At 41.7% G+C, this 71,662-nt stretch overlaps 4 protein-coding genes and 1 long non-coding RNA gene across 9 annotated transcripts; 2 read left to right on the top strand and 3 right to left on the bottom strand.

Annotated features, from left to right (window-relative positions):
• Window positions 1-9,413: 9,413 nt before the first annotated feature.
• LOC102710931 lies at window positions 9,414-17,975 on the bottom strand. 4 transcript variants are annotated; one of them, XM_015843220.2, is made up of 14 exons: window positions 17,783-17,975; window positions 16,872-16,951; window positions 15,659-15,973; window positions 15,230-15,573; window positions 14,883-14,948; window positions 14,664-14,749; window positions 13,855-14,408; window positions 13,279-13,713; window positions 12,461-13,178; window positions 11,936-12,166; window positions 11,701-11,825; window positions 11,188-11,612; window positions 10,782-10,902; window positions 9,414-10,695 (listed from the first exon to the last, which is right to left on the bottom strand). In XM_015843220.2, the coding sequence occupies exons 3-14, from the start codon at window positions 15,909-15,911 to the stop codon at window positions 10,007-10,009; spliced, it is 4,047 nt and encodes a 1,348-aa protein (XP_015698706.1). In that variant the 5' UTR covers window positions 15,912-15,973; window positions 16,872-16,951; window positions 17,783-17,975; the 3' UTR covers window positions 9,414-10,006. The 4 variants fall into 4 exon arrangements, with proteins under 4 accessions (XP_015698706.1, XP_006663990.1, XP_015698705.1 ...); XM_006663927.3 differs by having other exon boundaries at window positions 14,883-14,945; window positions 16,872-16,958; XM_015843219.2 differs by having other exon boundaries at window positions 16,872-16,958.
• Window positions 17,976-26,461: 8,486 nt separating this feature from the next.
• Window positions 26,462-29,758, top strand: LOC107305437. The gene is made up of 3 exons (XR_001551591.1): window positions 26,462-26,547; window positions 26,642-26,852; window positions 29,448-29,758. It is a non-coding gene; the product is annotated as an uncharacterized LOC107305437 (long non-coding RNA).
• A 1,376-nt stretch (window positions 29,759-31,134) lies between these two features.
• Window positions 31,135-47,188, bottom strand: LOC102710647 (serine/threonine-protein kinase TIO). The gene is made up of 23 exons (XM_040529339.1): window positions 47,174-47,188; window positions 46,976-47,074; window positions 46,811-46,885; window positions 46,293-46,385; window positions 46,129-46,203; window positions 45,952-46,044; window positions 45,440-45,503; window positions 39,126-39,210; window positions 38,401-38,473; window positions 38,254-38,322; window positions 38,088-38,165; window positions 37,899-38,001; window positions 37,691-37,828; window positions 37,134-37,260; window positions 35,997-36,168; window positions 35,714-35,812; window positions 35,070-35,627; window positions 33,343-34,488; window positions 33,031-33,264; window positions 32,798-32,941; window positions 32,644-32,724; window positions 32,331-32,519; window positions 31,135-31,545 (listed from the first exon to the last, which is right to left on the bottom strand). The coding sequence occupies exons 2-23, from the start codon at window positions 47,063-47,065 to the stop codon at window positions 31,300-31,302; spliced, it is 4,032 nt and encodes a 1,343-aa protein (XP_040385273.1). The 5' UTR covers window positions 47,066-47,074; window positions 47,174-47,188; the 3' UTR covers window positions 31,135-31,299.
• A 10,787-nt stretch (window positions 47,189-57,975) lies between these two features.
• On the top strand, window positions 57,976-60,981 carry LOC102710357. Of its 2 annotated transcripts, none has more exons than XM_015842959.2 (7): window positions 57,976-58,172; window positions 58,298-58,366; window positions 59,888-59,944; window positions 60,161-60,208; window positions 60,317-60,437; window positions 60,514-60,582; window positions 60,674-60,981. In XM_015842959.2, exons 1-6 carry the CDS (start codon window positions 58,002-58,004, stop codon window positions 60,561-60,563), a joined length of 516 nt encoding a protein of 171 aa, XP_015698445.1. In that variant the 5' UTR covers window positions 57,976-58,001; the 3' UTR covers window positions 60,564-60,582; window positions 60,674-60,981. The 2 variants fall into 2 exon arrangements, with proteins under 2 accessions (XP_015698445.1, XP_006663988.3); XM_006663925.3 differs by having other exon boundaries at window positions 58,026-58,172; window positions 60,317-60,373.
• Window positions 60,982-70,670: 9,689 nt separating this feature from the next.
• On the bottom strand, window positions 70,671-71,618 carry LOC102713232 (putative cyclin-dependent kinase F-2). The gene has a single exon (XM_006664468.2). The coding sequence runs from the start codon at window positions 71,616-71,618 to the stop codon at window positions 70,671-70,673; it is 948 nt and encodes a 315-aa protein (XP_006664531.2).
• Between the last annotated feature and the right edge of the window lie 44 nt (window positions 71,619-71,662).

Consider the following 71,662-nt stretch of genomic DNA (forward strand, 5'->3'; position numbering starts at 1 on the left):
ACGGCGAATCAGCTCACTCCTGAGAGGCACCTCCATCGGACTCAACTTCTAGCTCTGGGGGAAAAGTTAAGCAAGGCTGAGTACAAACCACCGTACTCAACAAGTGACACGGAAAAGAGGGCAATAAATGATGCATAGGGATTAACAAGGACAGGCTTAAGGTTAGTTGCAATAAAGCAGCAGTTAAACGAATAACCGAGATTAAAAGAATACAGGTAATTGAATACAGTAAAGCACAAGTAAATAACAGTTGTAAAATACCTCAACGCTGTCCAATGTTACCCCACGTTGCAACAGGCCCAACCACTACTCAACGCTACACCACGTTGCAGTAGTCCCGAGAGAAACCAGTTTACTCAAGTTATTAGAGGTTCACTAATCACAGTGAAGCTGGGAGCTCGCCCGTAACCGTGGGCACGGCTATTCGAATAGATTATACTCTGATCAGAGGTGTACTACTGTACCCACAAGACACGACTCCACTACACTTGAACATGCGCCGACATACCACCATGGTATACCGGAAAGGAGACCGTGATAGGACCCGTCACATAACCCTCCCTATTTAATCGCACCACACTTCAGGTTTCACCCCCTCCTTTACACCAAGTCGGACAGTCTCCTCTTGTGCCTTGATAGATCCGGAAGCAGCAGAGGCTTTCGTTACACCACGATTGCCCGTCCATACTCCATCACGCCTACCCTTGCCTGGGTACGTCAAATAGTTTGAAGTCATGCTTCAAATCCCACCTTACTCATTTCGGCATGTGGTTAGCACTTAATTACTTCCAGGGCTTCCCGTGAACCTGTCCTTAATTACCATGGGTGCGACTCTCAAAAACATGCACCCACAGCCCACCATTATCAATATTTTAGTTGACATTAACCCGAACCGGGTAATGAATCAATATCTCAACTATCCAGAACTAAGCATGATTAAATGTGATCCCATGAGCTACTTGTTCTAAGCACGGCTAAGCATTAACCTAGGCCTAACTCTAATCAAGTTACCCCTGGTCAGCAATGAATAAAGTTGGATAAGCAACGACATAATAATAAGGTTTACCCGAAGAAAATAAATACAGTAAATACTTTAATTAAAACAATGCATATTTGAATAAATAAAGCGGGGAATTTGCTATAATGGGTTCAATATGATCAAAGACGAGTGTCACTTGCCTTGCTCTGGCCCCTGGGGAACTTCGGCGACGATCTCGAAGTAAACCGGCTCTTCGGCGGGGTCCGAATCTAAGCGACAAAGCACAAAAATAAATAAAACAGGCACAAACTCTACTGAAACAGCAAAAGAAACTATTTTTAATGGATTCTTGACAATTTTATGAATTTAATGAAATTTGAATGGACCTAAGCGGGGACTAGATGAATTACTTATGAATTTTAGAAGTTTTCTGGGTTTTTAAGCTAAACAGAAAAGTCCTAAATCAATTATTGCGCAATTAATGGGGCTGCTGACATCAGCGAGGAGAGAGGAGGCGCTGACGGGTGGGGTCCGCTTGTCGGTGGGAGAGAGGGGAGAGGAGAGACTGACAAGTGGGTCCCACGGGAGGAGAAAGGGAGGAGGGCGCGGGGTGACGGCTGACGGGTGGGCCCCGTCAGTCGGTGAGAGGGGAACAGAGAGGGGAGCGGGGAGCGGCTCGGGCGGACGGCGGCAGCCGGCGGCGGCGACAGCGGCGGCGCACGGCGACGGCGACGACGCGCACCGACCGGCGGACCACTGAGACGACGGCGCACGCGGCGCAGCCGAGCAAGGCGGCGACAGCGGACTGGCGCGGCGCCGGCGACCGGGCGGTGAGCGCGAACGCAGACGGGCGCGGGTGGCGGCGGCTTGACGGCGGCGTCGCGAAGGCGACCGCGACAGTAGCGGGTGGCGGCGAGGACGAGCTCCGCACCCGTCCGGCGACGGCGTGCGGCTCGGCGGCGGTCGGCCGGGAAGGAAGAGAGAGAGGGGAGGACGGAGGCTCTCACCGGCGGCGGCGACCGAGCGGACGAGTCGGCGAGATCGAGGCGGAGGTGGCGACGCGGGTAGGAGCGGAAGATCGGCGGTTGCGGCGGAGATCGGTTGGCGACGGTGAGGAGGTCGGACGCGGCGGCGACCGGGCGGCGAAGGAATGCGCGGCGCTGTGGATGTTCACCGGCGATGACGGGGGCGGCAACCAGTCGGCGACAGCGGCGCGGAGGCGGTGACGCAGCAGAATGGCAACGACGGGCGGCTGGTGGCGAGATCAACCGGCAGCGGCGAACGAGGCAGCGCGGCGGCGACTTGGGCGGAGAGGGAAAGTGGGCGACTGCGCGCGGCGGCTCGGGATTTATAGGGTGGCGGCGCCGGCTAGGGCGGGACGGAGGTTGGAGACCGAGTCGGGCGCGACGCGGTCTCGGCGGCGGCCGTTGCGGCGGCGGCGCGGACTCGGACTCGGCGCGGCGCGGCGCGGCGCGGCGCGGCGCGGCGCGGCGCGGCGCGGCGCGGGCGCGCGGGCTGGCGGAGCTTGGTCGCTGACAGGTGGGCCCCACCTGTCAGTGGCGCGAGGGAGAAGGGAGCGGCAACGGACTTCGCGACGCGGGCGAGCGAGCGAGCGGGGCCGAGGCAGCGGCCCAGGCGGGGGCGCGCGCGGGGAGGAGGCCGGAGGCCGGTCGGCTGGGCCGGCGGAGGGGAAATGGGCCGGCTCGGCTAGGCCGGCCCGGGAAGGAGGAGAGGAAAAAGAAAAAGGAAAAAGAAAAGGAAGGGAGGAAAATTGGACTTCGGCCCAATTTGAGAAGGAAGGGAAAAAGAAAGGAAAAAGGAGGGAAAAAGGAAAGCCCCACTTTTGCCGAGTTTTAAATTAATTTGTTTGGCCAAATTTTATTCTTCTGCAATTTGAATTTAAATCCAATTAATCAATTTGCGAGCCTCGATTTAATTAAATTAGGTTCTTTTAGAGGGATTTTTCCTGAGTTAATTAAGCCAATTGTTATTTACGGATTTCTTTTACGATTTTAGGCTTAGGACGAAACTCCGGGTGTGACAGTGACTTAGTCAACAACCTTGTTTAGTCCCTTTCCCCTCGTATTCCAACAGCTCATTGGTTGTCAGAGAAGGAAAGGGAATATGCCTAATTGGGTTCTCGCATAGTTGAGTTCTTCAAATAGTATTTAGGTGCTTTGTTTTCTTCCTTTTTCATGCTTAGTCCAAGAGAGTCATCAGTGCTTAGCTCCTCTTATCCTGGTTGTAACATCTATGAAGGATTTCGTCGGTGTCTCCTCCTGTGATAGTCTTCTAGATGGTGACCTCCAAGTCCATCCTCATCGTTTGTAGCTGGAAGCGCAACAGGTTGGCTTAGCGTGCATGGTTCGTCCTCTAGCCCAAAGAAGAGAAGGTTGCGCCACCGACTAGTACATTTCTTCTACAGCGAGCTACCGCCATCAGCACAAGTCTTCCTCACCGTCCCTAGTGGCGGCTATCCAAGGAGTGGCTGATATTTCCTTCGATTGCTAAGGCTACTTCAAGAACTCATGGAGACACATTATGGGTCTGTACCAAAGCTTCATCTTCTACAGCTCGCCATGGATTCATTGTTCTTGTCGACATCGTGCACATCTATTTGGCCTCTCTTAAGATATGCATCCCAAAGACTTGACGTTCCCAAGTTTAATCCCAAAGGAGAGGGATCCGAAACTTTCGGTCATAAAGGGCTTCAAAAGGTGTCATATGTAAACTTGCCTGGTAAGTATTGTTGTAAGAGAATTTGGTGTATGGGAGACTCTTATCCTAGCTTTTTCCAAAGTCTAGAGTGCAAGCTCTAAGCATGTCTTCAAGGATTTGGTTGACTCACTCGGTTTAACCATCTATCTGTGGGTGATAGGCGGTGCTATAATTGAGACGGTTCCCATTTCATCCTGCAATTTTGGCCAGAACTTTGATGGGAACTGACTGCCCCGATCCAAACAATCTTCTTTGGTACTCCATGCAGACAGACTATCCTGGCGAAGTACAATTCTGCTAACTTACTGTCCGAGTAGGTGGTTTTTACGGGGATGGTGTGATCCACTTTGGTTAATTGGTCAATTATAACCCAGATAGAGTTATATCTAGATTGGATCCTTGTAAGTTCGATAATAAAAACCATTCCTATTTCCTCCCACTTTCATTCTGGAATCTTCAATGGTTGCAACAATCCTGCTGGGCGTTGGTGCTCTGCTTTAACTCATTGGCATACGTCACAAATTGCTACAAATTCGGCTATTTCTCTTTTCATACTAACCCACCAATATTTGTATTTTATGTCCTGGTACATCTTTATACTGCCTAGGTTGGATTGAGTATTGACTCTCGTGGGCTTCTTGCGTGATGAGCTTCTTGAGTTATGGATCATTGGAAATACAAATACATTCTCCAAACCACACACTTTCGTGCTCATCTTTAGAAAATCCAATAGCTTTTCCTCTTCTAATGTATTTTGGATCTCTTTGATATCACGATCATTCTTTTGGGCATCACAAACTTGATCAAGTAATAATGGCTTTGCTTCGAGAGCGACCAGGTAACCATGGTTGACAATACTTAAGTTTAAGTCTAGTCTTGAGGAGTAGTGCTCATGGGTCACAACATTGCAATAACTTTTCCTACTCAATGCGTCGGCCACAACATTTGCTTTACTCGGATGATAGTGAATTCCCATGTCGTAGTCTTTAATCAGTTCCAACCATCTTCTTTGTTGAATGTTTAAATCCAGTTGAGTGAAGATATACTTCAAGCTCTTATGGTCCGTAAACACTTTACATTGATTACCAATGAGATAGTGGCACCTAATCTTTAATGAATGGACAACTGCAGCTAACTCCAAGTCATGTGTTGGGTAGTTGATCTTATGAGGTTGGAGTTAACGAGAAGCATATGCCACAACATGTCCGTCTTGCATAAGAACACATCCAAGGCCTTGACGAGATACATCGTAGTAGACATGAAAATCCTTATGAACACTTGGCAAGATCAGGACGAGGGCAGATACTAACTTGTTTTTGAGCAAGACAAATGCCTCTTCGCATTGGGGTGTCCAACTGAATTTCTGATCTTTCTTTAGATGTTGTGTCACAAGTCTAGCAATTTTTGAGAAATTTTCGATGAACCTACGGTAATAGCCTGCAAGTCCAAGGAAACTACAAACTTGAGTCATTGACTTGGATACAGTCCAATTAGTGACATCTTCAACATTAGTCAGATCCACTGCAACTCCTTGAGATGATATAACGTGTCCAAGAAACTTCACTTCTGACAGCCAAAAGTCACATTTGCTGAACTTAGCATAGAGTTGGTGCTCTCTTAGCTTGTTTAGAACTAGGCACATATGTTCTTCACTTTCTTCCTTCATCTTGGAATAGACAAGAATGTCATCAATCAAGACCACAACAAATTTATCCAGATATTCCATGAATACTTTGTTCATCAGACTCATGAAGAAGGTTGGGGCATTTGTCAGACCAAAGGACATAACTGTGCATTCATAAAGCCCATATATTATGGTAAACGTTGTTTTGGGAATGTCCTCTTGAATCCTTAGCTGATGATATCCTGATTGGAGGTCGATCTTCAAAAACATTGTTGCACCTTCCAATTGATCGAAAAGATCATCAATTCTTCATAGAGGGTACTTTTTTTTTATAGTGACCTCATTAAGCGCGCGATAATCGATGCACATCCTTTTTGTCTTGTCTTTCTTTTTCACGAATATGATGGGTGCTCCCCACACCAAAGTACTAGGCCTAATATATCCCTTCTCTTTGAGTTCTTCCAATTGTCTTGTCTTTCTTTTCCACGAATATGATGGGTGCTCCCCACACCAAAGTACTAGGCCTGATATATCCCTTCTCTTTGAGTTCTTCCAATTGTCTTGTCTTTCTTTTCCACGAATATGATGGGTGCTCCCCACACCAAAGTACTAGGCCTGATATATCCCTTCTCTTTGAGTTCTTCCAATTGTTTCTTGACTTCTGCTAACTCATTAGTGGCCCTTTAGTAGGGTCTCTTTGAGATAGGTGTCGTTCCAAGGACTATGTCAATTTGAAACTCAATATCCCGGTTAGGTGGCATGCCTGGCAGATCTTTTGGGAAGAAATCAGAGTATTCCTTCACAATCGGTATCTCTTCCAGGATGGTTTGGTTTAAATGTGACTCCTTGATCAAAGAACACTTCGTTTAGAAGACAACTTGTTGCCCCGACTACCTAGTAAGGGGAATGGAGCGGCTAGCACACTTTATAATTCCTCTATACTTGGTTATCCAATCCATTCCAAGAATGGCATCCAAATTCTTAGAATTCAACAGAATGGGATTCACCGGAAAAGAAATTTCTTAAATTTCTATGGACACTAGTGGGCTAAACAGGTTCGATAACATTTGGCTTTCTGGGATAGATATCATCATTGGGTTGCTAAGATTTTCTACCATATCTTATGTTTCCACACAAAACTTCTTGAAATGAAAGAATGCGAAGCTCCAAAATCAAACAATACTGTTACAGGTATAGAGTTAACCAACAACATATCGAGAATGACGTCTGGTGCAACTTCAGCTTCTTCAGCTGAGATGTGGTTCACACGTCCTCTCACCATCCGGTTATTATTGTTGTTATTTCCTTGGGTATTTACTGCATGGTCAGTGTTGAAGGGGCAAGCAGGTGCTGATCTTTGCCGGCATCGTGGCTTTGGACACTTGTCAGTGAAGTGCCCTAGCTCATGACAGTTGTAATAGACCATATTTTTCCCAAATCATCCCTGCGTACAGATCCTCCATGAGCAGCAATGAGGACTTGACGTTGAGCACTATTGCCTCCATGATTCTGGGGCTTGATGATATTGAAGCTGGAGCGAGGCGCACGTGGAGCAGAGGGAGATGATCCTGCTTGTGGAGAAACCAGATAGAACATCCTTCGACTAGAGCCTTGGCTTGCCCTGGTTTGAGCCAAGTGACGCTTCTTGCTTTCAATCTAGTTATGCTTATCCTCTTAATAGAACGTCTTGTCCACCAAGGTCTAGAAGTCTTGATAGCAGGGATGAAAACGGTACGAAAATTTACCGACCATACCGATACCAGTTTCCGGAAATAATAATATAAAAATGATATCTTACCGACCATTACCGTTTTTAAAATTTAACATTTTCAGTTTCTGTCTAAACTTTATTGAATTTCGCACTAAATAGTGAAATTCATAAATATGAAAATTTCCGGACTGTACCGAACCGTTTCCAAAAATATTATTAAAATATGATATCGTTTCCGATCGATTCCAACAATTTTCATCCCTACTCGATAGTCACCAGAGATTACCTAAATTGATAATACATCATTTAAGCCACCTAGAAATTTCTCTTGCTTCTCTGCATCAGTAAGGATATCCTTTGGTGTATAATGGGGCAATTGCTTAAACTCATGTAGGTACTCAGTGACAGTGCGATTGTCTTGAGTGAGCTCATGAAACTCTTTCTTTAGGTCAACTACACCGGCAGGCACATGAGCTCTACGAAAAGCAGGAAAAAAACTGGGCCCAAGTGATGACATGCCCTGCTGGTTAGGTGTCTTGGAAATGGTCCCACCATTCTGGTGTTGGGCCATGAAGTTGGTATGCAGCGAAGGCAACCCTTTCTATGTACATACATTGTATGACATCAAGCTTCTTGTTGATAGCGTGCAACCAGTCATTTGCCTCTGAAGGGTTAGATGTACTAAAGAAAGTCAGCGGTCGGACACGAAGGAATTCCGATAGCCTGGTTGGGGGAGCACCGTGCTGGTTGTGATTTTGGTTCTGATTCTGTATGTTGGCTTGCATCTGCTACATTTGTTGCATCATAGCTGCCATTATCTGATTTTGGGCGGCCATGATTTGGGCGAGAGTGGGGTTCCCTGGTGGCGACGGTGGTGGCTGGTTATTCTCTTGATTTACCGTGACACTTCTAGTGTTCACCATCTTTTGCATCCAAAAGAACAAGGCAGAGCGAAAGAAACCAAAGGGAGGTCAAAACTAGGACTAGAGCTTCTAACCAACTTATTTGAATTTATTGAGTTGTCGTTGGTTCTTCAGAATTTAAGTTGCTTAGACAAGACAAATGTATGGTTATATCACAATGGGCATGATGTAGTCCATACCAAAAAAGACACACCAAGCAAGAAACTATAGCAAAAAGACAATGACGAAAGCAAACAGGAGCGCTTTGGCACTACGCGTCTACTCCTTGGGGGTTGCCTCGTCTTCCTCCGTCAGCTCAGTCTCGTCGGTGTCGATGCTACTGCTAAGGGCGCGATGACAAGAAGATGGTCCCTTCTCAAGAATCTTCTGTACTAGGAGTCTTGCTTTAGCTTCGGCCTCATGAATCATCAGAGGAAGAGTGGTGCTCTTGCGTGGAGCGATCTTTAGGCTAGGATTGAAGCGGTGACATTTGGGGGCATTTTATGACTCGGCATCCCCTTGAGCAATCTTGAGTTGGCGTACCTCCTCCTCGACCTGGTCTAGTTCTTGCTTCAGCTTCAGATTTTCCTACCTTAGCTTAAGGATTTTCTCATTGTTGTGCACTACCCCACAGCACACAAGCTTCTGGAAGTTGATGCGGGCTTCATCGTAAGCTGCCACCACGAAGAAGTTTGTAATGTTGGGTTGTTGGTTGTCTCTTTCCATCCCAAAGTTTGTTTGGTGTGGTCTGTGTCTATCCTTCGAACAATCAAAACCGGTAATCCAGGCATCCTGATCCTCTTTCTAGCTTTAAAAAACCTAGAAATACTTATATTTTGAGACAAATGTTGTAGTACTTATTTATAAAAATAAAAACAACATACAAAGATTAGCCTTTAAACTAATTAACTTATCATCATAAACTTAACTTATTGATATTATAAAATTATATTAATACGAAGTCAATGATAAGTTTTAAAAGTGCGATTGGCTCCTCTTCTAAACATTAATGTGTATTTCCTGTCTTATAATGCAAGACTTTCTAGTCTTGCCTAGATTCATATGGTTGCTAATAAATTAGACATGTATATAAGTTATATATACTAATAGATAAAGCTAGAAAGTCTTACAATATAAAACGAAGATAGGAGATACAGAGGTAGTATTTTATTTCAAAAGCCCAAGCCCAAGCTACTTCAAAATACCGGTTAATGTTACGATCTTATCGCTTGGTTGACACAATTTTTTCCACGCATGGATACTAGTATATTTATTGCAATAGTAAATTTCACCGTTACGAATTGTGCCAAACATATGAAAATAACATGGGTCCATTTAAACCAAGAAAACTAAGTAGCCTTAACTTTGTATCACCTTGGGTATAAGGACAGTACCAGACGTGGGACGGCTTTGGCTCAAGTCCCACGCCTGACAAAAAATTGTATTGAAAATTTACTATATTTTAAATAAAATTTACCCAGAAGATTTATATTTTATTGTTAAACACTAGGCTTAGTACATTTTTGTTCCGCCCCTGCTTGGGTAGGTAAAGTGACACGGAGAAAACCGGAACACGGCGTTAGTCCTAGTATGCTCAGCGTTTTAGCGGTATACACACCATGACAAACTGAACGGTAAGTCGGTAACACGGGAATATTTCACGCAAAAGAGAAACATTTATATACTGATCTCAGACAGTAGCAGCCATTTACCCCCATGGTAGCCACCTCTTAAATTTGAGATGGCTTCCAGCTTAAGACCAAAACTTGCATGAGCTTGACATGAAGAAATTTACAGTGCAGATAACGAACTTTCATATCATAACTCATATGTTCTGAAAGGCAGCTTACTCTTTTCGGCAGAACAACATTCACGCTCGGAACCCCTGTTCTTTGCAGTTCAGTGGTTCAGAACTTCAGGTGTGTATTGGGACAGCGGTTGAAACTTCACCCTGAATGAAACTACTTGTCAGTGCACCAGAGTATATTCTGTATTCAAGACATTTTCTCCAGAGGATGCAAAGACCCCGATCTGTCCCACAAGACAATCAGGAATGCAAGAGCAGGCAGCCATCATTGTCGGTCCCAAATAGAAGATATCTTATTCCGGCTGCTCATCTCAGGCAGCTGTCTCTGTAGCTCTGGTTGCAACTTACCAGCATGTTCCCTAGATGCTGGAAAGGCAAGAGAGAGGGAGAGGGAACCTGGCGTATCGGTAGGCAATGAATGTTCCTTGTTCTGATTTTCTCCAGCCTTAGGGGGAAGAAACGAAAACATGGTATTTCTGGGAAATTTGTTGTCCCCAAGTTCTAGCTCAAGATCTGGCACATCACGCTCAGGCATGCCCTCATCATCTGATGACAGATTTACAACGTTTCCAGTCACTGGATCATCCATTGCGTTTAGATCAAGCGAAAATATGCGCTTTCCGTTACACTTTGAGCTTCCTGCCAATGACTGGTCAACTGAATCATCGAAGGAGGAAGATACAAGGGGGTGCACCTTGGATGACAGCCTTCCATCACTGGTATTCTCACTTAAACTAGAATTTGCCGACCCAATATAATCCAATTTAATTTTCTTCTGCTCTAGTTTTCCATTAACTTCATCAACCCAGTTTGCCACCTCAACACTTCTTTTGTGTGGAGTAGCTGTGATGTGCGAAACTGGATCCACTGTACCAGAATTCACCTCACAAGTACTAATATCTACATCCACAAGGTTATCAGCATCATTGAGGTCGATAGCTCTGATGCCCTTTCCTGGTTTGTCAACAAAATAATATGTTGGAAGTGAAAAATATGTACCACATTTGCAATGTATTTACAACACAAAAGAATGAACTTACCTTTCTCACATACTGAGGAAATAGAACAAGCAAGTGGCACTGTATTAACATCAAGCATTGGTTCACAAGCATTACTGTTGGAGGAATCCTTTGTGTCTTGGTCTTCTGAGCAAGAAAATTTCTGCACATGTATAGATAGTAAACAGTTGATTTATATTTTGAGGAAGCATCTGAAAAAAAAGGCAAACTCAAAAATAAATTGATAAGCAAGAATATAGAAAGGCATGTGCAAGCAACAGGCTCCCAGCCTCCCACCATATTTGACAACTGGCAGCCTGGCAGGATGACAATCAAATCCATCAAGTACCTTGCTATTTTTTGGAACAATCCAAATAATTAAAACAGATAAATTAGAGGTAGTAATACTACAGTAATTAGTTGCAAGGCGATAGCCACAAGCAATCACCTGTTGTTCAGTTGCCAGCTGAGTGCTGTTATTTGTTGAACTGCTGGCTGTAATTGAAACATGACAGTGATCTTTCGATTCATTTCTTCTCAAAGGCTGATTTGAGATGTTCTCTCCATTTGAACACCCCTGAGGATCGGTTCCTGTAGTCTGGGGACATTGGTTGTCTGCACAAGGATTTCCTGTAGTCTGAGGACATTGGTAGTCTTCACAAGGAACCGACTTCACCAAATCATGATCTGATTTATCACCATTATTCTGACCTTCGGACAATGAATGATCAGATGTCAAGATAGAGATGCTTTGATCCACATCCATATTCAGATTGGGCTTACAAGTACTGAGTGTCACACCAGGTGGAATGTTCATCTGGCCTTTTTTTCTTACTCTGAATACACCCCAAAGAAAATAGAACATGTTCCATCCTGCATAGTACAAGGCAATATAAGCTCAGTCACAGTAAAAGCTAAACACTAGATAAAATATAACTGAAATTGGTGAAAGAATTCTTACTTTGGAAATTCTTTGACAGGATATTGGAAGGGAATATAAGCAACTCAGCTGTTTCAATGGTTCCTCTGAGAGCCAAGTCATTCTTCAGCATATTTTCAACTAATTTACTGTAATGATTTTCGTAGCTGCAGAAATAAAGAAATCATAAAAAATAGTTAGAAGTTTGGATTGCACTAAGATGTGATGTGGACATCTCAAACAAATACATGCAAGAAAAATGCTGCAAGGAACACACCTATCAGTATCTCTAGCAAAGAAGAAAAGACCAATATTCTCATACGAAGGACCATTTTCCTGAAATTGTCTTGGCCATGAATTCAGACGAGGAAGTTCCTCCAGCTGGACTTTTGAAGGGAATTTCTTTGCTACTTCCAGAACTTTTGGTGAAGCAGAACATGATAAGTGGGCTTGAAAACCATCACAGAGCTCAGGTGATCTTCCAGTCCTCCGAAGCTCAAAACCACCTCTGTCAAAATAAAGATTAAACATTAAAATGTATTATGGACACTATATACATAGAATCAAGTTCTTCTGTGCTTGTAACCAACACATACTAGGTATAAATCAGATCTAACAGAGTAACAATCACATGATATAAGCCATAACACATGACATGATACATCAACGAAGTATAAACTTGTGTGGCCTAACAAAATGATTTAGAATGCTTAGCTGACAGCAATTGAGTATACAGCAAACTTTTTGTTAAAAACTGAGAAAGTAATATGTTTGTAGGATATAAAGGGAAGAAAATTCTTACTGCCATATAAAATCCAACTCTGGAACAGTTGAAACTTTTGATCCATAACCAGGTATTAAGACTTGATTAGATTTGTCCACCAGAGAATCTGGCATAGTAAAGCTGTCATAAACAAATCTTCCTGCCATGACTGATACAGGCTGACACTCATTGGGTTTCAACTTGCTACAATCTGTGGAACCTCTACTGTTCGACGTGTTTCTTATATCCTGCTCACCAGTTCGCCCATACAATTGGGAGGGCTTCTTCACATGACCAAATGAGGTGGACAAAGGATCCTTAGGCCTATAGGTTGGGTTGTGACAAGGACCCCATTTTAGGATGTTCTCAGATTGATCCACTGATCTGAAAGCAGCTTTGTCAGCAGATATCATATTAGTAGCTTCAGATGTTTTATTCCTTTTAGCAGAAGAATCCTTCATGTTCCGTTCACCTACAGGTTTTACTGCAGACAAGCTAATTTTGTCGACAGAACAGAACTGTGTATAATGACCTGCTTCATTACATCGTTGACAACGCATCGTGAGATTGCTACTAATAGCACCAGGTCTCAAGCTTGTTGGATCATTTGCTTTATCATCCTGGTGTGCAGGATCTGTGTTCTGAATTACTTTTCTCTGGACCCCAGAGCCAAGAATACTGGAGGATTTCTCAGCACTACTTACAATTTTACTTCCAGGAGCTTTTGCTAGAGGCTGCTTATTTACCTCAGAGTATCCTGAAAAAACAAAATAAAATTAACCACACTATACCACATGCCAAACACAAATTAACTTACCCCAAGCAAAAGAGTTAAATGAAGGAAAAGGGAAATATACCAAGAGAGCATCGTCCACCTTGTCCATGAGTAATGCTTAAATTATTTGAGTCACCCATGTTATTGCCTGTAGCGAGATGCTGAGCTTTGGATTCTTCTTTAGACGAAGCTTGGTTAGTCATCGATGCAGTAACAGATGGACACCCTAATATAGAAGTGACTCTATCACTTGTTACATTATGGCTCACTGGTGGATTCATGACTTTTGACTCCTCATTAAGTGGTAACAGCGAAGACTTTGCCTTATTTCCTGACTCGCAAGATTTTGGCTTCTTAAAAAATGGCGACTTAGCAAGTATGCCCACTGGCCCCTCCTTTTTCGCAAGATAGGATAAATGGTCCTTCAAATTGTTGGGCTTCGGTGGAACTTCATTTACTAGCTGTTTCACCTTGGGGACCTTTGAGTTGTTGAAAGAAGTGGACTTGGAAAATTGACCTGCAACAAACCATTCAATGTAAATTTTTCTTTAATTGTATGTAGGTCTGCAGGGAGGGCAACCAAACTATTGTAACGTAATTTGAACATTTACATAGATAAAAGTGTCTGAATTGAATGTAATAATGGAAACAAAATTACCACGAAGTGGTGGTCCCAGATTCTTGGCAGCATCAAATGCCAATGAAGTTGGCACTTGGGTAGTGGATTGCTTTCCCTTCACCACATCTAACCTAAATGAACTCTCACGCGACAACGGCAATCTTTTTCTGGGCTCAACTCCCATGGATAAACCACAACGTTCAGGAATACTTTGTCTGATCGAGGAAATGATCTCTGCACCTTCATCCTTCCTCTTCATAGTGATATTATTGCATTGATTTGTTGAATTCAACTCTTTATTATCTCCATCTTCATCCTTCACTCCATTTTCAGAACTTTTGTTCTTCAAAGCAGTGTCAAGTTTACTATTTTTCCCTTGAAAGGATTCTGAGGCTTCATCGTCATAAGAATTGCTTGATGCATTAGCAATTTTATCGGGTTTCCTTTCAAAGAACTGGCCTTTTGAAGCACCAACCTTCAGCTGAGATTTTTCTAGTTTCTTTTTCTCCTTATCAAATTCCAATTCATTTTTGCACTCTTCACACAACCATTCACCTTCTGGAACCTCTTCCATCATTACCTTCATACAATAACTGGGGCAAAGAAATGAGACAATTTTAAGAAGTTTAACAATACTCTATTCTCAATATGAAAAAAAAAATCTGAAAAGAGTAGTTTATTCGTGTCCTGAGACTAGGTAGGTATCATATAGTGTAGGCTTGTCTGCATAATAGGTGTTGTTACTGTTGATGACAACAAGCGTAACAATCTTAACCACAATGGCATGCCATCAAGCAATCAATGATGAGTAATTGTACAGAAAAAGCAACTGAACAAATAAACCTTACATATGCTCAGCACCATCATTGCATCTAGTGCAAACAGCAAGCCTCTCCTCCTCACCAACATCCCCACAAATGTCGCACACTTTCACCTGTTGTTGTCAAGGGATATAAATATGTAGCTAATAAATGGAGATAAAAAAAACTTGTCATAATTTAAATGCAACTGATAACAGAGCAAGCAATATACAATACAACAGAAAAAATTAAAAGTTTTGAACTCACGTCCTCAACTTCTTCGGAACTCTTGTCCTCAGAAGATGTGGTAATCACATGTGCATCAGACACCTGCTGGATATCGGAACCATGTCCAAGGAATTTAACTTTGGCCCCAAATTCAAAGGAATATAATCACATGGTATACACACATTATGTTCGGAACTTTGGATTAGCGTGCTAAATTGCCAAAACTCAACTGCTAGATTGTGACAGAAGCATGACTTATCCATAAAAAAGAACAAAAAAACTGGGCATCGGTTCGATGGATAAAATATTTATAGTCGTAGTTGAAGATGAAAAAGAGAAACTGCATGTTCAAGAAAAAAAAAGTCAAAAGGGAAACTGAAACTTACATTATCCATAGGATCTACAGAATTATCCTCAGGATTAACACTCCTTGCTGCTGCAAACTCAGCGGAAGTATCTTCCGGTGTACTGGCATTTTCACAAGCTTCACTTGCAGAGACACCCTTGCCTGTTGTTTCAATATCAAGCCCACCATGTTTCGCACGAAGTGTAGCTTGCCTGCCTCTTTTATTATCACTTTCCTTTTCTTCCCAAAAGGATTTCTTGCAACCAGTTGGGCTTTCAGTAATCATCTCTGTCGCTTTCTCAAACAAATTTTTGGGGTTTGCTGACTGACCTTGATCTTCTGGCTTCCTACTTGATGGCGACAACGCCACATCAGAAGAATTACCTGAGACAAGTTTTTGGTAAGTTAAGTCCACCAGTTCTACCAATAATGCTCTCCTTATTAATGCGTAAAATAGACTGAGTTTTACCAGCCTGGCTTTCTTTAGCATGGTTGCAATTATCAACAGCATCTTCATTGCTAAAAACTCTATTACCGCTTAACCTTCTAGAAGATGGAGGTGCTCTTCTCCCCCTTTTTTTCTTTACAACCATACTAGAAATAAGTTTAATCCCAGAAATACATGAGCCATCATTATCACAATCTTCCAAATTGTGCTGCTCTTCTGATTCCTTTACTGTGGATGTACAACCATTAGGCGCACTGCCTGCTTCTGGCTCCATCAGAACTGAAAAACAGTTACAGCCCACACAAGGACAGGGTGCAAATCTTACATTGAATGTCCCTGATTCAATAAAAAACATATTATAATAAATAAAATCATATTGAAAGCAATTGCAATTCTTTACTCCAGCTGTCCAACAGCCAGTACGCATATGAACTTGGGAAGAGAGTAAAAAGGGAAAAAAAACAAGCTTGACATTCTACAAAACAAGGTATTAATACACATTGAGTAATTGTGTAGATCGAAAAATGAAACCATGTTAATAAAATGGATCCAGATGAAATCCAGATGTCCATTGGAGTGAGATGAAAATATAGGTTTAATGATTATTACCAGTCAAGTGAACGTTAGCCAGCTACCGGCTGGTGTAACAATATCAGATATTATTGTTGATTCCAAAGTAAAAGAGGTTGAAATTCTTAAATTATAGATAAATAGAAGGCAAGTTTTCAATGAAGCTGCATATTGATGTTCTCAAAATGGCAACTTTATGCAGACTTGAACATGATGCAACTCAAGGAACTTCACCTATATCAGTAATATTCAGGCTACTGTTCTTTCACTTATGTTTCTGCTTATAAGCCAAAATTTGAATTTTAACACTTAATTTTGGAGTTGATTTTGTGGCTTTTTCATCGTAATTTATTTTACAACATTTTCTTTTGAATTGCTATGAACACGTTTATAAAAGTTTCAACCACAAATTTTTTTAGGTTGCTAATAAGCAGTTTCGCTTTTTTCATCCAAAAAACGAAACTACAGGAGCCTCAGTTTTCCAGTTTATATCGCATTTCAATGTACCATATTGTCTAGATTCAGAAATGCAGGTATCAAGCCTGCAAGTAGGCATGACATGGTACAGGAAAATATATACCAATTTGATGTAAAGCTGTGTGAGAAAACAATAGTGTGCACAATGGATTGTAATGCAACTATCTCAGAAAGAGAAAAAACTCACCAAGTTTGCTATCTAAATAACAGCTGAAAACTCATGAACAGATCCCCAAATTAGATAAGTCCCTTCTGATACTGGTGCGACTGTGACCTAGAAAGCACATTAAAATATTTTGTCATTTTTCTCTCACAAATCATTAGAACCTCGAAACAGAAGAAATGTGCAGATCCGTCTTCTACCTCTCTCAAACTACGAACATTACATGAATCAAAAGAAAAGCTAACAACATAGTATGTTTGATTGTTATATTTTTCAGAATTGACAATTGCACCCAAAAAGTGCAAAGAAGCATCTCATTCCACTATGTTACATTGTTAATAGATGGTAAACAAGCTATGTGATCTAATACACAATCAAATCGCAGAAAAACCAATACACTATATAATTGAAGGCATCCACTCAATGCGAGTTGGCCAAGAAGTTAAAACTATAAACCTAAAGCGATCATCGACTCCCATTCATTACTTGCTCTAACGCCCTTCCATGTAACAGAATCTGTTTAGTTTATGCTTCTATGGATCCCCCAGAAGATCATATACAGTCTAAATGACCAAACGGCAAACAGAGTAATCAAATAACAGCAGCAATACAAAGCCACCCATTTCAACGAATTAACCTAATTGCACACAAGAACAGATCTAACGTGGGACATGTACCCTCATCTGAACTCCCAACAAATCATTTTTTTTCCTCTCGAAGCAAAGCCGCTATTCTCCTACTCCACCCGCGCATCCACCAATTGGGAACAAATAAGCAATCCGGGCTAGCACACAGAAAACACAACAAAAAAACAAAACCACTCCGAATCGAGCTCATCGCCACCGGAAGCCAGGAAATCAATCCAACCCCATGCGGATCCCCACGCACAAACCCGCCCGAGCAGCGGGGCGTGCGGCGGAGGAGGAGGGACCCACCCAGGAAGGGACGGAGGCACAATACCCCCCTTCTGATTCGGCGCGGCGTGGGGGGCGGAGAGGGGGCTCGACGAGAGGAATGGGGAGGAAGGGGCAATCGGAGCAGCCGCCGCGTCGGCTCCGGTTAGGGGGAGTCCAGGCAGGCGTGGTCGGCGGGCGGGCGGCGCCGGCGAGGGAGGGTTCGGAAAATTGGGGGAAGGGAGGGGAAGGAGAAAAGGACGCGATCGGTATTCTCACCGGGTGGGGGACGGGAGCCAGGGGTTGAGGACGGAGGGCAAAACGGTAAATCGAATAATAATAATAACACGAAGGAAATAATATTTGTGGAATTTAAATATAATATAATTGTTTCAACCGCCCAAACCCTTCAGGAAGCTATATATTTATATATTCAGGGACTTTTTTTTCTGTTTTTCCACCTGTTTTAACTGCAGGTTTATTGTTTCCGCTACCGCTCTCTTGTTGCCTCGTGTTTTGCTACGGGATATATTTGTATAAATATGTATTGAATATTGTAGAAATATTGATATATGTTAAAATATAGTAAAAAATAATATTGGATGATGATTTGATATGCATGTGCATAGGTTGAGCTTTATATACTACCTTTGTTTTATATTATAAGACTTTTTAGCATTATCTAAATTTATCGATTGATGAATATATATAATTTATATATAATTCTAGATTCATTAGCATCCATATGAATTTAGACAAGACTAGAAAGTCTTACATCGTGAAACGGAGGGAGTAACACATATTGAATTATAAATGATATGGCATGCTTGTACATGTATAATTATTGCTAGTGGCTAGTGATTGATGATATGGCATATTTGCATGTTAAGGTTTAGGAGTACTTAATTGCCTGTGGGCATGAAGATATATATTTGTGTTTTATCAGTACCATCGGGGCAACATTTTGCCCCTAAAGTAACGTAATGCAATAGTAATGTTTGAAAGTTTAGCAAATATCATAAAATTATAGGCTAAATCCATTTTATCCCTCAACTACATCCGAATTATATCCTTAAACTACCATATCATATATTATATGCCCTCTAACTTTTCAAAATGGATGAATTATTTCTCTGGCCCAATTGAAAATGGTTTTGATTTTATCTGCTACATGTGTGACTATCCCGTCAGTAAAAAAGCTAACAAAACTTTATGAAGCCCACATGTCATTTTGCCATTTCTTCGTCCTCTCTATCCTTTTCTCGCTCCCAATATGCCTAGCTAGCAAGCTTGGCCCCTCACCCTCACTCGTAGGCATACCCACCACCATCTGTCTATGTCTCCCACTATTCTGCATGTCATTGCACAAGCTCTTCCATGTGTTTGTTGCATACGAGAACAAGGATGATTACCGATATATGTTTTCTTCCATGTGTACCATATCTAGCAATTAGTATCATTGATGATGGTAGTGGCCAATAGTGCCTAACGGTGGAGTTGCCTAACCACGGAGCTTGAGAAGAGGCACATTGGAGTGGTGGAGAACTAAGACATGGTAGATCAGTGTCTACATGTTGCCTAAAACCGAGAGATTGGAGGATATATAGAGGAAATTGCCCTTGAAGCTCGATAGCGTCCTAAAGCAGCGGGACTTACTAGACCTCCATTTCTGGATGGATGCCACTACTAAGCATTGCAAAAAAAAAAAGTGTCCATCGTCACTCAACGAAGTAACGTGAAGGAAGCTTCAATAGCATGATGTCGTCCAATTGATCTTTGCATCCTTCTCTCGGCATCAGCGCAAGCATCCACTCCCAAGGTACTACTTGTCCTTATATCTATCCTATCCTAGTCATCACCAAGTCACCCCCGCCCTTGGCATAGCCTACAAGCCCCATGTTGGCACAACCTGATCTCTGCTGCATGTGCTCTACCTGTCAAGCTACATGTTACCACTTTACTCGTTTCCTTCTCACCTCCCCTCTCTTACCACCGGCGCTAGTGCCTTTTTTACGACCCTCTCTTAAGCATGCCACCGTAGCACCACCAAACCTCAAGCTTCCTTTGTTATGTTCTAGCCTCGTCGTGGTGAACCAGAGCATGAGAGAGGCATAGAGAGGACGGCGAGGAGGTAAAAGAATGTGGTGAGGCAATGGCATATGGGGGCAGCTAATAAAATTTTGATTGAACTTGCTTGCTGACTAGATTGTTTCCCATGTGTGTACCATGTGGGACCAAATTCACCTTATATTGCTATAGAAATCTAAAAAAACTCCATTTCAAAGTCAATTTGTATATGATTTGTTTTGGGAAGATTAAGATTATGGGTCTAGTTTGCAAAGTTCCAAATCCTAAATCCTACTCATGATATTCCATATATCTATAATTCTAATCCTATGCAATATCAATGCAAAAAAAGGTGCAATTATCATAAATAGAATAATATATGCCAAATTGTTTCCATCGATTAGCAAAAAAAATTATAAAATTGATGCAAATTTTAGTGGAGAGAAGGAAAAAGTCATAGGGTTTTGGGAAATACTTGTGTTCAATGGGATATTTGACAAAGAAAAGATATTACCGCATTCAACCTCTCAGAGGGAAGTTATAGGGCTTTGGAGAATACATATCGTCAATGAGAAATTTGATTGAGAGAAGTCAAGGTGGCCTTCAACCTCCATAAGGCCTTGTTCGGTTAATCCCAATCATAAGAGGATTCAAGGGGATTAGGGAGGGATTTATTCCACACCTATTGTGGTGTGGAATTATTTCCTCTCAATCCTCTCCAATCCCTCCCTCTAGGGGAATAACCAAACAAGGCTTGAGGGGGATTTTAGGGTTTTGGAAGTTATAAAGTTCTGGGAAATCTCTGTATTCAATGGGGGATTTGATGGAGAGAAGAAATGTCACGGCCCAAAGTTCCCCCTCCTACTAAGACCTAAATCACTTCAAGAAAATATTTAATTTAATCCAGAGCTAACCCTAAATAAATTTCTCTAATTAAACAGGAAGTGGCCTATCAGGATTATCTAATTTTTTCCCAAGCACAAACTTGCTAACAAGATTTAAAAGGGAATTTCCAGAGCACCAGAAATAATTTAAGTTAATTAAAAACTCATGTATTGAACTAAAGAAGCCTCCTTTCTTTCTTTTTCTTTTCTCCGCGGGCACACCCTGAACCCGAAGTTTTAGGACCTATACTGAAGCTAAGCAGATCTTCCAAACCTACAACGTGAGAAGTACATATTTTGCATCAACAATTTCTCCGTGAAAATCATTCACTATAAACCACCATGATTATCATACGAAATTGCGATAATTATCGCACGGTATACTTTTCCAAAACTGATGGTTTTATTTTTAAAAAAAAGCACATTCAAATTTGCACAGTTTTAGCATAATTATCATGATAATCATCGATAATCGTGCTACCACCGTGTAGCGATTTTGTCTTTCTCCGTGACAAATGAAACCCTGGTCACCGCACCGGCGACAATGAACTTCTACCATCTTCATTACAAGCATCTTCTTTTGTGACTAAGAGAGTACTCTGACAATGCTCATTTTTTGTGTTCTGTGTTGCATTTTTTGTTCTTATAAACTGAATTACCCTCATGCGATCAATATCAATATGTTATTGCATTAATTTGTTTATTATGTTGTGTGATCGATTACAGCTTTCGACTCATAATAATGTAGCACAGGGATGTAAACGGTATGGAAACTTCCCACCATACCGATACTGTTTAAAATATTAATATGAAAATAATATTTGTTCAACCATTTCCCTTTTAAAATTTTAGATTTATAAAAAATTGTCAATGCTGTATTATTGAAGTTAGCAGCAAATAGTTAAGTTCACAATAGAAAATTCTTGACCGTTGCCATGAAATTAATAAAATAGTGGTACCGTTTCTAACCATTTTTATTCCCAATCTAGTAGAGACAATTTCTTACGTGCACAATAGTTTTCCCTCAATCCCATATGCATAGGGTTGACAAAATCTCCGTTGGGTCCGGGATGCACCGGGAACCCACCCCGACGGGGATGGGGATGGGGACAGGTAGATTGCCTCCCTGTGGGGACCCAAAATGCTAAATAGTCCAACAGCCCATCATCATTTTTCAGTTTTAAGAGCCAATTGGGCCACTACAAACTTCATATATAAAGCCCAAATACCAAACCCTACCTCCTCTCCCTGCTACCTGGCTGCCTCCTCCCTCATGTTGCCGTCGCTGGCCTCCTCCCCTCACGCGCTGTTGCCGTTGCCGTTGGCCCCCCTCCTCCCCTCAACACCGCTGCCAGTCACCCTCCTCCCCTCATGCGCACGCGCGGCTTGCGCCTCAACCCATCGTCCGCCCAGCGCCCGCCCTCGACGGCCGTAGACATCCCGTGCCTACCCCAGTCGGCTGCCCTCGCCTCGCTCCCACCATCACCCTGACCCGCCCCATTGCCAACCCTATTTATATACCCCTGAATTTTGCCCCATCCCCTACATGCCGATGACTTTTTGCTTTTATCCCCCTACGTACCAATTCCGTTACTTGACCTTTAGATTCTTCTAAAATAACTATATTACCCCTCTCACAAAAATACAATATAAAAAAGATTACATTATAATAAAATCAAACGACACAAACTTAATTAAAAAATTAAATTTTTGCCCTTTTTAAAAATGATAAAATCCATAGAAGAATTTTCATGAGAACTTGAATACCAAAATTATTTTTACTTAGGGTTAAATCTAGGTGAAAACACTATCTGAATATCATCAAATTTGGATTTTCTTTTAAAATTAAGTTGAAGTTCTCAAATTTACAATCAAAAAATGTGTCGGAGGGTAAAACTCCTATAGCGGGAAGCCACGGGTCCCCCTTTGTTGGTTCGGTCAGGGGTGAGTGCGAGAGCTAGGGCATGGTTAAGAGGAGAGGGGTCGAGCCACTCAGGGAGAGTGCGGACATAGCGATGTACACAGGTTCGGGCCGCCGGAAGGCGTAATACCCTACTCCTATGTTTGGTTTCTTAAGGCGCAAGGAATTGTGTTTGAGTCTGGCTTAGCAGTTAGACATGCTAAGTCCTTTCTAAGTATTTGTTGTTTGGAGATAGGGCTCCCCTTCTCCTTAGGCAGGGGCCTTCTTTTATATTACAAGGGGCTACCAAAGGTGCCTGGGCACGAGACCTAAGGGGAAAGGAAAACATATACACAGCTTAGGGCATTTAATGCCCTTCTAATCCAGGGTGTGCGGTGACAGCGCACGCCTTTTCGTGGGTATGCCATGTCCCATCGTAGCGTGGAGCGGTTGATATCTCTCCCACATTGAATGCAGGTGATCCCTGGTGAAATCCTAGATGGATAGCCTAGAGGAGGGTTGAATAGGCGTTCCTGAAAAACACTTCACATCGCAGTGGTCAGTAGGCTAGACTGTCCGGTCACAAGGGTCGAACCATCTAGTCGGCGCCCTCGGCTTGAGGCTGAGAGCTCTGGCTGGACCGTCCGGGTATGAACACTAGACCTTCCGATCAGGCAAAAGAAGGTTCTGAGAATCCTCTTTTGCAATGTTGTTCCTGAGAATGTGCAGTGCAAGTGTGCAAAAGATAGGAGGAGACAAGCTCCAAATCAACAGAAACATCGGTAGAAAGAAAGAAAGTGACACGGTGGATTTTTCTACCGAAGTTCGGATCTTTTGATCCTACTCTCCGTTGAGGTCCTCCTATGAGTTGGATCTCTCCCGATCCTTTTCCTCACTTAGCTTTCTCCCACAAGGTCAACTCGGGTTTTCAAGTTCATGCCTCTAGGTTAGCGAATCATTGATCAACCACCAAGATCAAGATCAAGCGATTCCACTCAACCCTAGGTAGCAACTCGTTCTACGTAGCAACCTCCTATGAGAAATCCCAAGTGTCCATTATTGAGTTACCTAATTTCCTTGCGTAGGCAGAACCTTCACAAACTTTCCTAGACGATCCACACTAATTGAATGCTTGCAGGGATGCCTATCCGTCTAGGAGATCACTCTCCAAGAGTAACAAGCCTACGCGTCATCTTATGCATCCATGATCTTCAAGAGTGAAGCCCTCAGGAACAAACCAACTAAACACACATCCTTAGCCTTGATCCTCACAATAATCACTCTAGGAGGTGTTAGAACTAGTTGGGGAGGCTTGAGAGGTGCTAGAATAGCCCTAGGAGTCTACACATATGAACTGGGAGCCTTACCAACGACTAGATCACTAGGTTCCAATTTATAGTACTATCGCATGTCATGTAGCCATTGGGAAATGTGCCAGGAGCCAAACCGTCCGCTAGTGGGCCGGACCGTCCTACCAACACTTAGGGTTTTCTCTGAGTCAGAGCCGAACTGTCCGGCTTTGACCCAGCTCTGACTAGACTATCCAGTCCAGCTTGTCTGGAATTTTAGAACCTAAGCATCTACAACTAGACCCATGGATGCATATAGAAATTCTTATGACCCCTCCTAACAGTACAGAGTTCCTATGACTCAAAATAAAAAATAAAAGGTCTTCAATTATGTCGAACTCTGCCTAGGATCACTTTGATCAAACCATTTACACGATCCTTGATGAACTAAAATTTCTTCTCTGCTTCACAAACTCATTAGTGCACAAATGCTTAACTAGCATTGTCATTAATCATCCAAAACTCGATTAGGGGATAGATGCACTTTCACCGTCCCTTTGAATCCAAGGCGCGGCAGAGGCAGAGACTGGTCCCCTTAAGTGTGCAATGTTATCTCTCCCGTAAAATGAGAGAGGCAAAAAGCTTTCCTCATTTAATGGTTGATGGGACAGGGCTAACACGAGCCCTACACCTTGTTGGGGGTCGGCACATGTCTCTGGCATACTTTTAGTCCGCCATCATGTCCATCGGTTCCGTGGCGACTTGCAGTGCCACTCGCATGCCACATTAATGTGATACCATATATGCGGGTGGTAGGGCACATTAAATGTCGCGACAGGGCGCCAAGCACTAGGCCTCTCGGTCCCATGTGTTGTGCGGACCAAGGGCCCGAGGGGTTGGTACGGCCCGACCCCCCTAGTGGGCGACGTGGACTTGGGGCGGCCTTCTCCGCATACGAGGTCTATGAGTCAATGCCAGCATCGTAGCGACTTTTTTCTTTTCATCAAAAAGAACATCGTTAGGTGTCGGACGACATGTTCCCTTCGCGTGGCATACACCGGGCCCATGTCAAAATTCATTCCCTTTAATCTACTATTCACGTTGAGAATTAGTACTATAGAGGGGTAGTATGGTCATTTAGACAAAAGATAGCTATGAACTAAGAGTGTATTTGGTTCAGAGAATTATTGCAAGGAATAGGAGTTTGGCCATGTAATAGTAGATATACTGGGTTATTTATACATATTTTCATCAATTGATGATGGTCTATATTAAAAGTAATAAAAATAAATATAATATTAACAAATAAAAAAGACCAGCGGTTCAACCAATGCCTCGTTGATTCGAATGGTGAACCGACGACGAAAGCATATCGACCTTTGGTCAGATTTTTTTTACTATGCTCTAACTCCTGGTCTACTTCCCAAAATTATCAAACAAATCATAACACCCAACTCATGTGGGTATTGAAGGGGCCAAATTGAAAACTTAAGGGCATATAGGTTCTGTTCTTTTGTTAAAGGATGAAAGATGAAAGATTATCTAACCTTTCGTTAACTATTCAATAGTATAAACAATGGAATAACGGTTACTCCCTCCGTCCTACAATAAGTTGAATTTTGCACAATTTATGTTCAACATTTGATTATGCGTCTTCTTTAAAAAAATTATGATTAATATTTTTATTGTTATTAGATTAAAAAACATGAATAGTACTTTATGTGAGACTATTTTATAAAATTTTTATCATAATTTTTTTCAAATAAGACAAGCGGTCAAATAACATGGAAAATCGGGAGATTTAACTTTTTGCCACTCTTAGAAATGACACATAATATATTTGTCACCCGCTGTCTATGACACATGGGGCCTCATGTGTCTATGACATGTGGGCCCAATGGCAAATATGTTAACGTCATTTCTAAGAGTGGCAAAAAGTTAATTATTCCTGGAAAATCTAGAAATGTAGTTATATTGGGACGAGGATAGTACAAAGTTGAAAATCTACTTTATAAATGGACAATATTAATTTACATATATATATATATAACACCACAACCAAATCAGACCCCACACCACCCATCAACAGAGCAACCACCCCGCTTTTGCACGTTGTAGTTAAATTTTAACTATTTGAATACTTCCGGGGTGCCCCAAATAAAGTGAGTTAAGCTTTGACTCCTTTCAGTCAAATTTTAACTGACTGAATCACAAATACAAGCTAGTGAACATGAGTTAATTCTTAACTCAAACACGTTGCACACATATTGAGTTATTTTTTAACTGACACATCCACCAGCAAGCATGCACATCACATTATTATACTATGCAGTTAAAGTTTAACTCATCGAACAACACAACACATGCTATACATATGAGTTAATTTTTAACTAACACACTAGTAGTGGGGTTGAATGTGTGATGAAAGTTAATTTTTAACTTTGTTTTAGGGGTGGACCATTATAATATAACCGTTTCACGCAAACGAATCTTCTGGATTTAGTTACAACAAAACTGACGCAATTATCGCCATGCAAATCTTTATGGGCAGTTTGTTTCCATTGCAGTTCACGGTGAACACTACCATTCCCCTTCCACGCGTCTGATTCTCGGGAGATCGTTGGCGCCGCCGCATTTGTTTTCACATCGATCTTTTTGTTCCAGCAGGTTAGTAACAGTATCACCCCCACTCATTCCTTTCACCATCGCACTACTTCTGTATGAACAAGGGTTAATCGGTAACCATATTTTGCTATTCCAGTGTACCGCCCATGGAGGTCACCGAAAAAATACCGGTGAGGGTGAAGAGGATTCGGTTTGCGGACTCGCAAAATGAGTGTGAGGTCATGTTGCAGCAAACCCTGGCCAACGACGGGCAATATTCATCAATGTCGTCTGGCGATGATGCACAGAGAAAGCCCAAATGGAGACGATACACATCATCGTATGGCAACGGCGAAGCAGACAATGACGTAAGCAGCACTTCCCTCATATATCCTCTTTTTTCGGATGATTGTATATTTTAGTGCTTTGTTTTGCTGTAAGGCCACAGTGCGTTTAGTTAAATTTTAACTGAGATGTGTTAAAAATTAACTAATGATGCTTGCCGCGCATCATCACTAGCGTTGCGATAGCGTATGACGCTTGTCGTGCATTATCTGCGATAGCGGCCCAACTTGACACGTTGCGCTGCGATAGTGTTAACACCAGATTTTAGCAAATCGCCGCTATGGATTAATCTGTGATTAAAGACCGAATCAGACAGGAAGCAGGGCAATCGGATAGAAGGCCAGGTGGAATACGACTCGGATTCAGCCGATGGAGTCCGAATCGGATAAGAGATAGAGTCTGATTAGGCCTCGAATGTTACAGATAGATTGGGGAATAATCAGAGTCCGCGTAATTTAATTTTATCTATTAATTAGAGTTAGTTTAGATTTTTCCTTTATCTCTAAGGTTGTTAGAGTCCGATCGAGACTTGTGTGTTAGAGATAGAATCTATCTAGGAGTTTGTTATTTCTTTTTATCTATTAGGAGTTGTATGTCGTGTCTAACACGGGCTAGCATCAACTCGAGGGTATAAATATGTATGCCCGGGGTCATTGTTTTTCATCTACACATCAATTAGATCAACAAATTTCGGCGCATCGCCACCATCCTAACCGAGGTTTCAACTCCGGCGGAACTTGGCACCTGACGTGGGGCTGCATCGTCTCGATCTCCGACGGAGGGGTAAGTCCTACGTTCCGCCGGGCCACAGTAATCGTTCAACTAGATTAGAACTGTCTCAATTCGGTCTAATCTTCTAATCTAGTTGCACGATTGCTAGTTATCATATCAGTTTCAACTTAGATCAGTTTCGTGTTTTGAGTTGATCTGGTCGACCACTTTGGGCGATCTATGTTGGTTTGATGTTCGCTATTTGACATATTCAATCTAATACTGTCTCGGTTAGATCCGATCTAGTAGATTGTGTTTGTTAGATGGTTTATATCAGATCGACGTATTTTGTTCATTGTTTTATCGAAGTACCAGCCGTTAAGTTACCAGTCATCGGCTCATTGGCTTGATAGCAATCTAGATCTGTTTAGTATCTATCCTGACATTGCTAGATTTAATCTTGAACTGCCTCGGTTGGGTCCGATCTTCTATGATTATTCTTAGCAATCTAGGCTAGATATTTTATAGATCTTGGTTGTTTGTCCGCCATCTATAGCCGATGATTTTTTGCCGATCTACATGCTTATCATATTTACATCGATAGAGTAGTCGATTGCCTTACTGTTTAATTTTCATACCGATTGACTCGATTTATTTAGATCGGTAGTTATTTATGTTGCATGGGCTTATGAGAATTACATACAAATTGGTTTTAGCCGATCAAACATACGATTCATTATTTAATCCAAGTAATTCGCCGGTTTATTTATTAGCCTTATCGAACTTCATGTTTCCTATAATCATATCGTACTCGACTGCATACTGTCTTGGTTAAGTCTAATCTCTGTATGTCTAGTTCGATCTGGTTATAGGAGCTTGTCCGATCGACTAATATTAATAAATGACTTGGTGGGTTATGTTGGTCTAATATTTATTTCAAGTCTATTTCTATTGGTGTTTCTAGCCGATCCATGTTTTTACAGCCTTTGTCATCCTATCGACTAACCATTACAGTATCAACGTTCGATCGGCTGGATATTTAGTTACCTATCGGCTTGATAGCCGATCGGCTTATTTTACTGTTCATCTTGTTAGTTGTAGAATCAAACTGACTGGCACGCCCTCGCATCATTCTAAAAATTTAGGTCCTGCACTGGAGCTGTCTAAGATTGACTCCTAGGCCTACGTGTGTGACCGTTGATTGTTATTTTCAGCGTCAACAGATAACGTATGACGCTTGTCGTGCATTACGATAAACTGGAGGAGATTGGACTTGACGTCGTGGCGTCCATGAGCCAAGGTGGCTTTGGGAAGCCTTACATCATACGATGACTGATTGGATAGCACCGACCATGAGCTTCAGGTTTTGATATATGACATGCTTCATATTTTTATTGGATGTCATTTTTATGGAGATAGCCAATACGAAATATATTAACATACTTCATATTTTGACTTATTGCATCATTAGATTATTGTACCTGTCTTATAAAATAGCCACTGGTAATTAACAGCGACCATAAGCGTGTCGATATCATGGATTCAAATAATTACTAGTTGATTATAAGTGTCGTCCATGATCATCATGGTGCTCTGTCTAAAAGGACCATGAAGCGGTTCATTGATGCTCTACAGACGACAGTGCCAAAGAGTTTTTTGCAGGTTTGACGGATTCAGGAAGAACTTCGTGGATTGCCCCAAGATGCAAATTTGCTATAGCAACTGAGCGTTCTTTATCATGTGGTTCATTGAGGCCTATGATGGCAACAGAGAACCCATCAAGAGCCTATCTATTCCAATAACAAGCTATACCTTCACTCACATTTTGGTGTTAAACCATATCGACACCCTTTTTATCATATGAACCATTTCTATCCAAATTCATAATCATGTTTTCCACGTTGCAGGCTAACTGAACGATTGTTCGCTCAACCATACTTCACCAGTTAATCTTCAGTCAGTATAACCAGGTCGTGTCGCTACACCTAGAGATCAAAAAGTTTCGAGTTCATACGGCAGATGATCATTCGCATAATAGCTGCAAACAAAAACAAACTGACTATATTGTGTGTTTTCTGTAGAATATCTAATGTGTCGTAAACATCTGAAAGCAATGTCTGAACCCAACACATATTACGCGTGCGCGCGGTAACAATTAGATTTCTCTGTCTTTTGTTATGCAAGATGAATGTATATATTTTTTATAAACTTTATATTATGCGACGTGATAAGTAGATGGTCTATCATATTATGAGGTTATCTGCTTACTTGATGCTTTCTGGCTATGTTTATAATCAAACATGGCACGGGGCCTGTATAAGTTATTTTTTAACTCAAACATACTGACAAGGTTTTGGTCATCATTTACTATATTTAACAGATAACTCTTTTACACAACAACAAACTTTTAACTTATCACCTACTGAGTCATGTAATTGTTGATTTGGTGCCGAGTGGCGTGTGGGTCAGTTATTTTTTTAACTCAAATAGATATTAAGCGTGGACGAAAGTATTTTGGTCATGACATCGGCAAGTTATTTTTTAACTCAATAAGTACAACATCGCAATAGCTAGGTCATTTTTCAAGGTAGCAATCTCACGCAGACATTCTGAATGATAGTTAAGATTTAACTACACATCGAATGGCTACAAATAAACTAGTAAACAAACACATCCTTTCACGTTGTCATTAGTTAACTTTTAACTCCGCAAACCTTTATGAAGACTAAAAGTTGTAGAGTCGTCGGTTAATTTTTAACTCCTCAACCAGTAAACACATATTTCTTTCACGTTGTCATCAGTTAAATTAACTCTACATCGTATCGTAGTAAACACCACATACATATATAAGTTATTTTTTAACTTAACACTCGCATTTATCAGTTATTTTTTAACTACACTAGCTTTTGTTGGAGGTGGTGGTGGTGGTGGGAGAGGGTGAGCTGACGTGGAGGGTGATCGATTGATCGTTGTGTAACATGCTACGTTGTTTCGTAGCGCAACGTTTCTATGGCACGTTGTGTAGTACCGCCGTGTATATATATATAGCCTCTGTGTAGTTACTCCCTTCACGTCTAAGGTGCATAAACACATCCATATATATTTCTGCTCTCTTTTAACAAAAAATACAAACTCTATACATATAGTTATATCATTCATATGAAATTTAACAGTGTCTATACTTTCTGTTGAATGGTAGTAGAAACAGTTATAAAAGTATCTCTCATCATAGACACGAAGAGAGTAGGTACACCCGGTAGTTTAATCTAATTTTCCTATAGTAGTTGAGTCAAAATCTAGAGGTATAGAACGAAAACTTCACATGAGTTTTCTCAATATAGCACTACCTCAATCTCATAATGATCACTCAAATTTTACTTTTAGCCATTTCTCACATGTATGTTATTTTACTTCTCTTTTAATTTGCTCCTTCGCTAGTAGGATTGTAGTTATTTTAGGAGTATTAATTACACTTTGGTTGCATAATTGCTTTCTTGCTCATTGTGTGCATTGAGATCAACCAAATTAATGGACAAAACCCAATTCAAGTGCACTCTACCGACTGTACTACCATAGCACATGATGAGCTGCAAATTTAAAGTGTAAGGTAATTATATGCCCTTCTCTCGGCAAATCGGCTCATATATACAACACATAATAATCTGGCTAGTTGATCGTGATATACTGTACTAAATACGACAATTCCAAAACATCATAACCCCGCCCGACCGGGAGGAACCAGGAACGCGAAGGGCTCGCTCAAGGCTGGTAAGCTTTGGTGGCGATGGCGGAAGCATACTCAGAGATGGTCGAATCCGGCGACTGCCTGAGGTGCACGATGACCGGGAGCAGCTCCGATGACCGGAGGAAGAGACGGCAGGCGGCGTGGTCGCACATTTTGCGCAGGGCGAAGAGGACGATCTTCAGCGGCGACTCCGTTAGCACGTCCTTCCGGCTGGGGCTCAGAGCCACGGTGGAGTAGTTGCTGACCATCTTCAGCAGGGCCTGTATAACAGCCAGGTTGAAAAGCAGGAAAGAGAAAAAAACGGTAGTGTAGGTTGCTTCTTTTTTTAGATCAAACCATACAGTAGGATTAAATGCCATTCTTTTTTATGCATGTTTCCGGCATCATGTTCAACTTCTCTAAAAATGTATCACACTAAATGGCCTTGAGACAAACTGAAGGGCTGTTTGGATCCAGGGACTTTTTTATTCTTGTCACATTAGATGTTTGGATATTAATTAGGAGTATTAAATATAGACTAATAACAAAACTAATTGCATAAATAAAGGCTATTTCATTAGACAAATTTTTTAAGCCTAATTAATTCACGATTAGCAAATGTTTACTATAACATCACGTTCGCTAATCATGGACAAATTAGGCTCAATAGATTCATCTCACGAAATAGTCCAGAGTATAGGGTGGATTTTATTAATAGTCTATATTTAATACTTCTAATTAGTGTCCAAACATTCGATGTGACAGAGACTAAAAAAAGTTAGATGGAAACAAACAGGGACTAATAGTGTTTGAGCACAGTTAATTTCACAATAAATATGAAATGAACTCTGAGTTGTTTCCTTCGTCCTACTACCTCCATCCCCAAAAAGCTCATTTTTTGGTTTTTGTGTCCAGTGTATTAATCGTAAAAAAAATTAAATAAGAGAAAATCAAAAATTGTATCCAAAAACTAAAAAATAAAACGGAGAGAGTACAACTTAACAATAGCTGTGAACATGTATTCACAGTAAGATGCATGAGCACGAGTAGGTAAGAGTTGGCAAACCTGAATTGCGCCCTGGGAGACAATATCTTCACAGAGTACGTTAGAGTTCCTCACTAAGTTACTCAGTGCTCCTGCGGCATTGCCTTTGGTTTTATCCTCCTCAGGCGCAAGAAGTAGATTGGTGAGTTGAGGTATGGACCGTCTAAGTTCTTCATATAGCTTGTCATTGTGATAAGCAGCATTTCCTACCTGAAATGGCAAGCCTTAGTCAGGTCATGAGGTTAAACATATCAACACAGCATTAGCGGGATACAGGTATCCCGTTGCTTGGTAAATGAAGCAAATATATAATAAGATCACTTTAAAAACTTACAGCGAAACACGCGAACTTCCTAGTGCGTTTATCAGGGTCAGAGCACCTGTCAACTACCAGCTCAATTACCTTACTTGATGCCTGTTCCCAGAAAACAAGGTTAAATACATTTACTATGAATATAATCCAAATATAGATAAATGAATATTCTTACAAGTGAACTGTAGAAGTAGGCACTGTGGCGGCACATGTTGCCAATTGCGCTGCAAGCTTTTGCTCTTAAATCAGGGTCCTCATTTGACAGAAAGTTCTTCAGATATCCAATCATGCCTGCCTTATCAATTGGCTCATAAAAGTCCTGGAAACAAACACAATTTGTGTCAAGATTCCATGTAGCATATTTATAGGGCCCCTTAGAAATATGCCAAAAAGGTAAAAATAACAAACCTTTGACATTCGAGCAAGATCAGAAACTATCATGAGGAAGTCAAGCAACGTCTCTTTAGTGATAGGGCCTTTCAGTAATTTTTCAACTCTGCTATGATTTAGTAAACCTTCTCTAAGAAGCTGCGAAGCAAGCGGACGGTACCCAACCATTTTGGCAACTATGGCCAAGGGTCTTGATAGATCTTCCAAGTCAACATGATCAAAACTGCGAAGTATACAGCCAGGAACATTAACCTGAGCAAAGAAAGAGATATAATTATAGCCATGCAGTATGCACCAGTAATCAGCAATATTAGAGTGAATTAATCAGACCTCTAGTAGAACTTGAATGTATTGACCCATGTTTTTCTCAATAGTTTTCAGCATTTCCTTATTCTCAGTACCAATTCTTCCACCAGGTGATGCAATGTTAAGAAGAAAGCCACTATTGATGGATGCAGAAGTTGATGGCATGTTTGGAGAACTCTGCACTGCAACAAAGGGAAATGCCAAAATATCAACCACCGAGTTTATCAGTTCCCGAACTCCTTTTTTCCCACCACCAAGACCAGTCCAAGTTGCCAATGCCTTGAGGTGCATATCACCCAACAGGTCAGTTAAAAGCTTAACATGCTCCCTTCTATACAAAATTTCACGGAAAACACCACCAGGTAGACATTGAGATAAAGCCGAGAGAGTCCAAACAACTCCCAATGGTGATAATCCACTACGGTGTGTTGAACCTTCTTTCTCATCAGATGATTCCTTGGAGAATCCATCTGTAAGCAAGCGAATTAGGAGCTGTGGGATGCCGACAGAGCAGGCTTGTTCAATTGCCAATGGCCCACCCCATTTCAATCTGGTCTCCAACAGCCCAACACATCCATCACGAAGGCTGAACAGATTCAACAGACCAGCATTATATCGACAGAGTGCTTCACTACCATCAGATAGCCAAAGCTTCAGTAATGTGTGTATTGTTGCCATACGAGGAAACAAAGCAAGGGCAGTTTCACAAAGAGAAGATCTGCTTTGCCCTCCATTTTCCAGTGAAATAAGTGATGATAGTGCAAGCATTGCAGATGCACAGTGTGGCTGCAGGCAACTCTTGACTGTATCATCAACTGAAGAGAGATGCGCAAGAACAGAAAGTCGAGACCGTTGTTTCTTCTGGGAACTTGTTAAGATAACTGATGCTGAAGAGTTCCCCTCTGACTTCAGGCATGCAGCTATTGTTGCCAATGCAAGGCAGCAGTGCACTACTAGGGCATGAGGATTGGATAGTCTGCATTTCTGATTACTGTTTTGCTTGGAATCCTTATTCAAATATGAGCCACAAAGTGACAATAGAGAAAACATATCACATACAATTGTCCCATCTCCACCATATTCTACTTCATAGAGATTCGATGATGAATTCATTGGGCCACAAATAATAGCACAGAAAGAAGGATCCAGTAGACAAGCTCTCGAGATTAGCTGAAAGGCAGCATTTCCATGAATCAAGAATTACATTACAGATAAAATTACAGGTGAAACTGAAGATGTACTAATTGCATTTTCAAAGTAAAAGAAACATGATGTCATTTCCCAAGACTTCTTAGTGTAAAAAGATATTCAGCCAAGTCCTTTTGCATTTACAATTTAGTTTCGTTTCAGATTCGAAGAAACATCAGAGCATAATACAAGCTACATTGATGTCAAAATATGTCATGCATTTCTTTAAAAAATTGAAACAATGTTTCCAACCCATTCTGATTTTATTGATTTATTCTTACTCAACCTTTTATGATATAAATCAAAATTTGTGAGAATGAATAGCAAAAGTAATTTGACAATGAAGCACAGTAGAATAAGACAAGACAGTAATGAATGGGTTTGTCCAAAAGTTGACCAGAACAGAAATAACAGTGAAGTTCGTGTTGATAGTGCGATAGATTTAATGCAATTTTTGCTGCCGCATTTTTAAAGGTTTGGTTAGGCCTACAAAATGTATACCTACACCATTGAAGAATTTCATGATATTGTTGGTTTGCATATTAAAAGCATGAAAGTATTACCTGAAGAGAAGCATGGATAGCTGACTCCAAACCATTATGCAAGCAATGATAAACTGCAACCTGCATTGGTTTTGAAGCTAGAAATGATTTGACAAATATATTTATCAGGTGGGTAGAGTCTGGATCTGGTAATGAATCTTTTTTTTGTGGGGCTGGCAATGAACCTTGGTCTTGCATTTTACCATCCAGCGTTGCGTGAACTTGTCGCCACGAGTTAGCTAGTGGAAATGAAAAATTGTGTGTGCCAAGGGACATAATATCAACAGCATGAGCCAGATACCAAATGGCTTTGCATGCCTCACAAGCTGCTGGCACCATGTTAGTTGACCCTGATATTATGTCTGAACCTGAAGCTATTAGACACTCACATAAGAGTTCTAGTAACTGCGAACTCCTTGCATGATTGATGATCTTGATGAGACTTTCTTCCATTGGCTTTGGACTCTCAGAGGAGATACTTGTTTTTAATCCAGAAATAACGCGAGATAACATCAGAGCAAGGCATGCAGTTGACTCGCGAGAGATTCTTCCAGATGGATCAATTGTAGAAACCAGAATCTACAGGACAAACAACCCCTTGATAGTCAACATAGAAATACAAAAACATCATATAATGGAACCTGAAGTGACAAACGAAGTGCTACCTGTGAATAAAGCTCATATAGAGAGGACCAGTGTCTGTCATAAGATTGCAGTACAGCGCCTTCACTTGTATCAAGCAACTTTCGCGCTATTGCTAAGCACTGCCAAAAATACATTGTTATGTAATGGAGCTTATACCACCAAATACATTTAAAATAACTAATGGTATATTTTTTGAAACTGTAAATTGCCTAGCAATGCTATTGATATATGCCACAGAATGAGGTTTGCTTTCATTTGCTGTCCTATCTTACTTGGGGAAGTTTTATACCTAAACCACCATACCTTCACTGCAAGGCTGTAAGCATCTGAAAGCTTTGTTCTGATAATGACACTTGTAAACTCAAGAAATATGCAGATGATGTCATCAATTGTAGCACAAGATTGATATGACCCTGCTTCAATTAATTTTTTTACAATTCTGAGCGACTGATTTGCACCATCAATATTCAGTTCCCTGTGTAGATTGACCAACAATAAATTGCTGTTAGATCATAGTGGCATTGTGCATACATGAAAAAGAGATCAGGTACATCCAAGCCAACACAATAAAGTATGAGCACAGCTCTTGATAATTTGTGGGCGAGTGTTAGCAACTATTCTCTCCGTTTCATATTATAAGTCACTTTGGGCTTGTCTTAAGTCAAACCTTTTTAAATTTGACCAAGATTTTAGAAAAATATAGCAATATTTCTAAAACAAAATAAATGTGCTACAAAAATATATTCAATGGTGGATTTAACGAAACCAATTTGGTTTTGTGAATGTTAGTACATTTTTCTATAAAATTGATCAAACTTGAAGATGTTTGACTAAGGAGAAACCCAATGTGACTTACAAGATGAAACAGAAGAAGTATATTAAAATAAGTTTCTTCATCATGTTTTCAGAATAAAGCAATAAAACTATGGTTCACGTTCAATGCTATCTGATCGTCTGATTAATCGCGATTAATCAGGCTGATCGGTCCCCTGACCTCGATCAGGGCATTCTAAACGATCAGGCCGATCAGGTTTCTAATCGTCCGATTAATCGGCGATCAGGGGCGATCAATCGGCCGATCAGGTGCTCCAAACGATCAGGCCAATCAGGATGTTTCGGGCCAGCCTAGAAAATCTTTTGTCACTTAGAATTTTAATTGGGCCAGCCCATTATTTGTAGGGTTTCTTTCCCTCAAAGGTAAGTACCATCTAACCCTCAAATAATATCTCTATTGTTGCATATTATGGTGCACACTAAATAGTATATAGAATTATTATGTTCCGGTAAATATACCACACTACTGTACCGATCAGCCTCGATTAATCGGCTGATCGACGATTAATCGTCCTGATCGACCTGATCGGTGCCATGGCGATCAGGTCCGATCGGCCGATCAGACAACATTGTTCACGTTGAAGGAGAAAGCATTTGCAAATTTACCTGGGGTTGCTCAACCAAACTTTGATGGGGCTAAGGACAGTTGACAAGGCTTCACTATCTTCAACAATGGCATTTGCACCTTTTACTGTTTCAGAAGTTTTTTCCAGCTTATCTAAAGCTGTACATTCTGCACCAAAGTGATAGGCAAGTTTGTGCTGTTTAGTAGGTTATAAACGTTTATTGAGAACATAAAGTAGAAAATCTGTAGGTTATAAGGGTTAAGAAACTACAGCCAGATTATTATATATTATGACTAAGGACTAAATAACTGACTTGTGATTCACTGAACAATCAAAAGAAGCCCCACCTCCGAGGCCCGCCTTAAAATCCCAACAACATATTTATGAGGGCATCAGCATGTAAGTATAGAATTTGGCCTGCGTAATCTTTCTCTCGAAGCCATATGCTACATACCTCCATGTACTCTAAATAACTAATGCAGTTCCAGTGAACTGCAGTTTACAAAAAATATGGGTTCGAGAAAAGATAATATGGTAGTTCATGGCTAGTTGATAACAGTACACACAATTCAAAAAACAGTTTTGATAAAATCATGCCTGATGGAGTGCTGATGTCAGAAACAGGAACAGTAGATGAACTATGATGATCCTCAGCAGCATTCTTCGAGCCTTCCACTTTTTTATAGTTGTTATGTTTATCGTACACATTTTCCCTGTTTTCAGTAGTATTTCTACCTGCCATGCATTCAGTTAGGTTCAAAATTAAGAACTCTATTAAATACCTAGGATGATGGGGATAATTTACTTTGTGGATCAGCAGCAAATGGCTGTTTCCTGGATGTTTGGATTTCATCTGCCTTCCAGGTAGCCTCGGATCCTTTAACTTCAAAGGGAGTACTTTCATTGTCCTAGGCAAATGTAAATTTAATACATATTATGACTACAGAACTTTATGTTATGCAAAGTTGCAAACATCTATTTTGTAGAAACTTACAGCTGCTGGTTCCACTGAATTGTCTTTGACAAATGGGTGCTCCAACAATGCTGGCCAGGTTAATCTGCTTTGAGGCGACTGCTTTTATCATATACAGAATTAGCAAAGAAAAGGGTGGATCAACAGACTCAATAGCTGTGGTATAGGCGAAGGAAAATATTTGGACCTTATTTAATAAACCCTTTAAGAAGTTCTTAAAATGTGTGGTCATATTTTCTGGATATTTCACAGGATCCTGCCACAATGCATATAGATCATATGTCAATTTTGGCAATGGTAAAGTTATGTATTTGAAATAACTTAATGGACAAACCTTGACAATGTGTCGGATAAGTGCATAGACTGAATTAGTATAAAAAGGGGGCTGTCCAACAAATAGTTCATACCTGGCCAACCAATCAGAAAAGTTAGCTTGAGGAAGTAGATACACTATGTGATATAATGCAAAGCTGTTCAACAAAGCATCAGGCAAGTTAAAGTAGCAGAATATTGTTCTCATGAAAAAAGGAACGGAACAATGCACTTGCCATGATCACTTGCTAGCAAACAACCACTAACCATGCTACACAAGGATAGGGAAAGGTGAGCAAGAATGTACTCTTAAGTGACAGACTATACAGATGAGTTCTTCATTGAAAAATTGTGCATGGACATCTTAGCATAGTAAATAAAGAGGACAAATCTAGGCATCACTGCTGGACATTTATTTGCTATTAAATCAAAATGAGTGTTATGCCTTATTTACATCATCTGGAAATGACTGGCATATGCAAACTGTCTTGTGGTGTAGATGAAACGGAATGAAATGGATTGTGGTTCTCGCTGTTCAAATCATGCTTGCACCACTGCACTAGAGAATGTCTGACTCACAGATATATTATGTTGGTTTGTTCTAATTATCTCAAACAGTGTTTGTGCCTACAGCTAAGGCATCGGAGTGGCACAAAAGCAAACGCGAAAGTATGACATCACACGTACATGAGTCAGTGACAAAATATAATTTAGTTAGTAGGAAAGCATAAAAAAAGATCCACATACAAGATGACACCAAGTGACCATAGATCTGCTGTGTGGTTATAAGGTTGTTCCCTCACAAGTTCTGGAGCCATGTATAGAGGTGTTCCTGGATGGAAGAAGAATGTTTAGCAAGACAGGTAGATGGCAAACAGGTACTCAGGTCATATAAGTATACCAGAGAAACAATAATCCAACAATGAACTAGTAAGGGGAATGTCAATCAAAAGAAGGTACCATGGCATTACAATTTATGTAGAGTAATGGTTGTTCAGGAAAGAACTGTGTCTAGGATGAGTCTAAAATCAACTCCAAATATATAATCATTTATCAGAAACAAACCAGTCAGGAAAAAAAAGGAACAGCAAAATATTACCCTAATACAGAGTGAAAAGGGACAGGAATACAGCTATGTAACATGTATTTTTATGGTTTATTTAGGAAAACACAGCATGTCAAGGTTCACACCAAATTGCCAGTAGCTACTGTATGGCAAGAAGAATGGACTTACAAGACTAGTGTTAGTATCTCTATTGTTACTCTCATTGGTGAGAGGATGACACTCAAACTTGGGGCAATTTTCTGTTTACTTATCACCAAATGTCATACCCTTCCCGGGGGAGGGTTGGATACATATTTATAGCTGCCTACTAGTCTAAAAGATGCTGTCCTAGAGCATCTCAACAACCTGTCCTAGAGCATCCTAACCACCTGTCCTAGAGCATCCTAACAACCTGTCCTAGATGCTGTCCTAGCAACTAAAAACTGAAAAACAAGGGTAGGACACCACAAGACCAAGACTAAACAGCCTAAGACTTATTCCTTCATTCTCCCCCTGAGTCTTTGTGCGTCGTCTTGCGGGAAAGTGGAGCCATCCCGATCCGGGAGCAAAGCGCAAGGAACTGGATCCTACCAAGGGGCTTGGTAAGCAGATCCGCAAGCTGGTCCTTGGTGTTGATGTAGCTTGCCTTGATGCTCCCTTCCTCCAAGCAGCCTCGAATGAAGTGGTACCTCACCCGGATGTGCTTGCTCCGTTCATGAAAAACAGGATTCCTTGCCAGGGCCAGAGCGGACTTGCTGTCCACCCTAAGCTCCACCGCTCCAGTGTCTCGGCCGAGGAGATCACCGAGCAGTCGAGCAAGCCAGAGTGCCTGGGTCGAAGCAGTGGAGGCCGCTATGTATTCGGCCTCGCAGCTGGATAGGGCCACCACCTGCTGCTTGATTGACTGCCAGCTAACGAGGCACTTGCCGAGGAAGAAGAGAATCCCGCTCGTGCTCTTACTAGTGTCGATATCGCCGGCGTGGTCGCTGTCGGTGTACCCAATGAACTGTGCCTTTCCAGGGCACCTCGGGTAGTAGAGGCCGTGGTCGAGAGTCCTCGCAACGTAGCGGATGATCCTCTTCACAGCCTGCTGGTGCTCCGTCGTCGGTCGCTGCATGAACCGACTAACGTAGCCGACGGAGAATGCCAAGTCCGGCCGTGTGTGGGTGAGATAGCGAAGACTCCCCACAAGACGCCGGTACTGCGTAGCGTCCACCTCCTCCGCCGTGCTGTCCCGGCTCAGCTTCAGCCTCTCCTCCATCGGGGTGAGGGCTGGGTTGTAATCGTTGAGCCCAGCGAGCTCAACTACGCGCTTGGCGTAGGCAGTCTGGCGAAGTGTGATCCCGGAGTCATCTTGGTGCACCTCGATCCCCAGATAGAAGGAGAGGGGCCCCAAGTCACTCATCTGGAAAGTGGCCTTCATGTCTTCCTTGAACGCTGCCACCTCCGTATCCTTGGTGCCGGTGATCACCAAGTCATCAACATAAACACCCACCAGCAGGGTATTTCCTCCATTTCCCCGCCGGTAGATAGCAGCCTCGTGCGGGCTTGGCTCGAAGCCCATCCTCTTGAGCGTGGAATCCAACTTGGCATTCCACGCCCTCGGTGCCTGCCGCAGGCCGTACAAGGCCTTGTGCAGACGTAGCACCTTGCCCTCCTTGCCGGGGATCGCAAAACCCGGCGGCTGGTGCACATAAACCTCCTCCTTCAAGTCGCCGTTGAGGAACGCCGACTTGACGTCCATGTGATGGATGCGCCAGCCTTCCTGAGCTGCCAGCGCAAGAAGGAGTCGCACGGATTCCATCCGTGCCACTGGGGCGAAGGCATCGTCGAAGTCGATCCCCTCCTGCTGCACGAAACCACGTGCCACCAAGCGAGCCTTGTGCTTGACGATGACTCCGGCTTCATCCCTCTTCAGCTTGAACACCCACTTAAGAGAGATCGCACGATGACCATGAGGGAGGTCAGCAAGCTCCCAGGTGCGGTTCTCCTTAACCGCGTCCAATTCCGCCTTCATCGCGGCGCGCCATGCCGCGTGTCTCTCGGCCTCTGCGAAGGACCGAGGCTCGCCGTCGTCGCACGCAAGGTGCAACTGTTCCTCCAGGTCATGAGGCACCAGTCCCGGCACTGGCTGGTCGCCGAGGAGGTCCTCCATCGTACGGTACCGCAGGGGCTCTCCATCATGGTAGGCGTCGATGCGCTCCTCATCGTGTGAGAGCGGAGTAGCGAACTGCACCGGGCTGCGCTCGACGTGAGCTGGTGTTGGTGTGGACGTGCCCGGAGGGGTGGCTGTTGGTGTCGGAGTGCGTGGGGTCGCCAACTGTGGTGGTGTCGGCGTAGAGCTCGGCGCAGCCAAAGTCATGGCTCGAGAGCGTGGCGCTGCCGAAGTGGTGGGTGCTGGAGTTGGTGGAGAATCGGAGACTGGGGTAGGCACGCTCGGTGAAGGGGAGCTGCCCACTCCCCCAGCTTCCCTGAAGTGGATGTACTCGACAGTGAAGTCGTCATACGTCGGAGTAGAGCCGTTGTCCACCGTCTTGTCCCATGTCCATCCGCGCCCTTCGTCAAGCACCACGTCGCGCGCCGTGCGCACACGCTGTGTCGCCGGGTCGAGGATGCGGTAGGCCTTCGAGCCTTCCGTGTAGCCGATGAACACCCCTAGGATGCTCCTGTCGTCGAGCTTGCCGATGTGGCCAAGCTCCTTGGCGAACGCGAGGCAGCCAAAGACTCGCAGGTGGGAGACCGATGGCTTGCGCCCATGCCAAGCCTCGTACGGCGTCCTGCCATCGAGAGCCTTGGTAGGTGAGCGGTTGAGGATGTAGACGGCCGTTACCACCGCCTCCCCCCAGAAGAGAGCCGGCATTCCTCTCTGCTTGAGGAGGGCTCGAGCCATCCCCACAACCGTCTGGTTGCGCCGCTCAACGACGCCGTTCTGCTGTGGGCTGTACGGCGCGGAGTAGTGGCGGTGAATACCTTCATCGGCACAGTACGACGCGAATTCAGCCGCCGTGAATTCGCCGCCGTTGTCGGTGCGCAGGATGCGCAACTTGCGGCCGCACTCCGCCTCCGCAGCAGCCTGCGTGCGCCTAATGGCGTCCGCAGCCTCTCCCTTGCTACCGAGGACCGTCACCCACATGTAGCGAGAGAGGTCGTCGACGAGCAGCAAGAAGAAGCGTCGTCCTCCTGGTGTAGCCGGAGTCACCGGGCCACACAAATCCCCGTGCACGAGCTCGAGCCGCTCCTTGGCTCGGAAGCTCGTCTAATGGGGAAAGGGGAGCCGCCTCTGCTTCGTCAACACACAGACGTCGCAGAACTGCTCCACGTGGTCAAGGCATGGCATGCCTCGCACCATCTCCTTGGTACTGAGCCGCTTCAGGGCCTCGAAGTGGAGATGGCCGAAGCGCTCGTGCCACTGCCACGCCTCGTCGTCCCGGCGGGCGACGAGGCACACGGGTTGTGCTACCTGCACGTTGAGGATGTAGAGTCGGTTGTTGCCTCTGGTTACCTTGACAAGGAGGCGACCACGGCGCTCCCCGATCTTGCGCCGATCCCAAATCCTCATGACTCCGTTCTTGATCACCACGCATGAGCCTTTCTCTTCTTCCAGCTGTCCAATACTGATGATGGAGTTCCTCAGCGCGGGGATGTAGTAGACTCCGGTGAGCAGCCTGTGCTCGCCGGACTTGGTGGTGAAGATGACGGAGCCGGTGCCCTTGATATCCACGCCAGAGGCATCCCCAAACTTGACGAAGCCTCGGACGCTGGGATCAAGCTCGGTGAAGAACTCCCGTCGACCGGTCATGTGATGGGTGGCCCCGGTGTCGAGGACCCATCCATCAGTCTTGTCGTTGGAGTCGTCGCCAAGAAGGGCTCGTGCCTTCGGCTCTTCTAGGTGGAGGAAAGCCGATGCGGCCGGTGCCGCTGGAGATAGCTCGATGCTTGCGTGTGCCAGGAGCAGGGCTGGTTCTTCCTCCACTTGTGCGGCGTTGGCTTAGCCTTGTCGTGGTTGTCGGCAGTCCTTGGCCCAGTGGCCAGACTTGCCACAGTTGCGGCAGGCGTCGTCTCGCGTCGGCCTGCGGTTGCCGGTGGTGCCGCCCTGGACGCCTCCGCGGGCTCCACCCCGGATGCGTCCTCGCAACCTGACCCGGACGCCTCCGCGCCCCTTGTGCAGATTGCCGCGCTTGCGGCCGCCTACCGAGGAGGACTCCCCCTTTTTCCCATCACCCTGGCAGGCCTCCCACTGCTCCCGAGTGAGATGGAGCTTCCCGCCAATGGTGATGGGCCCGGAGAGGGGCTGTGGCTCATCGCCGTCGACGACCTTGAGGCGACCAATCGCCTCCTCGATCGTCATCGTGGAGAGGTCCAGCAGAGACTCGATGGAGCGGGCAATCTGCTTATACTTCTCTGGGATGCAGCGGAAGAGCTTCTCGACAGCTCTCTCCTCGTTGTAGGTGTCGTCGCCGTACTGCACCATCTTCTGCAACAGAGTGTTGAGACGGAGGGCAAAATCATCGATGTCCTCACCTGGCTTGAAGGCCAGGTTCTCCCACTCCTTGCGGAGTGCTTGCAGCGTGCTCTTGCGGGCGCGATCGCTGCCGATGCGTGCCGCAGCGATGGCATCCCAGGCCTCCTTGGCAGTCCGCTTTTGCGAAAGGGAAAACTGCATCTCGGATGGAACTGCAGCGATGAGGGCATCTAGCGCCCGTCGGTCTTCATCGTAGTCGACGTCGCCATACCGAACTGCCTCCCACATGTGCCGCACCTGGAGCCTCACCCTCATCACCGCGGCCCACTCGATGTAGTTGGTCTTGGTGAGGGTAGGCCACCCACCACCGGGACCAAAGTCCCTGACCACCGCTTGGATGCCGTGGTAGCCATGGCGCCGGTCAGGGGAGGGAGAGTCGCGTTGCCTGTGAGGGCCGCGCTCTCCGTAGATCCGGCCGCCATCACCGGGAGGGTAGCCGCCGCGGCGTGTGTTCTCTGGGTTGCCGCCGGCACGCCTGCGCCCATCTGGGCTACCGTTGCCGCACGCGCCCTCGCTTGGGGCGCCGTCGGCGGATGCGTGGTCCCCTGGACCGCCGCCGCCATGGGGGTGGGCTGCTGCCCACCGTATTGTCCGCTCCCGCACCCTTCCTCTCGCCAGCTCCTCAAGGTCCCTGTCGGCGGTGATGTCGCCGACGATGGAGCCGTTGATGCTGCTACGCAAGGTCTCAACCTCAACCTCCGCCGCACGTGCTGCATCTTCCGCCTCCTCTGCTTCTGCCTCTGCCCTGATCGCCGCCAACTCCGCTGCTGCCAGCCTTGCTGCCCTTGCTGCTGCTGCTGCGGTCTGTGCCGCTGCTCGCCTGCGCTCTTGCGCTGCAGCGAGCTCGGCGTCCTGCTGACGTCGTGTGCTCGAGGCGCCCGAACGCCGACTGTCCGTCGGACATGGCGCGCCTCCGGGGGGCTGCTACGTGGAGAAGGGAAGGGGAAAGGGGAAGGAGGAGCAGCCGGTGGTGCTTCTGTTGATGGTGGCTGAGTGCTCACTCGAGCTTGGGAAGGGGAGGAGCAAGAGATGTTCAACCTACAGGAAAGTGTGGCTCTGATACCAGATGTTAGTATCTCTATTGTTACTCTCATTGGTGAGAGGATGACACTCAAACTTGGGGCAATTTTCTGTTTACTTATCACCAAATGTCATACCCTTCCCGGGGGAGGGTTGGATACATATTTATAGCTGCCTACTAGTCTAAAAGATGCTGTCCTAGAGCATCTCAACAACCTGTCCTAGAGCATCCTAACCACCTGTCCTAGAGCATCCTAACAACCTGTCCTAGATGCTGTCCTAGCAACTAAAAACTGAAAAACAAGGGTAGGACACCACAAGACCAAGACTAAACAGCCTAAGACTTATTCCTTCAACTAGAAGACATATGATGCTAAATACAAACAGAAACATACTAAAAATACACATACAGACTTTAAGTAAAAACAGTAACTATTTTACGAGAAGCTCAGCAGCATGCAGAGATAAAAGTACCTTTTATAGAACGTAACACAACAGTATTAGCTGACATGGCACGAGCAAACCCAAAATCACAGAGCTGTGAATAAAAATAATGCAATTAAAACAAAAATGTATGTAACAAATGAGAACAATAAAAGCATATAATTATGTCATATACTCGTATATAATAGTGATTAAACATCTCTCAATGCATATTAAGTCTCTGAGATAAGGACTGTGGTTATTGAGGTAAAGACTTATCTTACAAACATGAATAGAACAACTATGAGCATCAGAACGATATGAAGCTAGAAACAATCAGAGAACTCAAAAGCATAGGATATTGTTGCTGCAACATATCAGATGGAATCAATTATTACATTGAACCATGGGAATCAGCCAATCCAATATAGAATTAGGTGCAACGTATAGCACTATCATTGAAGCAAACGTATAAAAGGCATTACTTCTATCCAACAAAAAGTGTTTAGCTAATATAAAAAGGACAACAGCGATTGTCAACATAGATGTGGCAAAGGATATACCTTCACAACAGAACCTTTCCCAATAAGTATGTTCTGAGGTTTCATATCACGGTGGATAATACGATTGGAGTGCAAGTAATGAAGTGCTTTTACCTGAAATAAGGGGGCATGCTGGAATGAAGACCACCAGAAAAGCTCAGTAGTATGTTAGAAAAAAGAAAATTGTCGAGTGCATACCAGCTGTTTAGCAATTGCTTGAACTTGTTCTTCTGGAAGGCACTTATCATCCTCAAGCACCTCGAACAGTTCTCCCTGAACAACCATTACATGTGAAGTTTAGTCAACGAAAGTCCAAAATTAACAATTTTGGTGTAAACTACACTGTAACATCAAATCTGTACCTGAGCGAATTCTGTGACAACACAAAATTCCTGAGGGGTTTCAAAAGAATCGATCATTTCAATTATATTCTCATGTTTGAGTTTCCTCAGAATCTACAAAATTTTATGGCAGCAAACAGTAAGATGGCATCATGACAAAAGAAGCACCATACTAAGATATGTAAACAAAATAATTTCTACCACTGAGAGGTTCAAGCTACATGAGAAATGTCTCATGGCAAACTAAAACAAAGCATCATTTGTGATTTCCAAGGTTCTGTTTGCGTTAGTTTTGCATGTTAAGTAAACCCTGGGGGTTGCTCATCATATCCCACAATAAACTCATCCTCAAGATCGAATCCAGCCCCCTACCCAGCTAAAAAAATTCAAAACATGTTGGAAAGATTCAGACCCCTGACATAGTGAGTTCCTGACACCAGCAATGGCATCTCCCAAGAGCAGTTGCAAGTAGAGATGAAAAATTGCACAAAATTTCCAAAGCAGGATATCAAGTAGGCAAATTAATAGCGGTGATCTACCTCAATCTCCTGCCTTAGATTATGTATATCTTTGTCAGTCTTCCCATGCTTAAGGATAAACTTCATCGCAACCGTCTGAAACAGATTTAAACAGAAAGACATCAAAACTTCCGAGAGCAAAACCAGCCGCGTAAAAAATGAAAATCAAACTTCCAGAACACGAACCTGGCGAGTGTACTTGCGCCTCCCTTTGTACACCTTCCCGAAGGAGCCCTCCCCGACGAGCTCGATGACATGGTAATCCTCTATCCCCATCACCACCCACTGGGCTCACAGAAACCCCAGTAAGTACAATCCACACCGCAAACGAAATAATCGGGAAAAAAAATCCAACAGAGCAGGGGGGTGGGGGGATTTACTCACCGGTGATTGACTACAGCCGCCGGAGAAACTCGGGTCGGCGGGACCCTACCGTCCCCACGACGAGGCACTTCCGGTGCAGAGGGAGGTCACCTGATCTGCGCGACGCGGGACCGCGGCGGCCAAGGCCACTGGAGGATGAGAATCGTCGGAAAGGGGGTGAGGAAGCACGGGGCCGGAGGTGGGGGGGGGGATCTTACCGGGAGCAGAGGCTGTCAACTTTCAGAGCGCGGATCTCGGCGAGGGGGGCGGGGCTGCCGGAGCTCGCCGGAGTAGAGAGGGGAGGTGGGGTAAGGTCTGCACAGGGTGATGGGATATTCCCTTGTAGAAATGCTAGGGTTTCAATTATTTTCCCGCCCGCTGCGCGGATTTGGAATCGCGAAAAGCTGTCGCGTCGGACGGAGGATGAAGCCTGGCTAACGTTCGGCCCATCCCTTAATTGGGCCGTTTCTCTCGTGTGTATTTTCAGGGCAAATTCCGTTTTGCTTGCTTCCCTCTTAACTATAGCCTTACAACATCTTTAACAGCTCATCTAAATTTAGTCATTCATATCTTTATTTGGATGATCATCTAAATCAGTTTCATCTTTTTTATCTCTATGTACTCCACTAGATCATCCATGTACTCCACTAAATCCCATCTAAACTAGAAGACTCATCGTACGTCTGCATTCGCCTTCATCCCAACATTGACGCCATCATCTTGCTCCTTTGTTGTTGGACTCCCATGGATTTGGGCCCTATTGACGACCATAGCGTGACACCGCTTTCATTTGTCTTGTCTCGTGGACGAACTAGAGCCAACAAAGGGAGCAAATTAGTGGGGATAAACGCGACATGGCCAGTCTTGAAGCTGTAGGATCAGTGGAGAGGCATGGTGGTGTAAGCAGGGACACTTGTGGGATAAGGCTGCCAGCAAAGCCCATCAAGCACGAGCTTGAGTTCACAACATCAATGAGGGGATGCTTGCAGGATGGGGGTGATACGGCAACATCACAAGGGGGGCCACTTGTGGGATGGCACCACTCTTGAAGCGTGAGATAGATTTCACAACGGTGGTGGGGTGCTTGCAGGACAGGAGCACGAGGACACGTGATACACATAGGTATGGTATCGTGACAATAGTGGTGTTGAGATGGTTGTGGAGTCTAACATGCATGATGATGACTAGCCGCCACAAGGTCATAGACAGCAGCGGTAAAGAGTGTAGAGCTCTAGCTCGATGGCAACCATGATGTCCTATCCTAGTCATCCATGGTGTCCTCGTCTCTCCCATTCCCTGATTGCGGTGGTGGAGGGTGGCGCCCTCCTCTCTCCTTTCTCCAGGAAGGACTTTGGCGGTCATGCGGTGGTAGGCCTCCTTTAGCTATTCGGTGTTGTCAATGAAGGTGGTTGTATAGGTCATTAACATATGGGTCCCATGTTGGTCATGTGTTTTATTCTTGCTTTATTGATTGTAATGCTACGTGAGCTACACATAGTTACATGGGTGCTACTTCATATAAAGACCAAGTCAACGCGCTACGCAAGCACCACTTAAGGGTAAAACCACAGTCCAAACCACTAAGTGAGGTAAATCGACCTATATTGAATAGCTGAGACATGATTTGCACATGTTTTGCAATTGAGGGAGGTGAATTGCATTTAACCTATGGTTGAGGGAGGCAAAAATATATTGTTTTCCTACATTTTCTTCTAGCATAGGATAAACAGATGGAGGATATTGCATAGTATAACATTCCATACAATATGATACACATGTGGATATCAGATCCAATACCCCACTTTGAGACTTGTCAGTATTAGCCTAATATCCAATCTATATCAACTGATACATGCTAGTCTGATACTTGCCGGTACCACTGCTACATGAGTACATCCACTCTCTGGCTACCGCGCTTAATTGTGCAGTCGTGCGGGAATGTCCATCTGCATCATTAATCTGAATTCACTTTGTCAGTTTGTCCATGGCCAGTTCCATTTGTTGGGTCAGCTGTACAAATGCCAAATTGGCTAGTTAGCCCCTGTTTAGTTCCCAAAAACTTTTCCTAAAAACATCACATTAAATTTTTGGACACCTAAATAAAGCATTAAATATACACGAACATTAAAACTAATTACACAGTTATGGGGAAAATCATGAGATGAATCTTTTGAGCCTAATCAGAATGTGATTAGCCATAAGTGCTACAGTAACCAACATGTGCTAATGATGGATTAATTAGACTCAAAAGATTCGTCTCACAGTTTCTAGGTGGAATCTGAAATTTGTTTGTAATTAGACTACGTTTAATACTTTAAATGTGTGTTCAAAAACTTGATGTGATGTTTTTGTAAAAATAAAATTGTAAACTAAACAACCCCTTAGTTGCCTAGTTGGACCACTAAAAGTGAAAGCCCAAGAATTTCCAGTTCTCAATATCAAATAGTAAGCCCCCTCCCCCTAAACTGAAACAAATCCACACTTAAGTTAGATGCTTGGAGCCCAATATTAGTTTGTATTACTCCTTCTGGTCAAAAATATTTATCATTTAGGATAAGATTTGATTAAACTCCTAAAATTTCAACCATTGGTAATTTCTTAAATGCTTAATTTAAATACAAGAAAAATATTTTGCTCTATATGATCTCGACGAGAAATACATAAACACAAGACTTGGACCTATCTACCCGGCTAGACTACACTACGGCTAGACGTCAACGAGATGATGTTGGTAGATCTTGATGAGGCTGCTCCCGGAGGCTTGATCTCATGTGTCGTGCCTATCTTGTAACTCTCCTTCTAGAAGACCCTTGTATTTATATCGTGGAATCCTCCTCCTTCTCCAAGTAGGATTCGTGTATAATCTTGCAGAGTAGAATCTACGTACTCGGATCGGACTAGACATATTGTCATACCCGGTCGAATACAACTCATCTCCTTAATCATGTTCTCTTTGGAATGTGTTGATACCACGGGGACAGACATTTGCCGCCTCACTTGTTCCTCGAATCGTTCCCCCGCCTCTCCTCCTCCTCCCCTCCCAGCCCAAGGATTTTCTGCTGTCTCACCTTAGGTGTCATGACGGTGGCACCAACGTGCCCATGCTATGCTACCACCGTCGATCATGGAAGAGGAAGGGAGGATAGGGAATTGGAGGAGCCATGGATGGTGACCATGGAGCCTCCTTCCTCTGAGTTCCTGATCAAGCGGGACAACAGCGTGGTTAAAGCTCGCTAGTGTGCTGGACCTTTGGCCTTTTGACGTTGGAGGTGATGGCCAGGTGCGGTGGTGGTGCAAGTTCAGCCATGATGTATCACGGATAGGGGTATAAACAGGACAGCAAATTTCAGGTAATTAAAATGGAAATGCAATTTTCTCCGAAATGGTAACTGAAATGGGAGAGATGTTTTTCTGATCATTTTGTCGGTAAACCTATTCAGTTGGTAATTTCTAAAAATTTCTGGCAAATATACAGAAGTGCTTCTCCGGTCTCCGTGAGCCCATCATTACATTTAGTTGACGAAATATAACTAAAGTTTCTTTTGAACATCTATTTATATATTTTCTTCTCTTCATGGAAATATACTATTCAATTTGTATCCATTTTGATGATTTTCAGTGACCCAATGTTTCTATTGTGACAGTGGTCATATTGGTTATTAAACTTACAATTTATTGGTAAGTTATTGTCATATTATGTGATCATAATACAACGGCACATTACATAGTTATATACATGTGATAAATAGATTATAAATGACATGATGAAATTATGAAGCTATATAACCATCCTTTGTTAAATACGTATTGATGTTATAGTTTTCGGAGATGAATTTATGGCTTTCGACTATTATTGCTTTATTTCCGTTCCAATAGGTCCCTTTGCGATATCTGCTAATACTGATATCATTATCATTTCCGGTTTTACCGTTCCGATTCCATTTTCAAGAAAAAAAAATCATAATGAACATGAGAGATAGAGGGTTTTCCAACCATTTCACCCCTAATGACAAATGAGCAGACGTAGCAGGGCATACAATGAGAAAAATCTCCGTCCTTACTGAAAAAATTGAAAGTAATATAAACTGGGTGGCAAATCCTGCGAATTGTGGGCGGCATATAACGAAATTTCTCATAGCAGTACAACAAGTTCATTAAAAATCTAATCAGCTTCACTAATCCTATTAGAAAAGTTTATCCATGTGATGCAAACATTTCTACTACCAAAGTTTCAAGAGTGCGGCGATGCGATGATGCGTGTTGATTAGTCGCACTAAACGGCGAGGAGGCAAATACATATATATGCGTGTGCTGTAGATAGATTAGCCGAAACCTAGATACCTGAATACATAACAACCTTAGCTAATCTACCGGCCAATCATTATCCTGAGCACACACGTTTACATGATAATAGAGATATATTCTAACACAATACACACAGATGACACCCATCATTTGTCCTCCATTTTCTAGTGGCGGCTTTTTAGATACTAGCGAGATGTCTTTACACTATTATGAAATTAAAGAAAAATCACATTGAAAAAGAAAATCTATTTTAAATTTTATATCTTAACTTCAGAATTAACTAGTGTTTTTTTTCGACTTTTTAGCCTAAAAAACTTGCATAGTTGAGATTTGCCAGCCCTCGGGACATTGATAGCGGCGGAGCGTGGATTTTAGCATGGGATGGGCCTGATAGCTTTTGAGAGGGCCTAATGCACTATTACTTCTAGGTTCATCACTTCGCCTCTCCATATAAAAAACAAAACAACATATTGACAAACGAAAAAAATTTATATATAAAACTTTTATATACGTATTGTTGGTGATCTAAAAACAAAAACTGAAAAATAAACTATAATATAAAAAAATTCCAAAATCAACTTTAAATTTAAGGTTAAAAATTTAAATTTTGACTTATAAATATAAATAAAAGCAAAAGGATATGAGCCTTAGATTGTTTCTCTGATTAACTGGATATATATTTATATGTAAAAAATATATTGGATGGGCTAGGACTGCCCCTGTCTCCGTTACTGGATATGTCTACTTCTACTGTAACAGGAGGAGATGACAGTCTCCGTCGGTTCTATCATATAGGTTAGAAGAGGAGATGACAGTCTCCCACTCATTTAAATCTCGTGATGGGCAGTATATTCATTTCTTATCAACATCGCTTTTTATTTTTTTAATAAAGAGTAAACATAATGGTTAAATTTTAGGCAGTGGTAGATCTAGCCAACGATATTAAGGGGTCTGAATAAGTTAGATGGAGTTTTAGTCCCCTTTCTATTGATCTTTACCATAAATTTTAGAGAGATATTTGCGAGGGGTCTAATGTATTTAACGGATTTGATTATATATTCCCCTGCCCGCGAATGCACGTTTAAGATATCATTATCCACGTGTCACCCACATGTGAACCCGTAAGCATATTACAGTTTCTAATTTGCTTGCTTCTGAGATAAACAAGTATTACTCTGAGCACTCTAGACTGTACCATGTCATTTTCAGAGTTTCTTTTTTTTTCCGAATTTCGTGGTGGCAAATTACGATTAGCACAAGTGTACGAATTTTTGTTAGTGGTGGCTGCCCGAATCAGATCAGATCAAGATTTTTTTTTGTTTTGTAAGAAGAAAATCTTTTCAGTGTAAGTAATTAACCAGCAGAAGGTTAGCCGCTCCTTGGTTTTATCAGCTGCTGCTAGCTGACATGCCATTGCTAAGCCGACAAGCAATCATGCTTGTGGGAGGATCAGTGTCGGAGATTATAATTAAATCGCCAGCAATGCATGGACAAAGCTTCCTTTTACTTGACAAAACGAATCTGTGTTAGGGACGAACAAGACGCATCCTCGTGTGTGTAACAGTTTGGTTCAGGCTCTGCATTAAGGTAGAAGCAAGAGACAAAGCACGCCAGTTCTACTTTAGGTCACCGTAGAGAAATAAATAAGCAACAAAAAGTAATTTCTATCTTTGTTTTATATTATGAATCACTTTATGTTTATGCTAAATCAAATCTACTCAAGTTTGGCCAAGTTTTAAAAAGATTAGCAACATTTATGACACAAAATAAGTATACAATAAAAGTATATTCATGGATTGATTTAGGTGTCGTGGATATTACATTTGGTAAAACTGGAGGATATTTGATTTAGGATAAACCTAAAGCGGCTTATAGTACGAAACAGATGAAACAATCTATAAAATTTTTGTATCTATATTATTAGCGGTTTAAAAATTAATGATGGAAAATAAACCAGGGGAAAAATAAAATTACCCCAAATCAACTATATTTAAGTTTTGACATTCAAATATTGGTTGCAACTAATGAACGAGCAAGAAGAAGGCAGTGAGAGGCAAGGCCACTGGATTTTACTAGACATGAAAATGCAATCCTAATTTTAAAGCATAATCAGTATGTGGCACCAAAAATTCCAAATTTTTTCCGAAATTTAGAGTTTGAATTTAAAAACATCATGTCTAGTAACCATAACCGATCCCCTACTTACCGCTGGTTTTTGAAACCTTGGGGACAAGTAGTGTATACCCATCGTTTTTAGTAGTACTACTTGCTTGTTATCTGGTCCAACCTGCTGCTCTCGGAGTAGTACGTGCCTTTGCCTTTGCTTCCACGGTCAGCTGGTTGCTTGGCGTCTGCAACAAACTAACTGTCACGGGGGCAGTTTGGATCGAGCGATTTCTTTTTAAAGTTTTTTATCACATCGGATGTTTAGATATTAATTAGAAGTATTAAATATAAATTGATAACGAAACTAATTATATAAATAAAGGCTATTTCATTACACAAATTTTTAAACCTAATTAATCCACGATTAGCAAATGTTTACTGTAGCATTATATTCGCTAATCATGGACTAATTAGGCTTAATAGATTCGTCTCTCGAAATAGTCTAGAGTATGAGGTGTGTTTTATTAATAGTCTATATTTAATAATTCTAATTAGTGTCAAACATTCAATATGATATGGATTAAAAAAAGTTTAGAGTATTCAAACATGCCCTGAATTTTCAGCCTTCGTCTCTGTATCTGTCCTATTCGTCTCTGTATCTGTCCTATGCTGTCTTGTCTATCCAACATTCCAACCTCAGCCAAACAGAAAGACTTCCTGCAGAGGAAGCGTTTTTTGTTTTCATCCGGACCTATGTTTTTATTGTACTTATGCTTATATATAAGTTAAAATTTAAATTTTTAATCTTAAATTTATATTTTAGTCTTTGTTTTTATATTACTAAAAACACATTCATTATAACTTTATTTATAAATTATTTTTATATAAATATGTTGTTTCATCTTTTCCTCCAACACCCAAAAGATGACGCATGATATCTATACTCTATACTATTTTAAATGTCTATAGAGATGGTGTATGATGGCAGTGAATCTGTCACTCTATTATTTTCTATAATTGTTTTTACAAATTAGCCTTAGCTTTTTCTTGATATTATGGAATACTCTAAATTTGGTTCAATAAAGTGATATTAGCATAGTTGATCAAAAATCTATAATATTTACTACTATAAAGCCTCTAGTGGTGGTGGCACCACCGCTAGAGGCTTCTTACTCCTATTGCATTTTTACAATTTATCTCCTTAACTTTGTAATATTACAAATCAATTAAATCTAGATAGATATTCACATAAAATCAAATTGATATGGATATTTCTTATATAAAAAAGAAGGTCACATATTTCATGAAAAATAATTTTATTTAGTCTAGAAATAACATAATATGCTTTTATCCTTTGCAAAGCACGAACATTCAGCTAGTTTTGAAATATATTTCTATAGCAAAGCATGTGTATTTTGCTAGCCTGCTGGAAAAATGCTTACCTGCCTTGCCTGAACCTGAATACATTTGGCATCTTAAAGTTCATCTCTAGTTCACTTACCCCTGTATTGGCCGGAATGAGATTCTCTGATTTTACTTTTTGTCTAACATAGAGGCTGACATATGGGCTCCAGGCACACGTATCGGCCACTAACGCAGAGGGAAGTTAAGTCAGAGGAACTTTGTTCGTGTTAGCGTGCCTATTTGGTGCTAGCCTTCGGAGTTCAGACTTTAGAAGTTCAGAGTTGAGGTTGTGTTTCTTCTTCAGCTTTGACAGCACTTCACGCATTGCAGGTAGAACACACACCTTTTCTTCTTGGCCACATTACAGCAGGGATGAACTGAACAAGAACAGTGGGTGAGTCAGCCCAGAAAGGCTTCCTGCAGAGAAAGCGTTTTCTGTTTTCATCCTGACCAGTCATTTTCTTCTGCTTATACTTATAAAGCTAAACTTTAAATTTTTAACCTTAGATTTGAAATTGATTTTCATCGTAGATTATTTTTCAGCATTTATTTTTAAATTGGTAAGATCACATTTATAGTAACTTTATTAATAAATTATTTTCGTTTACAAATATATTTTTTCGCCTTTTCCTCCAAACACCCAATAGATGATGCATGGTATCTATTTTCTATATATATACACACTACTCTAAATATCTCTAGCGGTGGTGGGTGGTGGCACTGAATCTGTCACTCCATTGCTTTCTATCATTTTTTTTCACAAATTAGTCCTGCTTTTTTCCTGATATTATAGAAAAATCTGAATTTTGTTCAAACAAGTTATACTAGCATAGTTGATAAAAAATCTATGACATTTTGAAATATTATACTATTTTAAATATCTCTAGTGGCAATGGATGATGTCAGTGAATCTGTCACCCCATTGTTTTCTATAATTTTTTTCACAAATTAGCCCTTGTTTTTCCTGATATTATAGAATAATTTGAATTTAGTTCAAATAGTTATATTAGTATAGTTGGTAAAAATTCTATGATATTTTGAAATATATTTTCATAGAAAAGCATGAATATTTTGCTAGTCATCTGGAAAATGCTTACCTGACCTGCCCGAACCTGAATACATTTGTCATCTCCAGTTCACTTACCTCCTGTGTTGGCCTGCCTATTTGGTGCTAGCCTTCAGAGTTCAGACTCCGAAGTCCAGAGTTGAGTTTCTACGTGCATTTCTTCTTCAGCTTTGACAGCACTTCACGCATTGCAGGTAGATCACACCAGATCACACACCTTCTCTCCTTGGCCACATACCAGCAGGAATGAACTGAACTGAACAAGAACAGTGGGTGAGTCAGCACAGCAAGTGCTCACCACAACTTCAGAGATCTGAGAAGTCTCTGAAAACCCAATTTGCCAGCAGCAGCAGCACTTGGTCCAGAAGCCATGCAAAAACAAGCAATTCCCAACCAACCATGCAAAGGCAGAGCCACAAAAGATGCATGGAAAAGGGCCATTGGGAGTGATATGAAAAGATTATTCCATCTGCCTTTGCGTGATATATCCGGGTATATTACTTCCATTATCTTGAAAGAAAAATATGGTCTCCAAGTCACATGCTGGGAGGGCAGATATGGATGAACAGCATCTGAAAACAGCAGCCAAGGAAATAAAATTAACTGCCACGTCATCAGCCAAGAGGAGAATTTGGCGGGAAGGCAGGGATCAGAGCAAAGCACCAGGATCCATTCCAAGGCAGGAATATCTGCAGGGGCAAAAAGAATAAGGGGGTGGTGGTAGCCAATGGTATGTTTGTAAAACAAAACATAATTTGTGAATAAAATATTATATATATATATATTCTTAGCGATCTAAAAGTCAAGACTGTAAAAAAACTTCAGTGAAAAACCTCGAAAACATCTTCAAATTTAAGATAAAAAATTCAAATCTTGACTTTGTAAGCACAAATATAAGGGAAAAGATAAGGTATAAAAATGCCATCTACACATAGAGGATGTTCATTTGAAATTTCAGGCTTAATATTTCAAAAAGAAGCACAAAAATATATGTTTGGGGAATTTGTAATTAATTGGCATCAGTTTGCACTAATAAGCCTAAAAATTTATCATGTGCTACCTTCCAGCTGATTAACATCTACTGTTGCATGTACAGTAGTTTTCTTGTCATGACATAATTGTTCTATTTGCATGATAAGACCACCACGTGATTCTCGCCCAAGAACTACAAAAGTTAAAATATAAAAAAACATCGTACATGTGTGCAAGACATTATCTTAAAAAAATTGTGTGCAAGAAGGGCAGGCCCTTTTTATTTTGTGGTTAGAGAAAAGTAGCTCAATCTTTTCGCTTCTGCTTATATTTATAAACCAAAATTTAAATTTTCAATGACGATTGTAAGTCTTTTTTTTATTATAGTTTATTTTTTAACATTTGTTTTTAGCTTACTATGAACGTATATATATAAAAGTTTTATTTATAAATTATTTTTTATTTAAAAGTAAGTCGTTCGATCATCCAAAGGGCAAATTAAAGAAGTAATAGTCTATCTTGTTGACTCATCCTCCAACAACCAATCGATTCTGATTTCAGACGAGCCACGACACAGTTCAATATAGACCATCATGACACAAGCACATTAATCAAACAAGCAACTGTATAGCAATAACACCACCATATTTCTGTTTATATTTATAAATTGAAACTAAAATTTTTAACTTTAAATTTAGGATTGATTTTTGAAATTTTTTACTGAGATTTATTTTTCAGACTTAACATTTAGATTGATAAAAATTTATATATAAAGTTTTATTTATAAATTATTTTTCATTTACAAATATATACCGCATGACGTTTCGACAAACAATCACCCCTTAAAGGAAAAGAGAACCTCAAATTCCACCATCTTTTACTCGCAGCCGACACAATTCAACTAGAAAACACGATGAACCAAACACGATTAAGCAGCATACGCAGCGGTGTACGAATCAGGTGGGTAAGCCGGGTGCACCCAACGAACTCATCCCCATGTTCTCTCTTGCCTTTCTTCCCCGCAACCACAACAAGATTCGTAGCTCCTCTCCTCTCCCTCTCTCACTCACACTCTCTCTATATATGCGTGTGTTTCTCTGCACTCCTCTCTCACCACAACAATTCAGAGCTATCCTGTCTCTCGTCCGTTGTCCACACAGCGCAAAGGTTCTCCCTCACCTACCCAAATCGACCAGAATTTGCTGCACACCTGTTCATGTTCTTGTTTGTTCATCTTGTTTCTTGAGTTCTTGCCGAGTTGGTTACATATTTTGTTCTCTGCTGTGAATCAGGCAGAGGAAGAGGAGGAGGAGATGGAAGGCTGCAACGACAAGTCATCAGCCTCTTCCATGGAGAAAGAGGTAGTTTTGCAGCTTTTGTTGTACTTTCTCTCAATTGTATGAGTCATGATCAAGAATGCCCAGAGCTGTACATGATCTATTGGTTTTTGACTGTCCAATATCGGTGATTAGGAGATCGATTAGCTATGCATTGAGTTTTTTTTTTAGCAATTTTATAGTCCCTGAGAAGATACCAAGATGTATCAAAATTTTAGTGTAAAATTTTACACTAAAATTTTGGTACCTCACAGTACCTACTAAGGACTGTAAAATTGCTCTTTTTTTGTTTTTGTTTTCTGCATAGGTTTTGGATGTTTTGGAGCTTGCACCTTGGATTGTTCCTTTTGAGTTTTTGAGATGTCTGCAAACAAATTTGAAACTCCCATGTGAGAATAGGGCACTTTTAGGCGGCTGTCTGTACAAGGGCAGTAGGGCCTCCAGTTCATTTCTCTCCATTGATGTGAGTGCTACTTTGTATTAGGCAAATGTGGTTCGTGGCTTCCCTTTTTTTTTTGTTGCATTTCTTGTTCTCTGTTATGTTTGTTGCAATAAAATGCAATGTAGATCGTTACAACTGAATACCTGAATATCTCAGGCACTTTAAAGTTCCTCAGATCCATGGTAACATTTGATTAGTTTTTTACTCCCCCCTCTCACTCACACACACACAAAAGAAAAGGATTTGGACGATTTAATATGAGAAAATGAAACTAACTTGCCATCTTAAAGCATAGCAAAACAGCATGAAATCACCTCAGTAAATCGATAAACACATGCCAAAAATGCAGTTCTTCCAGTTGTCCCCAACAGCTGCATAACAAAAACTGTCAGTCCATGTGACAGTAGGAGAGTGCTTTTGCTGACTATACACACGTCACCAACCACAACCATATCATTGTTGAACTTTCCACGGCCCATTAGACTGTAACAACCAAAAAAGAAAAAAAAAAGAAAAGAAGAGAATCTATAAAATTTACTATATTTTTTCTGGGGCCCTGAAGAAAAAGGCCAAGATTACCCACATATCTGTGTACCGTGTTGGGTGTTCATGATAAAATAGTCTTCTGGAATGCTTTTTACTCATCCTTTTTTCACTAGTGAGAAATAGTCTTCTGGAATCTTTCACCATCTTGCATGCATGGATATATTGCACAAGTAGTGCACTGCAACCCCTCAATCATGAAGATTTTTGGCTGAAAACAGGGTCTGGAATTCAGTCCTTGTCAAGGATGGCTTTTTTAAGGGGATCAACATCACTGCTGCATGGTTCACATGCTTGTGGTTCTCTCCCAAAAAGTGCTATGTTTTTGCATCCTGCAATTATAGATGATGTATGGTTGCATGAACTTTTGGGGAAAAAGGTGTAGGTTTTTAGGTGTAGATTTCATGAGTATGATTGTGTTGGTTACATAACTTTTGAGTCATTATCTTTTTGTGATGATTAATCGGTGTTGTAAAAGTTAGAGGATATATTAGAAACTCCTTTTTAGATGAATATTAGCAACTCTTAATTATATAGACTTATATGTCTTTGGATTGCAGACCTATGGTGAAAGCAAGTATGGAGGAATTGCACCCAAGAAGCCTCTGATTTCAAAGGTATGGGTCCTAATTTACCAAGGTTCACTTTGACCATTCATCAGTTCATCACAGTCATGTTTATTGGTATGAATTGGATGTAACATTAGTACTACCATTTTCTGAAACAAACGTTGGAACTATCAAAATGGGCATCCAGCAGCATGGAATTTTTTTGGAAGAATTGGCCAATGAATTCTCTTTTCCTTAAATTTGATTCTTTTCTTTCTTCCACAGGACCATGAGCGCGCCTACTTCGATTCCGCAGATTGGGTCCTAGGCAAGGTACACAATCCTTGCAATCCAGAAACAAATACACATGCCATGTACAAAAAGCTGTTCCTTTTTCTTCTTTTTTCCCCTGAAGATTGCTTTTCTGATGCTTTACTTCAGCAAGCTGAAAACGGCAGTGCAAGAGCAGCAATTGAGTCCTTGAAGCCAAAGCTAAAGGTCAGTACAGAGGGGAGACCAGTAGTGAACCAATTGAAATTGACTGCACTGCACTGCACTGCAAGTATTCATGCCAATCATTCCTAGTGTTTGCATTGTGGTGTAAGCAAATGTGTATATGCTCCTCTCTTTGCTTGCAGAGAACGCCTCATCACCAGCTTCCCCCTCGCAAACCGACCTGTGCATCTAGCTGATCACTTCTGCAAGAGGTAGTAGTAATCACACACATCTCTGCAACTTCTGAATCTCTTACCTGGTTATCTGAAAAAATCATATTCTCATCTGATCTGAACCATGCAGGTGAAGATGGAATGCTCCCTGGCCAATCACAGGGGATGGAAAATGGGAGTAGCAATTTAATTAGTCATATCTTAGGAAACAAAAGCCAGGATTGAACCCTGCAAATTGGAGTATTGATTCTTGGTGGAGCCTAAGCTTTGTCAGTATAGGCTAGACATATATATGATATATACTATTGCCATGGTTAAGTTAGATGTTGCTTGGTTGCAAGTGTTTTCTTCCAGCAACTCTGTATCCTCCAATCCATATTTGAATGTTTCAAACTTTTACAAGAAATTGCACAGAAGGCCCAATTTTGGGGCAAGGAAAATATGAATTATTTCACACATTATATGTGTGCATCAGTGCATGTCTATCAAAATGCAAGCCATTATTGAAAAAAAGAAATTCAAAATCCAAGCAAATTGAGCACAGAAGCTTATGCTCTATATTGGTCTGGGCCATGGAGAAAGAAGATAGATCTTGTTGGGCCATGGCCTGCAGACCTTAAAACTGGGTTCTAGCACATTTTTAAATTCAATTGGATTATCCTGGCTAGCAATCATGTACCCTTTTTTTGATAATGGATAAAAATCCAGCCTATATATTCACAAGTGGATATACAGATCCAAGCATCTTTTTTTTTCTGCGGGGAAACAGGAATATATTAAACAGTTCCAACTTCCTCCATCACTAAATGTGATATGAGGTTACAAGAGTTATCTCTCCAAAACATAGAACTATCCTGAGTTCTAGCATAATTTGCTAAATCATGGCTAATTCTATTCTGAGAACGAGTGATTTTGCGAATAACTATTTTCCTGTCTCCAGTCAGGAGGCGCCTGGCTTCCATGACTATAAAAGCTAGCTGTGAATGATCAGTATCCTTTGAATTCACCAATTGGATCACGCTTACACAATCTGTTTCCACCACCAGAGGAAGCATTGTCCATTGCCAAGCATTCAGATTCAAGCGCTCCTTTGCAAAAACTCAAAGCGTGGCAAGCAGAAAAATAGGAGAGCCCGCAGATTCACGCAGGATGATTCCTATCCCCGCCCGTCCATCTCGTTCAGCAAAAGAACCATCGATATTAAGTTTCATCCAACCCGGTTCCGGCTTATTCCAGCTAGGACTAACAGTTTTGGATATACCTTTTTGTAATTTCATAGTACCTTGATTGTCTGGGAAGTAACTGACCACTTGCTTCCCCTTTGTTGGTTGTACATTCGGCCACTGTTTAATGAGTAATAGATTGTCGACATATGCCGATAGGAATATGCACGAAGACATGATCGGGCAAGCTGCATTCCCATGAGTTAGTTCATTGCGGATATACCAGATTCGCCACATTAGCATCAAAATCATAATGCGCTGAATGTCAATACATTGCTGCAAATATAGGAGCAACCATTCAGAACCAACATTACCTGGTCTGACCCTTGGAAGGAAACTCCATTCATCCTCCATCGCAGCCCACAGCCCTCTAGCGTGATCACACATGCAGAGAGCATGGTAAGCATCTTCATCTACAATACCACACAAGGTGCATCGACTTTGCTGCAATAAACCTCTTCGCTTTTTGTTTGCATTGGTAGGCAGACTGTCTATGGCGATCTTCCAGGCAAAAATCCGGACCTTCTGAGGCACTTGGCTTTTCCAAATTAGATCCCATATCTTTCTATGCTCAGCAGTTGAAGAAGATGACAGGATACCCCCTGCATCTAACTCCCTGAGATGAACAGCAAGCCATTCTCCTCGGGATGCCAAGCTAGACAATCATCATCTCCCCGCTTCGAAACCTTTATTTGCAATATTTCTGCAGCATCGACAGGGTGGAATTGATCATTAATTTTTGCAACATCCCAGTTATAATCTGGTCCTATTAACTCTGCAACCCATTTTAGACGACATCGACCCCTCTTTCCAATCAAGCCTCTCGAGTGATCTCTTGGGATCCATGGGTCTCTCCAGATTCTAATGGATTTACCATTCCCTACTCGCCAGATTAGACCTTTTTTTAGCAGCTCAAGGCCATGAACTATGCCTGTCCAACCCGGTGAGCATTACCTGTAAATACCGTGTCACTCAAGCATCCATCTGGATAATACTTTGCTTTTAAAACCCGGGCACATAAGCTAGTTGGATAGGAAATCAGCCGCCAAGCCTGTCGAGCTAACAAAGCTTGATTAAAGAGACACATATCTCTGAAACTCGACCCTCCCCTTCCCTTCGGTAAGGTCAATTTTTCCCATGAAACCCAGTGAGTTCGCCGTAGACCTTTCTCAGAGCGCCACCAGTAATCTCTAACAATTTTCGTGAGATCATCACAAACACTTGCTGGTAGTTTAAACAGCCCCATAACATACACTGGTAGAGCTTGTGCCATAGCTTTTATTTTTATTTCCTTGCCCCCACTCGATAGGTGACTGTCACCCCACTCTGTTACAACTCTTGTAAGTTTATCTTGCAATTTCTGAAATTTTCCTTTCCTCTGGAGTTGGGAGCCCCAGATATTTTTCATCCAAACTAGACTTGGAGACTTGCAAAATTTGCTTGATGTCATCTTGCTGTGTCTGCAGGCAGGAAGTGCCAAACATGATAGATCACTTATTTGGGTTGATCATCTGGCCTGTACTCTTTGCATAATTTTCCAGCACTCTAGTAATAGTAACTGCTTGATCACGTTTGGCTTGGAAGAATAAAAGTGTGTCGTCAGCAAAAAAGCAAATGAGACACCCCTGGTGCACGCCGACAAACTTTAATTGGATTTAGATTCCCAGTTCGAACCTCCTCATTTAATAAGGGGTTGTTTAGATGAGGCTAAACTTTTTAGCCTTATATTATATCGGATGTTTGGACACTAATTTAAAGTATTAAACATAGACTAATAAAAAAACTAATTTCATAAATGAGAGCTAATCCGTGGAACGAATTTTTTGAGCCTAATTAATTCATAATTAGCAAATGTTTACGGTAGCATCACATAGGCTAATTATGGATTAATCAGGCTTATTAGATTCGTCTCGCGAATTAGTCTAAGATTATGAATTGATTTTATTAATAGTCTATGGTTACTATTTTTAATAAGTGTCCAAACATCCGATATGACTAGGGGCTAAAGTTTAGCCCATAGAAACAAACACCCTTTAAAACTGATAGTCCATCAGCTACAAATAAAAACAAGAATTGAGATAACGTACGGATCACCTTGCCTGAGACCACGTGTAGGAGCAAATGTACTTAATAGGGATCCAAGCATCTTAACACAGCTCCATTTCCACCCAGGCCAGAAGGCCTAAAACATGAGAGATGGACTGGGTACATATAGGCGTGAGAGGTGTTAGGAATTCGATAACCCTTTTCACTACCAAAAGACTTGCAAGTTCTTGTGAGGGAACCCTGTTGGTACCTTTTCTTGTGTAACGCAACGATCAAGTTGGAGTGAAGAGCGTCATGGCAGGCTGTGATCTGGAAATGGACAGCACAGCGGTATCACTTCACACGTATTTTGCACAGTGCATGCCTGCGATCACGCATCCCAGCTCTAGGCTAGTACACCAGGATCAGGAGCTTACCGGCCTCTCTGTTTCGTATCATAAGTCGTTTTACTTTTTTTTCTTACCAAGTTTATAAAAATATATATCAAAGCGTGTAAGTTCATAATATAAAAGAGAGAAGAGAAGCGAATAGGGTAGCACATAACTTTGCTCAAATGGGCATGAGTTCAAGATCAAGTGCAGAGTGGAGATTGTGTGCATCTGCGTGTATCCTGGTCTTCTTAAACCAGGAATGTATTCCCTATTTTAATCATTAATAAAATTCTCTCTTTATGCTCAAAAAATATTATAAAAATGTATTTAATGAAACTGATTTAATATTTAAATATTGTTAATTTTTTCTATGAACTTGTCAAACTTAAGAAAGTTTGACTAGGAAAAAAAGTCAAACAACTTATAATATGAAACGGAAGAAGTACATGGAAAAAGAAGGTATATGAGTAAATAAGTTTTTATTCTCTTGCTGTTATGGTTGAGCTGAGAGAGGTTGGTTACGTATTCAAGAGAACATTTTGACGGGAGCAATTTTGTCATTCTTGGAAAAATAACCGGAGGTAACACATTTTTTAGGGCACCAAATTTTAAGCATACATTTTAATATCTCAAGGTACTTTGTGGTAAAAATGCCTAACGCAGTGCGTGTGAAGCCAATATTTTTCCGGGTTCTGATCATGGTGTGCGAGTTGTATTTGACTATAAATGTGCATCATAACTCTCGGCCAGTCTAATAAATGAATATATGGTAGGGAAGAAAAATCATCAAAATGGATTGAAAACGCTGGCAGTGGTAATGATTTTTTTTTGCGGGGAGATATTCTCACTGATTTGTGTAAAACAGCAGCACAAAATGCAATGTAAGGATATGACAGGCCGGCTAAATTGAGTAACATCATTAATGTTATCGAGTACTAGAAAAAAATTTGTCAAGTAACACAAATTGAATTGAGAGGCTCCTTATACTCCCTCTAAACTTTTTTGTTTGATGTTGGCTAACTCAAAAATGAACTAACCAACTTCATACATTTGCATACGGAGGGATTACTATTTAGACTCGGACAATCGAATTGCCTGCTTAGTATATATGGGCACGCTTTCATGTTTACTGTATATCTTCTCTATTGAAATCTTCAGCATCATATGCTTACTAGGTATTCCCCCTATTTATTTTAATTTTTAATACATAACGTCATTAACCTTTTAACCATTCGTCTTATTAAAAAATATACATAATTATTATTTATTTTTTATGATTAGGTATATTACTAAATATATTTTAACTATATTCTATATTTTTACATATTTTATAAAATTTTTGGACAAAATGAATGTGAAACCGTGCCAAAAATCAACGTCCTTATATATTAAAATAGATGGTAGCAGAAGCTATAACTGAAACATGACTTGTTTTCTTTCATTCGTACCGAAAAGTACATAGGCTTGGAAGACAGCAGGAACTCGATGGTTGTGCCCCTAACTGGGCAAACAAAGGTCCAAGGAAATTCCCCATCCAAAGAGAAAGAAGCTACAAGTTTATCAACTCAAACCATGATCAGAACCCAGAAGAAGGACAAACAGAAGAAGATATGGAAACATGGAAAATATCATTAACACTGGTGTTCCATTCATTCATTGACAAGCAGAAGGTATCTCTAACTGAGGTCTAGTAGCTCGGTTATGGCATCAGTAAATAAAATATGGATACAAAGGAAAAGGTGCATGGAGACAGCAGCCAAAGATGCCTGGGGTGTTGATTTCTAATACTTTTAGAAAACAAGACATTGCCTAAAATATTACTCCCTCCGTCTCTAAATGTTTAACGTCGTTGACTTTTTTATACACGTTTGACCATCTATCTTATTCATTTTTTGGTAAAGTATATAAAGCTATTATATACACATAAAAGTATACTTAACAATAAATGAAATGATATAAAAATAATTAATAATTTTGAAATTTTTTAAATAAGACGAATGGTCAAACGTGCATAGAAAAATCAACGGCGTTAAATATTTATAGACAGAGGTAGTATCTGGAGTAAAAACACAGTCCTTAATTAGTGGATTGGACATATTCTTGTCAGTTTACAATGTTATTATTATAATTCGGGTTTTTCTGTTGATATGTAAAGAAATATTTAAAAGAACGATGATTCATGACGTGCTTATGTAATTTCGAGTCTATTGCCTTTTGACCATCGGGGTTGATTGTTCTTGTGCCATGCCCTGTAGATCTCAAACCTAGGCTGCTACGGGCTTCTGGCATTTTATAGCTTTCCTGGGATTTGTATCGTCTGCCATTAGTTAGTAATGGCAGACAGTGAACAGTGCCGTGCAATGGGATAAATATCAGCCATCCGATGCGAGATGAACGGCTCTAGATCGACCTCTACAGCCGCAAGCGACAGTAAAATAATCTTTTTTAATAAGAACAGTGAATTGCTACAGTTCTGTACAGTATATCTCTACAGTTCTCTGCTATTCTGCCTCACTGTATACCACTGTAGCCATCTACCATTGCTTACCACTGACAGAGGATGTGAATCCGCTTTCCTCGCATAGCATGGAGATCATCGTTACACGTTTTTTAAGAAAAAAAAGTAAAACAATATATTTGTAAATAAAAATAATTTATGCATAAATCTTCCATATATGTGTTATAGTGATTTAAAAAATATTAAAAAAATAAACTACGATAAAAACCCTAAATTTAACTTTAAAGTTGAAAAATTTAAATTTTATCTTATAAGTATAAGTGTAAACGAAAAGACGAGGGCGTAAGTCCTTTCCCTTCTGAAAGCAAAAAACAGAGACCATTTGAGAAAACTCCAGGTTTTATGGTCAAAGTTATGGAAAACAACACGAATCGTAGCATATCACCTATGTCATTCTGGTCTTAAGATATCATGAACGAGCACGAATTTACTTAAAATTTCCAGTTAATAAAGTACACGAAATTTCTAACTAATTTCTTAATACAGGTGGTTGGTTTGATTGTTTCCTATTTTAAGTATGCTAAATTTACTTGAGAATTTAGTAATGTGAGGTTCTATGGAGTAACATAAGTCTTAGACCATAAAAAACATAGGGAAAATATTTTCATAAGTACGTATGGTTTTCTGAAACTTCGATCATAAAACATGTGTTTTTTTAAAACAAAATTGCTAAAACCTTTGTAGCGGGCAATTCATACAACACTTTAGACCAACTTTTTGACTCGCTAGCATCCGATCAGATCGTGCAGTCGCTTGTTAGCATCGGCTGCTATACAATAGTTACAATGGTGGAAATTAAGGTCATATTTGTTTATACAATCAACTCATTTAAAAATGGTTGTAGAATTAAGGACAGACTTAGTTGTCCCAAGTCAATCGGTGGTTTGTCATGTGATCATCTAAAATTTTAAAAAACTCAATATTTGAATATACAAGGCCCGTTTGGTAGAGCTCTAAACTCCATATCTTAGATCCAAACTCCAACTCCAGTGAGAACTGCTCCTGTGGGAGCCGGAGAGCAGATCAAAACTATTTGACTAGCTTAGTCTGCTCCAGAACTCTTAAAAGAGAGAATACGAAGTAGATTGATAATAATAGCCTTGTGGATTATGTGTAGTCATGATTAAACCATGATTCAATTATGTTTCTTTTCATGTAATTAAATACTGATTATTTTTCTTTTGAACTTCAACAACACAACTATATGATTATAAAATACTATATGATAGTTAACACACAATATAAATATTTACTAATAATATATAGTAGCATGAGTGGCATATTTAAGTAATTACAATAAAATAATAAAGGGTAGTGGGTCTTTTGACATAGAGTGGAGCTGTGGAGCAGCAAAAACCCAGCTCCACCCTTGTAGCTCATTTTTCAGGAGCAGCTCCGTCAACTTCGCTCTAAAAAAATTAGAATATGTATCGTTTGGCACAACTCCAGCTCCAGTTAAATTAAAGTTGAGAACTGGAGGTATGCCAAACGTGCCTACAATATGGTCATGGGGGCGAGAAGCATCGATTGATCGGTGCCAAACATATATATATACAAACATGGAGTTATTCATATTAGGTGGACGATTTCAGGATGAGAAATATTTTATGCACACCGATTGATGTCAGTTCGATAATGCACGAAACACATGCAAACCCATGGGCCCATGAGTACTTCCATTACTGCTCGACAAATGATACAGCCCATATACATGCTACTTAAGTTGTAATTGATTTGAGAGGGAAGTCGGCACACGAGTTCAAGACGTATGGTCCTCTGGAACGAGAACGGTTATCTCTAACGAGTTTAAAACATCATCTCTATTAGACAACCCTCATCACTAAGTAAAAGTCAGTGATGTAAGAAAATATCTCAATCGAGCATCTGACCATCACAGATGACACATCTCAATCGGACCAACACAAAAGACCGTCACGGATGACCCTCCTCTCTAATAGGCCTAAACTATAGCCCGTTATGGATGACTCTCATCTCTAAGTCTAATGGGCTATAATCTAGGTTTGTCAGATATGAGAGTCATCTGTGACAGACGCTAACTTGGTGCCCAATTAAGATATGTAATGTTATCTCAACCGGGTCTAAACTACATCCTGTCATTGTTAGGTGTCATCCGTGACGGGTCTGAGTTTTATGCCCATCTAACATATGAGTTTTATGCCCATCTAACATATCTGTAAGAGACCATATCTTAATCGGACGATTTTTTACCTGTCACAGATAACACATCAGTGACGACTCATTAATTTCAGACATGTTAGAGACCGTTAAGGATGGAACTGGCCAAAATTGCGGTACGGTATGCCAATAAAAATGAACTTATGCGCAAATATTCTGCATCCATATATGTAAATATTTATATATTGTTCTTGTTTATAGAAACCACCTAGGAAAAGTATACATGCATTGTAGAAGAGCTTATCAACTCATACCATGATGACAATCTTACAGAGTTACTCCCTCCGTTTCGCAATATAAGACTTTCTAGCATTAACTAGATTCATCAATTAATGAATGTATATAATTTATATATATGTCTAGATTCATTAGCATCCATATGAATATAGATAAGGCTATAAAGTCTTACATTATGAAACAGATGTAGTACGTGCTTAACAAAAGGATAGAGAAACGATATATTTATATTGCGTCGATGATGGGGTTGATAATCCCTACCTTCTATTATAAACATAATGTCATTATCTTCTTTTCTCATGAAGCCGTGATATATCAAGGGTGTAAATTAAGTCACATCATCTCAATTATTTTTAGCCTTACGACGATACATCAAATTGCATCTCTTCACATCACCTTAATTATTTTTTAGCTTTTGAATGATTCATCAAGAGTGTAATAACATCTCTTTTCCAAAAAGACACCATATAACCTAACCATTTATAACCTATGGATAATTGATAAAAGCACAAAAGTATATAAACACATGAAAAAAGTATAGTAGGTAAGAATTTTTTAAAATTTATATCTACTATATTATCGTTCTTTTACAGCAACGTGCGGGGCATCCATCTGGTTCATTAAGACTTGATGGGGAGCAATAAAGAAACAGAGTCAGATAAAAAAAAAATGGTAGCCATGTCGTGGCATCGACAGCGTGATGACTTGCTATCCGTATTTCAACAGACGACAGTATTAACTTTTTTTTTACGTAGATGACCATTTTTTTATCTAAAAAAATTACATAATATAATTATATTATATTTTTATGATTGAAGTTATTACTAAATATATTTTAACTATAACTCACATTTATGTAAAAATGCACAAAATTTTTAAATAAGATAAAAAGTCAAAAGTGTGTTAAAGGTTAATCACATCGATATATCATCTATTAAAATATGGATTGAGTACAGAACGTGTACATGGAAACAGAGGTAAGTGCTGACGACTAAAGTTACAACATTTTTTTTAAAAAAAGAAGAATTTCGTGCCTTTCTGTTGATTTGGTAAGATTTTTGAAAGGATCGAGCAATGATCTCATTAAATATACTTATGTATTTTCATGTGTGATACCAATTGCATCCACCGATTTGTTGCCCTTTGGTTCTAAACGAGCCCTGATTATTGCACTCCTCGGTACTATGCAATTAATTTTTTCTTAAATTTAACTTTCACAAGTCGTAGAAAAAAAATGAAACTAAGGATACGCATATTCATAATTATTTTTGTATTTTTTCTGTAACTTATAGAAATTAAATTTAAACTTGTATGTTGGTTAAGTGAATAACTCATATTAAGCTATCTTGTTAATTTTTTTCATATTTTTTGATGACTATTTAGATAACATGCAAACAACGGTTGTACATATATCCTTATGTTAAAAAACTGATTTCCAATATATTAGCCTTTTCTTTTCACCAGAATAGATATTGTTCAACATATAGTACGCAGCCCCATAGCTGAGGTAGTCTCTGTACATATTGCAGTATTGGGCTACCGATGTCTCAGGCTGGCACTGTCGGTCTCCTTGAACCACCGGTGCCGGAGCGCTTGCGCCGCCGTCAACCTCTTGTCCGGGTTGCACCTCAGAAGGCCGCTCAACACCTCGAAGCCGGCCTCCGACAGCGGCGGCCGGCCGGCGATCGCGGCCTCCAGCGGCGGCGGGAACATGCTGCGAAGAAAGCTCCACGGCGCGCACCCTCCGGGCAGCCGCTGCCCGCGGTAGCCCCGCCACTGCTTGATGTCGTCGGCGCCGAGGACGTCGAGGATCTCGCCGAGCTGCTCCCGCTCCGAGCTCCCGCGGAAAGGGTGCCTCCGGGCGAGGAGCGCCGCCATGATGCAGCCGAGCGACCACGAGTCGACGCGCTCGTCGTAGTCGGTGCACCCGAGGAGGAGCTCCGGCGCGCGGTACCAGAGCGTCCCGACGCGGTTGGCGTACGGCGGCGGCGCGGCGGTGCTCTGCGACAGGCCGAGGTCGCAGATCCTGAGGTCGCCGCGCGCGTCGACGAGGACGTTGTCCAGCTTCAGGTCCCGGTGGATGAGGCCCGCGGCGTGCATCCCCTTGGCGCCGGAGAGGAGCTGCAGCATGAGGAGGCGGACCTCGAGCTCCGACCGCCGCCGCCGCCCGCTCCTCGCCATGGCCTGCCGCAGCGTCGGCCCCACGAACTCCATCACGACGACGCCGGCCTCGCCGTGGCCCCGCGCGCGCGGCTGAACGACGTAGGGGAGGCCCCTGCACGCCTCCAGGGCGGCCACCTCGCGGGCAAGGGCGTCGGAGCAGCGGTCGACGCCGCCTTCGTCGTCGTCACCGGCGGCGCGGATGCACTTGACGGCGACGATCTCGCCGGAGCGGCGGTCCCGCGCGCGGTAGACGACGCCGAAGCCACCGGAGGCGACGGCGTCGAGCCTCTCGAAGCGGCTCGTCGCGACGGAGGCAGCCATGGCTAGCTTGGAATTGATCGAGATGGGGCGAGAGGTCAGAGGAG

Source organism: Oryza brachyantha, chromosome 12 (genome assembly GCF_000231095.2).
Source record: "Oryza brachyantha chromosome 12, ObraRS2, whole genome shotgun sequence".
NCBI classification, from domain to species: Eukaryota; Viridiplantae; Streptophyta; class Magnoliopsida; order Poales; family Poaceae; genus Oryza; species Oryza brachyantha.

Bases quoted from the DNA above. Each gene is read 5' to 3' on its own strand.
- LOC102710647 (XM_040529339.1), bottom strand. From the start codon at position 47,065: ATGGGGATAGAGGATTACCATGTCATCGAGCTCGTCGGGGAGGGCTCC. The intron at 46,045-46,128 runs GTATGCACTCGA...CCCTTATTTCAG, and splicing joins AAGCAATTGCTAAACAGCTG to GTAAAAGCACTTCATTACTT. The intron at 32,725-32,797 runs GTAAGAATATTC...TTCTGGGAACAG, and splicing joins CCTACTTCTACAGTTCACTT to GCATCAAGTAAGGTAATTGA.
- LOC102710357 (XM_015842959.2), top strand. From the start codon at position 58,002: ATGTTCTCTCTTGCCTTTCTTCCCCGCAACCACAACAAGATTCGTAGC. The intron at 58,367-59,887 runs GTAGTTTTGCAG...TTTGGATTGCAG, and splicing joins CCTCTTCCATGGAGAAAGAG to ACCTATGGTGAAAGCAAGTA. The intron at 59,945-60,160 runs GTATGGGTCCTA...TTTCTTCCACAG, and splicing joins AGAAGCCTCTGATTTCAAAG to GACCATGAGCGCGCCTACTT.
- LOC102710931 (XM_015843220.2), bottom strand. From the start codon at position 15,911: ATGGAGCCAGAAGCAGGCAGTGCGCCTAATGGTTGTACATCCACAGTA. The intron at 15,574-15,658 runs GTAAAACTCAGT...AACTTGTCTCAG, and splicing joins TGCTAAAGAAAGCCAGGCTG to GTAATTCTTCTGATGTGGCG. The intron at 13,714-13,854 runs GTAATTTTGTTT...GGTTTGTTGCAG, and splicing joins TCTGGGACCACCACTTCGTG to GTCAATTTTCCAAGTCCACT.
- LOC102713232 (XM_006664468.2), bottom strand. From the start codon at position 71,618: ATGGCTGCCTCCGTCGCGACGAGCCGCTTCGAGAGGCTCGACGCCGTC.